Source organism: Echinococcus granulosus, assembly GCF_000524195.1.
Source record: "Echinococcus granulosus chromosome Unknown EG_S00014, whole genome shotgun sequence".
In the NCBI taxonomy this organism is placed as follows: domain Eukaryota; kingdom Metazoa; phylum Platyhelminthes; class Cestoda; order Cyclophyllidea; family Taeniidae; genus Echinococcus; species Echinococcus granulosus.
Genome location: NW_020170394.1, coordinates 338,833 through 410,921, shown reverse-complemented (window position 1 = coordinate 410,921; position 72,089 = coordinate 338,833). Strand labels below are relative to the sequence as shown.

General features: G+C 42.2%; 5 protein-coding genes across 5 annotated transcripts in view; 3 read left to right on the top strand and 2 right to left on the bottom strand. All coding sequences in view use genetic code 11, as the record gives it.

Annotated features, from left to right (window-relative positions):
- Positions 1–21,421: 21,421 nt before the first annotated feature.
- EGR_02921 (Parafibromin) lies at positions 21,422–24,332 on the bottom strand (the record flags this gene model as incomplete). The annotated part of the gene is made up of 9 exons (XM_024492170.1): positions 21,422–21,597; positions 21,867–22,104; positions 22,247–22,368; positions 22,554–23,001; positions 23,073–23,468; positions 23,627–23,793; positions 23,871–24,033; positions 24,063–24,168; positions 24,202–24,332. The coding sequence occupies 9 exons, from the start codon at positions 24,330–24,332 to the stop codon at positions 21,422–21,424; spliced, it is 1,947 nt and encodes a 648-aa protein (XP_024353365.1).
- Positions 24,333–25,717: 1,385 nt separating this feature from the next.
- On the top strand, positions 25,718–27,085 carry EGR_02920 (hypothetical protein; the record flags this gene model as incomplete). Its single annotated transcript, XM_024492169.1, has 4 exons — positions 25,718–25,761; positions 25,792–26,100; positions 26,236–26,323; positions 26,630–27,085. 4 exons carry the CDS (start codon positions 25,718–25,720, stop codon positions 27,083–27,085), a joined length of 897 nt encoding a protein of 298 aa, XP_024353364.1.
- A 3,723-nt stretch (positions 27,086–30,808) lies between these two features.
- Positions 30,809–53,024, top strand: EGR_02919 (Trafficking kinesin-binding protein; the record flags this gene model as incomplete). The annotated part of the gene is made up of 16 exons (XM_024492168.1): positions 30,809–30,825; positions 33,999–34,102; positions 36,976–37,035; positions 38,737–38,813; positions 41,289–41,405; positions 42,067–42,218; positions 44,453–44,546; positions 45,742–45,921; positions 46,471–46,769; positions 46,840–47,021; positions 47,456–47,687; positions 47,960–48,061; positions 48,651–48,874; positions 49,197–49,248; positions 50,605–51,034; positions 52,959–53,024. 16 exons carry the CDS (start codon positions 30,809–30,811, stop codon positions 53,022–53,024), a joined length of 2,388 nt encoding a protein of 795 aa, XP_024353363.1.
- A 6,534-nt stretch (positions 53,025–59,558) lies between these two features.
- EGR_02918 (hypothetical protein) lies at positions 59,559–64,413 on the top strand (the record flags this gene model as incomplete). The annotated part of the gene is made up of 3 exons (XM_024492167.1): positions 59,559–59,632; positions 63,027–63,193; positions 63,980–64,413. The coding sequence occupies 3 exons, from the start codon at positions 59,559–59,561 to the stop codon at positions 64,411–64,413; spliced, it is 675 nt and encodes a 224-aa protein (XP_024353362.1).
- Positions 64,414–66,877: 2,464 nt separating this feature from the next.
- Positions 66,878–72,089, bottom strand: part of EGR_02917 (hypothetical protein) — a gene marked incomplete at both ends in the record, with an annotated part of 5,441 nt that continues 229 nt past the window's right edge. Inside the window, 4 exons of the mRNA XM_024492166.1 lie at positions 66,878–67,805; positions 68,238–68,673; positions 71,364–71,730; positions 72,028–72,089. The exon at positions 72,028–72,089 is cut by the window's right edge and continues 229 nt beyond it. Of these exons, the coding sequence (XP_024353361.1) occupies positions 66,878–67,805; positions 68,238–68,673; positions 71,364–71,730; positions 72,028–72,089 (1,793 nt within the window). The remainder of the gene's footprint in view (positions 67,806–68,237; positions 68,674–71,363; positions 71,731–72,027) is intronic.

The window sequence follows — 72,089 nt, the reverse complement described above, 5'->3', positions numbered from 1 at the left end:
GACGGGAAGAATCTGACAGGTGGATGGGTACCACCAGATCCGGTGTTACAGGAGAAGGAGAGCACGTAATTTGTTCTCTTTCCCCACCCCATCCCTCTACATGCGCCAATACACACGCACACACACACACCCCATCCACTTTTGTTTTCATCCCATTTATTAACTGGACGTATGCATTCACGTTAACTGCCGGAAACGCTGCGCCGCATATTGTTATGTGGGTGCGTACGGGCGCGTGCGCACATGTGCCTCGGGGAGGGGGCAGGACCGGGACGGGAGAGACGGGGTTAGACAAAATGTTCTGGGCACCGGAAAAGGGCTGTGATTGTTTTAATGGGACATGTGAGCAAGAACTGATTAATGCTATGGAGACCATTAACTGGTCTTTGAATTTAATCACCAGGCTCTACAAATTACCTCGTGCAACAACTGTACAGTCAAAATTGTGGTGCCGATAGTTTGTGAAGCCCATCGAATAACATGCAAGCTAGTAAATAAAGTGTGGTTTTTTTCTTCTAGTCCATATTACTAAAATAAAGCTTTGCTAAACGAATGATTTGGATCTGTGCAGATGCATGAATGATGTGGCAGCGAGTATGGACTGCAATACTTTGATGTACCGAATCCACACTAAAAATCGAATGCAAAAAGTAGATCATCCAATGAAAGTGTTTTCGTTTGACATATTTTACAAAAAAACACAGTGGATCATGTTGGTAGTGCATTTTCCTTGTTAAAAGGTCATACGAAACGAAGTGTTTTCAATATCGGATTCACTGACGCCGATTAAGGGCTAATATTCTAAAGTACCTGTAATTTGGCATTACTTCAAAGTGTATCATCACTCCTACAACGTGGACAACACAGCTATTCACGTTACCTTTAAATATTTTCTGATAAAAGACAATAATTTCCGCTGTCACAGTTTGCTCATCCCCTCTGTAATTTTTTGGTCATGATTATCTGAGGCATCGTGATACTCCAAAGTTTTAAATGACAAAAATAATGGTTGGTAGCGAAAATTCGCTAAATTAAGGGAATGAGAGTAAGTCGAATAAATAATTAACTCTCTAATATTCTAAATAAATGAATCACGCAAACGATAATATTGTGCTTCTGTTCCCTGAATTCACTTCCCCCTTGTTTCCGTATCTTTCCAAACCACAAACTAGACGGAGTATCTTGCTCCCTCATTCTAATGAATAATGCGAGAGAATAATCGCGAGCCCTCACTATTGCACGCGATTGTATTCGTTAAAGATTAAAACACCTCACACGCCTCTCCGCCATGCTCGCTGCCTCACCCAAGCCTTCAGATAGGAAACGACTAGTTGTCAGCTCATTGAAGTTCAAATTAAACATGACAAGATTGGCTATTCATGTGAGGACACGCGTCCATGATGTGTACACCCAAACATGTTTTTACGCGAGGGTTGAGAAATCCTAAATTATGCATAACTTCTGTCTCCTTTCTCTTCGTATTTCACTAAATAGAGAAGAGGTTTTGTTAAGGAATCTTTCCAACACACGTTGAGTCCCTTGGGTGAACCACAGGTACAAACAGGACGCGGTTGAGGGGCTCTATGTCTTCAGTGGGTGTTGAGTGATGGGGACGGGCGAAGGAAAAGGGAGGAACGTGTATATATGTGTGCGTATGTATGTATGTGGAGGAACGCTACATAGCTGTTGGTGGCACGTGCCTCCTTAAAGCAGGGGAGGGAGAACAGACGGGGGAGAGGGAAGATGGCTGTGATGCAGGAGGTAGTTACAGAAGTGCTGTTCTGCTCCACTTGTCGGCTCCCACAAAGGCAAATGCGTGTGTCCAAATCACAGAAAGAGATCTTAACACCTCTAGGCGACACGCACCAATGCATGTTTATGCACATCTGTGTAGAAGCCGCAAATGGCACCGAAATTGTTACAGTAAAAGAAGTATCGTGTGGTGGGGAGAAAGATGGGACGGGAAATTGTATATCCCTTTTATAAGAGCTCCTCCGTCTGGGAAATCGAAATTGGGATGCCTGTGAAAATGGCATTCACATGTGGTGTATCAAATAAAATTAGGTTATTAATATTAGTATGAATGATGAAACGTGCTCTGAAAAGTCGCATATTTTCAGAACGAGTCGCTCTCAGAAAAACTGGAGCTAGTTTCTCTGTGATGAGAATTCAAACGCCTTCTTCCTCAAATGACCACAATTCTGATAGCTCAAGTTGTGCTTCACTAGCTGTAACCCTTGAAAAAGAAAGAAATTTTCCGTTTTTTAAAAACACATTATGGCTAGCGGTTCCCCCAAAAAACACTAATTCGTTGTTTGTACTAGAACTGGTCCCGTAGGTTTCATGAGTGGTGCAATTACGCAAGATCAGGCTCGACTGCCGAAGAGTGATGCGGAGGTGCGCGTGGAGGTATTAGTATTTAACACAGGTTTGGGCTCGCTAAGGTGGAGGGCGGGCGCGCTCGTGGGGATGGATGGGGTAGGCAATTACAACCACACGCACACATACCTATAAGGACTACACTTTCAAACCATCTCTAATCATAATTACAAATGTCTATAATTAAGGCACTCCAAAGGAGCAAGTAGGGGTGGACGTTTTTGTTTTTGTACGTCCTACTATTCGTGTGTCCACGCCTTCATCAATTTATTCATTTATGCTCAAATTACCTCGCCTTTTGTGTTGTTTTTCTTTCATTCGTATCTTTCTCCACTACTTTTAATCTTTATGGTCATAATTATAACTAAGAAAATGAAAAGTACGTGATACTTTTGCTAAATTATTTGGGTTAATTTACGGTGGTTTTGAAATCTGGTCTTGGCCAAAATGCTTTTAATGTTTAACAAGTTGGACAAAACTTAGCGTTTGCGTCAAATTTGATGCATAATCCCTGGTCCTGTCTCCTTCCATGCATTGGAGCTACATTCGCCATTTAGCTTATCAGTAAAATAATGTGCTTTTCTACTTTGTTCCTAAACCATGTTCAAGATGCGCTTATGAACATTCAATGCATGTCTCTTTCAAACTATCCTCATGCGGGTAAAACTGGAATCATGTTCCATTTCGAACTCTCTTCCCTTGATTGTTGGCGATACGTCACATCAATGGAGCTCAGTACTCTTAGCAGAAACTGCTAAAAACGTTTCATCATTGCAATTAATTTCTCACTGTACCATCCAATTTGGAACGCCTAACCATAAACAATAAAAAAGTGATTGAGGGAGACCAAAAGTCGAGCATCTGAAATACATCATCAAGTTATTTTGGGTAGATTTTATCAAATCCCTTACAGACCAGCAAGAGATTTACGTTTATGGACCGTTTGACTCAATTCGGCATTCCCAAAGTAAACATTTGGGTGAATGACACGAAAGGACACATTTTTAGCACCACGTCGGGCAGGTATAAATTGCGAAGTGGTCTGGAGAAACGTAGAGCAGCATTAAAAAAATGACGCGATAAATAAGTATCATTTAGCGTTGAAAGCCCAGTAAATTAACGGGCTGCTTCAGACACAATACCCAAATAGAAGAGAAGAGTTACCACCATTACCGCCGAAAAGGGCGATTTCACTAATCAAGAAAGGAATACAGAGCACAAATTGCTACTTGATGGAGTAGAAGCCATTCCGATATGAATGTAAATATAAACACAAGTAATTTAACTAAATCATTTTTGGTGTTTTTATGTATGTGAATGAAAGGAAAGCTGTTCCTACCCCGAAAGAGACGTCACACAACTGCTCCGAAATACTGCGGCTCAAAATTCATAATTGAAGGAAACAACTTCCGTATCCGCTGTTAGTTGACTATTTTCAGTATTTTATCACACGTACCTTGAACTGCTAAGGAAAACAAACAATTCCAATCGGGGAAAAAAGCTTAGGAAAAATAATTCAGCTTTTAGACTAACCCCTTTATCGTATAAAGGTCACATAACAACTTCGGTGACGTAAACAATATGCCAATCCATCAACATGATCGTTTTATCAACAACCTGAAAATAAATAATCTTATTCTTCTAGTCGTAATTGTATTTTGAATTAATCAAAGGATCCTCACGATCCATCATGATATATCAATTAGACATTTATCTGGTCAAATAGTGTACTACATTGGGGTTAGTTAGCGGAAATCCTAGGCAAAGGCAATGCGAAACGGCGAGAACGCAGTGAATGTAGGGAATTGTTGCATATATTCACGCCATCCAGCATCAGCTGCGCCCTTCTGTGATGGTAACAAAAGGGACGACAATATGAAACTTCGGGAACAGTATGGTGGCAATATTGCTTAGAGGAAGGAGGTAGGCTTAAAGAAAAAGTCGCATTCTTTCGCATCGTTGAACGGCCGCTTCTTGGGCCGCGTAAAAGGAAAAATGCCAGAAAAATAGAGTGCGAGATAGAGATCGAGAGAGTGTGGGATGACGAGAGGTGCGAACGTCAACACGAGGAGGGACAGACGGATAGGTAGGTGGAGGTGGGTTTTATCTGCAGCAACACGAGTGACGGTGTGCGCACCCTTCCCTCTCTACGCCAGACATCTAATTGTCCGAGTGTTTCTGCATTGTACTGAAGCAGCGAAGGGGCGGTAGTTAGTTATTAATTACTCGCATAGCATTAGAAGTTGTACAAGGACCGTGAAAAGAAGACGTGGCCTCTCGAAGTCGTCGTGTGTCTGAGATTCGAACCTATTATCATAAAAGTAGTTCCACCGCTTCGATTACTAACGCAGCAGGTGAGTCGGCATGTGCAGGACTATATCAGTTACAAGAAAGCGGAACGCTTTTCACCTGAAAAATGAGGTAGATTCAAAGACCTCGAATCAGGTAACTTGTCACTCCTTATCTCTTTGAATTACTTATACTCGATGGGAACCAATGGCAGAAGCGCCAATTTACTGCTGATTTAAAGTGAAGTTCGCTCTTTGAAGATGAAGAAGTTACGAAATTGACATTAATATATTTGGCACTTCGCACCAAATTTATTTAAGGACGTGTCGATGAACGAGTATTATTATCTTTTGAAGTGGTATCCTGTGTGTTCTTCAGATGAAATCTACCCCAACCACAAATTGCGCAGGTTTAGTATACTAAAGAATTCATGAGTGCGCAAATCGCCTGTTCTCTGCACACCCTTATGCCCTTCAGTGGTCTGCCCCTCTCTTTCCCTCCCCACTGTAGAAAGCGTGTGTAAAAAGACCTCTCATGGGCCGAGGTGGGTGACCCATGGGAGAGAGAGAGTAGAAGAGCTAGAGAATGTGTAAGCGTCCGCAACACACACTGAACCGACAGCCGCCCATGCATACCCTCATTGCGTGCATACGAGTGAAAGATGTATATGAGAAGGATTCTCTAGGCCCCCACAAGCTCCAGCTAGTCACACCGGTCATGGTTCTGATTTTGGGGGTTGAGTGAGTGGGGAAGTCGGGCAAAATGGAGGAGAAGAGCCGTACGGTTACAAACTCCTCACCCCCACCTACGCATATGCACACATTCACAAAACTGCGCTTGTTCGCTAAATCGTGACGACGACGACGGCGGTTAAGGGGGTCTTTTTGTGTGCGATATGCATGATGAATCCTAAATTGCCGATAAAAGTTTGGTAGGCATTCCGCGCCAATTAATTGTTTGAACACAAGTTACCCAGATGACACAATAATTATAAGAGATATAGATCTACCAGTTCCCTGAGGTTATGCCGGAAGTCGGAATGGTAGCTCTGTGGAGTACAGTGTATTTAAAATAGTGAGTACATGCGCACGTTCATTCGTGTTCTAGGTGAAGTAAAATCTTTTAAGGACATAAAGAGAATATGTTTTAGAGTAACTCGATATCTGCAACGAATGAACTGAGTTGGCTTGGTAAATAACTTCACTAAAGGCATCGTTAAGCGCCTTTTAAAAGTTTTTTTTCTCTTCTGTAAAGCATAGACATACATGGATATATAAAAATGCATTTAGCATTTGAGCGTAACAATTTCATTCACTGAACATAGAAATATGTGCAACTTGTAATACTTAAAACAGGATATTCATGGGGAAGTAAGGTGGAGCACAAATAGTGAAGTGTGTGCCAACTTCAAAGCCAAGCCGAGCTCTGCTATTTTAAATTATAATAAACCTTTGATCTGACGGTGAATTAAATAATTGATGAACTCGCCTCAATAAACTTTGCGAGATTGTCCCTTTGTGACATCCAGTGGGTAGCTTTGTACATATACGTGGGCGCAATTTGTACATTAAATTAAAGGAAAAGGTGTAGGAGGGCCACGCCTGTGGGTGGTGCTGCGATTTATTGCTGATAATGAACAATTTACCTGCCTACTTTCTTCCCTGAAATTTAAAAACAACTACAAATTGAGCTGCTTTACAGCACTTAAATCGCGGAGGGCACTAAAATTATGGCAGGAAATATCGGCAAAACATCTACTTCAAGACGAGCCAAATGACTGTTTTCGCCTATGGGATTCCAAGAAAGAACCTTAAAATCAACTAGCAAAAGGTGTTTGTTTCACAGAGAAATAATTTAATCGAGACCATCTTTGACTACATGTTAGTTGCCATTCCTCCGTTTACCTTACCCTATCCTTCTTGTGACTCAGTTTTACCACATTTCATTGTCCTAATACGGGAACAGACAGCGCTTCTCCACCTACTCTCCGTCTATACATATATGAAGTAACTTTTACTTAAACTCATAATTTTAATAAACTTACAACTTGTAGCACTCACCAAAATGGATTTTGGAGGACCGGATGTTGTCTGGTGAAGAGAACTGATTAAAATGTACTATTGAACAATCCTGGACAAACTACAAGCGAGCAGCACGCTTAAATCGTAGCAGCTCATCTACTTAAGTCAGGCGTCTGACTTTGGGGATTTCAGCATAAAATGACAACAACTGCGATAAACGGACAGCTGGCGTCAAGATTACATAAGATGAAGTTGGTAAGGGAAAATTTCCCTTGTCACTGGGACCTATGTCTATTTAAGTGGTCGTGTTAGAACAATTTTACTACATTGACATGTAGATAATGATGTAAAACACAGTAGGGTCCTTAGTGGGACTCTATCAACAGGATCTTACAATCAAAGGGTATTCTACCTACGAGCCCTCGCGGCCCATTTGTGGCCATGTTTCAAATTCTTGAACATGTTAGTATATCCGATGTTCTCCCTCACAAAGATGATCTCATGATCCTAATTTTCTAAGTTGACATCAGATGGCTGGCTGGGGTACACATGCAGCGGTTCTGGCAGTCCTACGGCAGTGGTCCCTTAGCCTTATTGGCTGCGTGTGCGTCCATAAGTCATGGCATCCATACATTTATGTGCGTCTGTGCTTCAGTAACGAGATATTTATGTAAAAGATACATGTCAATGCATTATTTTACAACAATTAACCATCGGAATATTTGATATTGGATACCCTTCATGGCCTTCCCTAACCTTAAAGTTGATTCCGGTCAAGTTAGATAAAACGTGCCCGGTCGTGTTGTCGTTATCTTGCAGATTCTAGTAATCAATGCAAGCTTCAAAGTACCAGTAAGAAAACTATTCTTACAATTTTTGGGCGTGTACTGTACTCAAGTCGTCAAAACTCATTGCCTGCTATTTGTGACGTGAGTGGATCTTGGAGAATCGGGAAATACTCTAAGGCTATGATATTCAATTTCGTGACAGCACGTCTTTTGGAGCAGACACTTGCCCTCGAACTATCTTTGTCTTGTGTCTTATTGGACAAATTTTGGCATTTAAGCCGCGTGACAAAAGGGTCAGACCCAGGGGAAACTGGCTCTTGGTCATTCATTCATTCATTCATTCATTCATAAGGCGAGCCACCTAGTCTGGAGTTGGTTTACCACTTGAGTCTCCTGAGGGAGATTGCTACACTGCTTCTTGCTGCCTTTACATTGACAAGCTGACAAGTGGATGTGTATTCTCTCCTCGGGCGCGAGCAACGTCCAACAAGGCGCTCACCCCTCACCACCTAGCACCACATAAATATATATTTAGATCCATACTAAAACTAATTCTAAGATTGCGTGCAGACTATTTGTTGAGCTTGCTTCTCCCTCTCTCCCTCTTTCCCTTTTTTGTCAGTGTGGAGCCTGGGCATAGGGTGGTGAGAGGCGGACTATTAGTCGACAATAAACACGCGCACATACGGGTTACTTATCTACCCGGTCACGCTACCTCCCTCCACTCTGTGTCAGTTTAAGAAATTCGAGCACCACCCCATCCCCTCCCATCCGATTCACTACCCACCCCCTCCCCCGCGCACCACACCGGCAGGAATAGCAGAACACAGGGAGTGGGTAACTTCAGACAGGAGGAGGGATGGTAAGGAGATAGTGGCAATTATTTTTCTATGGGGGAACAGGGCAGGGCCATAAATTTTGCGAGGCTGCTACTTGCGGGAAACTAAAGAAATTTAGTGCGTGATGCCAAGGGCGAAGATTTATCTGTTTTGTATGGGTATATCTGTGTACTCGTGCGAATACTTGTGCGTATGCAAACTAATTAGTGGGTGCATGTGTGGAAGGCAAGCACGAGCAGAACGCAATCGTCGTATAACTCAAGATATTTGGGTTGCTTGACGGGGGGGAGGGGGGACATAGTATAGCGATAAAAAAAGTTGAGTGGTGTGGAAGTGGTAAAGGGCAAGTTTGGTGGGATTTACATTCGCTTTGTTGCAGCCTTACACAAGGATCCAGTTATACCCCATTTACTGTTTAAACGGCACACCTCCGAGGAAGGTTGTCGCGGATAACATAGTTGAAGAGACACTCAGTCGTTTTTTGCGTAGAAATTTTCTGAGAGAGTGTCAAAATGGCACGTCTGTGAAATTACTCAATATACTAATACCCTCAGCTTTTTATGAGTTATCAACCTTCGCCCACATCACATTTTTTATGAGGACTAGTTGATGTTCGTGTAAAGCATAAGTTATTTTCTACCAAAGAAAGTGTTCTCATGAAGCATTATTATAAAGAATTTACTATTAAGAAACATGGTTTTAATTGGGGAGATGAGCACAATCAGTCTCCAAATAATTTCTCATCTTTAGAACGTAGTGACCCTAAATTAAACACAAGTTCACTTTTCACCTGCAAATAGTATTTATTGTAATACACTAGGAGCCTATATCTTTTTTGATTAGCGTGAAACAGCGTGCTTAAAATGCAGACTTACTAATTATTAAGCTCCGCACAGACTGTAATAAACACGAGACTGTAAATACAGCAGCCTCTTTGTCACTTAGGTACGGCGTAATTACAACGAAGCCGTTTTTACACACTTGGGCAACTTTGAGGGGTACCGGTTGTAGGAGGCACGCAATAGACGATAAAATAGATATAAAGTGTGGTTTTGTTCCCACCGTGTAAAAGACAGTCCAATAATGAAAGGACCTTATTCACACATTCGTGACCCCTTTGAAGCTCAGATTCTACCACTCTTCTTTAAATATAATAGTCAAATGTAGTATCCATGCATACGCTTATGTGAATATTTCGACTAACGAAACAAAGGAAAACTCTTTTAAGTTCGATTTTTTCCCGTTTGTCTCTGATCACTACTGGTTGTGCAAATCGCCGAAATTGTGCCACATCTTTAAAGTGCACTGGGAGTAATGGTAGACAATTGCTCGCAATGCGAGGGCCGACATCGCATGCATATAAGGTGGTTTATTTATTTCGTTGAGTTTTGCTTTTTCCAATCAGCATATGGTACTCAGAAGACAACCCTTAATAAACGTAAAAATTAGATTGATATGTTGTGACTTGACTTGCTCATAATTTCTTTCCCGTTCCTTTCTAAACTGTAGAGGAGGTTGACTGAATATATCTTTTGTAAAAAGGGGGAGGAATAAGAGCAAGCGGAAGGAATGGGTCAACGCTACTCTAGATAAAGGTGATTGGTAAAGACCATGGCATCAATTGGCCCTACGAGGCTGTGCAGACATGGAAGGCGTGGTGGACCTGGAACCACAACTCAGTCGATGGGAAGTACAACTCCATGAGCTCAATCTCAAGCCTAATCAATCGATAATATCATGGTGATCACAGTTCAAGCTATTCTGCGAGTCGCATGATTTGTCCCACGGCACACAAGTTAACGCCTTTCGAATGCTCTACATCGCTACCAGGAGCTGTCAGACAACTGCATGGCACAGTAGTCCAAAAGCAAAGGCCAGAGCCAAAGTGCTAGCTCAGCTGATTTTGGGGTTCTTCCTTACAAAAATATTCCAATCATCAAAATAAGATGCACAGTTGAAGGCCATATCCTAGCTTCTAGGATTTTTTTGAGGTTTAGTATGTTGCTGTCGCACACAATAGGTGAGTGAATAAGTAGAAGCACTCGTTTCTTCCCCATCTACATGACATTCTTATTCAATATATGACTGGATGAGCTCTTTCCGATCTGCCGCCAGATAACTCACTTGAATGCTTTTCCATTGTTCAAATGGATGAGTGTGCAATTACACTTGCACATTCACACAATTGAGACTTGTTTTTGAGGTGGCGAACAATGAAGCCCTCGCTCTCTCCCTCTCAGGGGTTACAAGTGAACAAAAGTAGTTTATCTGATGGAACAGTGATAGCATCAAAATTTCAAGGCTTGTTTTTCCTCGCTTCAATGTACAATTTGACAAAACCACAGACATTCGCATGGAATTCGGTGTCTATTTGGTGTATAGCGGTTTGTGAAAGTAAGTGGAAGATAGAAGGAATCACTGTACAGGTAGAGTAGCCAAATGTCGTATTAGAGGACATTCATATATGGAGGATTACCCAGCCCACCGAGCAAAGTCTCAGAGAAATTAAGTCGCCATATTGTGACCATTAATGGAATTTATGGTTTAATTATGATTACATTAGTTGAATTTGTAATAGCCTTTTACTTCTCACTCAAAGACCCATGACAAGAGCACCGGAAATCAACTAAAACACTCATACGCTTATTTACGAAAACCACTCCTTCGTTCGGTTTATATCACTGATTGGAAGTGAGGCGAGATCGCATCTGTCACGTCTAACGGTATCGATAAAGACACTTGTATTACCTTGTCGCACGTAAATATTCTGAGGAGAAAATACTGCGCCAACGCCAATAGCCAACTGACATTACCTTCTTCTCGTTTTGCCTTCATCGATGAAATCTCGTTTTACGAAGCTGCTATTCGAAATGCTTTAATTACATACAAATATGCTCCATTCGCTGATTGCATTGGTAAAATATATCCATGTTTAATTTAACATAAGACGTAATTTATGAGCGTTATTAATTTGATCCATGTAATAATGCATAATTACAGAGGTATGTTGAACAACTCACCAGTTCCATCCGCGATTGAGAAGACGACATCACTGGGCAGACGCTGTGGAGAAGTTCAAGAGATGAGTTGGAAATCCCCTAACAATGACAGCCGTAGCAGGAGGGGTCGGTGATGCGGTCCGCGCACGCGTGTTTATGATGAGGTACTACTCCCTTTTAGCCGTGAAGAGCAGCAAAAAACAAACATGCACGCACACTCGCGCATTGGTGAGACAGACAGATTTGGGCGCGCACACGCACTTGAGTGAGAGAGAGAGAGCTGTGCTCATGCCTGTGCATCTGTCTATCTAATTTCCGGGCGGGCGTGGGGACGTAACAATGACGTACGCGTGCGGCTAAACTCGCAGTCGTTACCCCTCTTCTCATCCACACGCTTTGGAAACGCAGAGACTGGGTGGATGCGGATGCGATGGCGGTGGTGGTGACGGTTGAAGACACTGGAAAAAGGGGGAGGAATAGGGGAGAAACAATCTGGTCTGCACGTCCAGCGGTGCGTTTTGCCTATTGTGTGTGCGTGTGGTTTTGTGGCCGCCGAAGTGAAATGCTTTGATGGCCCTGGGCGAGGCCGAACGTGTCATTTGTGCATGTTTTCGACACTTAATTTCACAAAATGGTGATTTAAAAAGGACGTTAGTTGTAACTCTTTTTCCGTGCACTTAAAGGGAAATGCAGACGACGATTTTGGAAAGGGGAATGAAATTGTTTTTAGCTAATTCCTATGAGCAATTGAAACATAGGACAATCTTTCCAAGGCTTTATAATGAATTGTAAACAATATGGGGCCAAATCTTCTTATTTCGTCTAAGCGCTCACAAAATGAAGATTATGGTAGTAATGCTCAGTTTTGCCAATCGGAGGGTCGGAAGCTTGAGACGAACAGGGATTCATTTTCTGTTCGATTACACTATTGTAAGTGGAGTTGCGATACAGGCTTCTAAGGTGTTATATTCTATTGCTGCCTTTGCATGACTGTAGGTCACAATAATTTTTCCAATACTATGAAGCTGCCTTTGTATTCCTGCTAAAAAACATATTTTGGGTGGCTTATTTCGTCCCTCGAAGAAGGATGCCCTTAGCATAAAAATCGCGTGTAACTCTAATTGGAATAAGTATCTGAACCTGTACTTACGAGGAAACTCGCCAACGAAAAGTAGATTTCAATTTAACAAATGGAGGGGAACTCATTACTCAAATACCTGGGCCTTAACCTCGTCTTACTTGGTTCCACTATCTAGTGGTCAACTCGATGAATGAAAACAGTTTTCTACTAAACATAGTACTTAAATAATGAATGCCGTTTCCGGAGGATTTTTACTTTGCCTCCCAGCTGATTAGGGAGAGAGATTCATACCCTGGAGACTCTGAGTCATGTGTGTTGGAGCCGAAGTCGTAAAAACTCAATCTCGAGCGTGTTTAATCCACCCGTCACTACGGTTAATTGTGCCCACTGAAATGTTTTCAGTCACCATTAGTAAATCTTACAAAGGGACGCGGTAGAACGGTAAAAAGGTCACAAATTTTTTCGCTCGCAATGAGCACAATAATAATAAAGGGTTTTCCCTACATTCGACTAAGCATTGGCGCCAAACAAGGAAGAAAATCGTGTCTTGTTGATTTACCCTGCCATTACAGGCGTTATTTCTGCTGCTGCTGCTGCTGCTGCCGTTGTCGTTGTTACCATCATTTAAGGTTTGGCAGGATATTCCACACAGGGAGAGAATTATGCCTAAAGACCTACGGTTAATTTACTAAAGAGGAGGGAAGGATGTTTTGAGAAACAGTTTTTGAATCATCTTGATTTTGTTAGCGATGTGCATAATCACTTCTATGTGGTTCTCTTCCTGAGGAAGGCGACCAGTCTGCGGGAAAATAAAAGAAAGCTCAAATAATGTAATCAGTTTGGTGTCAAAACAATCCTGGTCCATTTTCAATTGTTGCCAGGTTTTTCCCTTTCTCACTTAAGATTCAAAGCATTTCCACTAATTTTTTCCACTTCAACCGGTCATTTTATATTGCTGTCGATGAAATTCAGCCTGTTCTATTTCACCATTCTGGATCGTTATTTTTGTCTAGAATGTAGCAACAGGATTTTCTTTGGAAAGGTTTTTCTTTAAAAATACGTAAAAATGAAGTAAAGCTGGCTTAATCGAAGAATGTTTTAATTGAAACCCTCACAGATAAATCTGCTATCTGATTAGAGATTATTTCTGGAACTTTTACAATTCAACTTGAGATTTCATAAGTGGAAAACATTTGCTGTTCTCATCTATTTTCGTATTTTCGAAGGGGAGCGATGTTGTGTTTTTGCGAGCTGTTTGACGACATCTTTGTTTCCCTCATTACAAACATCTCGCACCATATTTACGACGACAAAAAACTGCTAACTTGGAGTGATGGATTGGAATCGGCACCTCATGGGTAATCCCAGAGTATTGCATATTGGCTATAATTAGGCGAAACCAGTTCATGCCAGAAAGACTTAACACTTGTCGCCTAATAAGATGAATGGCATGAGGTAGGACCAGAAAGAGGGAGGGACGGTAACACTAGGACAACCATCTGTCTGTTTCCAGAATTTACTTCCTGAACTTCCTTACTACACACGACACCACACCACACAACTTAGACAACTCCCCTCTCCACCCATCTGTTCACCATGCACGAAAAACCACTGCCATTATCGTCGTGATTATTCGGGCATACCACACGCACGTGCTTGCATGCAAAATGCAGTCTTTTGGTAGTTATCGTGCTCAATCATCTCATCCTTCGTAAGCGTGCAAAAATGCACCCTCGTCGAGGGAGGAGGCGTCAGTCGCTTTGTTCGCGGTTGGTTGTTGCCCTTGCAACCGCCTCTGTCGCCACGGCCCAATAGCTGAAGAAAGCGCTCCCCTCTCTCCCCCTATCACTCACAAGCTCCTTCGCTTGCTCACTGGCTCGCCCACTGGCTCTTAAAAGCACCCACTGTTCACACCCGCGATGGAGAGGTAAGGGGCCTTTGGCGCGGGTGGTGTCGATACTCGGGGATCAGATAGGGGTTGCGAGGCAAGAGGGAAGGCAGACTACAGAGACAAATGCATTTGCTTCACCTCATCACCAGACTAAGGCGCCTTCTTGTTTTATCACCCATTGAGATCAACAGTGGGGAACGGTGCACTAAGCGTTCTAAAAGCAAGCTAAAGGAGCACTGACGCTGTAGTCCATTATTGTGGGAACTTCGCTAGATAATCGTATGATTTCCAGTCTTTTAAGACTTCTTACTTATGAGGCTACCCACTGTTTAGCATGCCTCAGTGTGAATTGTCAAAGCGGACAATATGTCTATCAAGTCTAATTTGTGTTAACAAATTAGTTATTAGGTCGATCATGTCATCCTGGAGATGGCTAAGCTGTTGCAGCAGACGTAGCTTTAACTAACACAACGCACGTAGCAAGTGGGGTGCCACATGTTCGCCAGGTGACCTGAGGGAGCAGTGAAATGATAGGAAAACATTAACAGCTGTGGGCAACTGTTTTAATCTCTCGACAAACCTCTACTGGGTCACGAGCCTTTGTCCCAATGCTGCGAGACTGAACGGTGGGCTGGCAGAGTCAGCATGATGACTTTATGCAGAAGTTCTCTATTGTGGGGTGAAATAGACATTTGGTACAAAACGATGAAGCTCATACGAATTACTTAAGATTAGGGCAAAAAATGGATTCCAAAAATTTGATGCATTAATAAATTTTTGAAACAAGGAGGCACATTGTGCATAGAATTTAAGATTTTATATAAATTTTGAACACTTAAATAAGGCATAAAGGAAGACAATTTACGAAGGACAGCGTTTGTCAAAAAAGTGCTTAGACACAATAACGTCATATGTGGTACTTAAGTCAAAGAACACTCCGGCGAACTAGGCAGTCGTATCTCAGTTATGAAGGGCTGTGCGTCCCAGTTTGTGGTTGCTTAGGTTATGCTGAAAGTGAATTCCAAACAAATCGCCAGATATTTGAACCAATTGGCCTGACCTTGTTTGTGTTTCAGTACCCATCGCAAAGCGCGAAAAAGAGGTCGAAACCTGAAAAGAGTACATTTTGGGAAAAGTCGTTAAAAACAAGTGATTTAAGTGCTTTTGAAATTTAGGTCGGCTGCCCCATAATCACACAGGCACGTGCAACTACGGTATTTTTACCAAAAAGTGCATATCACAGAAACATTGGGCAAATATTCGTACACTACCCGTATTTAGGCCATTCTTGGCCAAACGAATTCAGTTTTAACGATCTTCTTTGTCTAGAGAGCGACCAGTTGAATGTGTGCTTGTAGAAGTTTAAACGACTTATACTTACCAGTTTGCATAAGGAGAACAGCATCAGGGCTTTTGCCATTTCTGAATGGTTTACGCCTGACTATGTCAACGAAGTTGTCACAGCTTACCGTCCCTTTTGACGTAGAGCCAATTTAGATAACCATCGACGAAAATATGAGGCGGCAACAAAGTCCATGCAGTTTCGGGTACAGCTAACTGCAATAGCTTATTGTGACTTGTAGAAACATATTGAATACATGTAAATAGTTATATGGATTATGAAGCATAAAATGTGCATCAGTAGAGGACTCTTTGTTGTTCAAGGCAATACTTTTTCCCATTTTCAAACTGCACAAAGCGTCAGGTGGACTTGATGTGCTTTCGGCTTGTCTACCTTAAGAATCGAGTTATAATCGGTTCCTAAGTTGCAGATATTTACCTTCAAGTCTATTTTATACCATTTCCATAGAGTGAAGTATGCGAAAGGAGAACATACCACCACGAAACAAATTTGCTTCTTGTGGTGAATAACCTAGTACTGAACACGTTCAAGAAGACCTGCTTTTGATAATAAAGAAGAATTGTGTGCAGCTATTGACACGTCAACTGGAGATTAACGCGTCAAGAACTTTTGGTGGTGAATAATGAGGCAATTAGTTTACATTTATCACATCAACTGAGAAAATCGTGGTGGGCAATAAGCCCATGGGTATCACCTGCCGTGCACAACAAGATGATAATGACCCTCAACCTATCCATTCGTTTTTCACTTCCTTCTTATCATCAGTTAGTTGCTGAATGAGTTGTACTAAAACTGACTTTAGTCCAGCCTCAAGCCAGCAACCACACCTTTGGAAATTCCTAAACAATCAACTTCCCGTCCACCCAACACTTCTGAGACACCAGATCATTCCCAGGAGGCTATGGTTGGTGCACTGCAAACAGATTTGGTCACTATGGATTTATTGCTGAAGGCCAAATAATTACGGCTGAAATCTACTTCATGCAGAAAATCCCGAATGTGGGCAAGAAAAACTTCTTCTTGAGAAATAGTTCGGACTACTCAGTCGACGGAAAGGAAGTCCTATTCATATAGGGCAGAGCATGGACTTGTACCTCTGAAAAACGTGGCCATGAGAGTTTTGATTTATAGTGATGCTACTTTGTCCCCGTCCTTATTTTCATCCTCATCTTCCGTATTTCCCTCACGATACTTTCTTAGGTAATGACTATCATCTTTCCTTAGTATTAAGCAATCATGCGTGAAGTTGACAGCTAGGAAATGAAACTAGGGTAGAAATGGTGATGGTAAGTTTTTTTAGTGTTCGGAGGACATAAACATTTGATAGAAAAGGCACCCATAGCAGTCTTGTTTTGCCCCGTTGGGAAAGGATTGCACCCTGTAATGGTGGTTGCTTCAAAGAATAGAGCACTCTATGAAACCATCTGCGATTATTCATCGTTTGGTTGTCTTATGGCTGACTTCAGTGTCCTCCTTATGGATTAGCAGACCATTATTCAAATGCATTGTACCACGATGTTTTAAGTGATTGCATAAGGTCTTCAAAATTGTAACTCTTTGAAGGTGCAACAACACTATGTGCTACATTCTGGCCGTTTTGAAAATACCCATTTGTCGAATTCCAGAGTCGCCATTGGGAATAAGTTTCTAACGTGTATGTTATACATTTAACACGATGAATTCGAGCCATCTTTATTTTGAAGCGGTATAACTTGGAAATATGGCGTCAAAAGACTACATTTCTTCATACATTGACATTTTGTGATTCTCATGTCCTTGCAATAAAGTTTCATATCATATAAATGTGTAATTTACGAAGAATCCAGATGTGGTGGTCCACTAAACAACAATGCCACAAAAAGAAATTAGAAAATCAGTCTTGGCCAGTCTAATTTCAGGGTCAGTTTCGGATATCGTGATTGGTGAAAACAACCTATTAGTATACTGGTTTGTAACTTTAAGTTTGATAATACGCACAACTGTTTGTTTGAATGCACACACACTGCCAAGTTGAAAATAAAATTTCTGCATAAAACTGGTAACGTTGTGCAATGGCATATCATTGATGCCACAGTTAAAACTTAAACTGCCAAGCCGGGTGTAGGCGAAAATCAACAACAAGCTCTTATTTACAATGCCATTTACATTTTAACCCAAGTGAGGCGTCCCTTTTGCACTTAATTGGCATGCACTTCCACAGCAATTTAGCCTGAAATTCGCGCTTCCCTTCCACCCATCTCCCTTATAACTTGGCCCAATGTGACCCCATCAAATGTGCTGAAGAAGAAGAAGAAGAGAAGGAAATGGCACAGAAAATCCTATTAAGGCCTTCCCACCCGCCTCCTGACGTGCGACCTTCTTGCTCTCCAGGCCCATACTCTCGGAGCGATGTGTTTGTACTTGCGGTTAATTAGCGCGAAGGATAACAAAACTTTATCTTGATGTTTGCAAAGTACCCGGTCAATTAACGCGCCCCTTACCATTAAGATACATTACAGATTTACTACCATCGACTTGTTTTTGTTCGGAAGTGTGCCCATATCTTCTCGAACTTATGCATCAGATTAATGCATAAAATTTACCACACCTCTAAAAGAATTCAAGAACAGTTTGGTAGTAGTTAAGGCTTTATCAATGAGTACGTCGCTCATCATTCAAGTGAGTGTGAACTTTCAGTGGCTGAATCGCTGTTTTAAAAATAACCTCAAAGTGGGACGAGATTTTTGGGATTTGCTCTCAGCGATGGCGAAACTTAATTGCCTTGGGTGAATCGGCGTGTCTGACAAGGAATCTCGATCGTTTTGTTCCATGTGAGCACACAAATAACATTTTACTACGATAAGTCGTAGAGACCCACTTTGTCTGATTACAGACAGATTCTAAGTTTAATCGGTCCAGTGTGAACGCATCTAAGAGACAATGTGGGCCTACGTTTGTTGTCTACATACCTACACACCTTTTGCACGTAGACACAATGAATGAATCAACGATTCCTTTTTTCAGTCCTTTCTATACATATTGTCACTGTGCTGGCCAGTCACTGAAGCGGAAAAAAAACGTCAGACACTAAATGCACAGTTTCACAAGCTTGCAGTGGACGTATTCGAGGCAGAAGCACAAAAACAAGAGCTGGCAGAGTGGGCCCACTGGTAAAAACGGCAACAGTAATGGGTGGAGGGAATACAGTAGAAGACGGAACTATAAGTGGTATGCAAAGACGAGGTGCAGGGGCACTGCATTCGACTGCGATAAACGGGCTTATTAGCATGCTATAATAAACTACAACTAGTAGGTCTTCCTAAGATGTAGATCATCCAAATTTTAAGACAGTGCTGTACGTCGATGACATAGTGGGGAATTGGGATTTACTAGAGGAATGATTGTTGAACCTTCCCTATCCAAACACTTTTTACAGTGAAAAAATATATCAACTTCATATAAAATTTAATAATTTCTCCCTAATGAACAAAAATTTTCTTCCCTAATTGGGACATGGGTGCAAATTATCCTCACGGAATTCCTGACTAGTGAATCCCACTTGACTGATAAGATGAAACCTTAAGTATCCTTAATTAGGTTCCTCAAGTGTAAAGTCAGGACTAAGCGTTTGGTTAAAAGCATCAACTCGACGCTCCAAAAGACCCATGAGGCAGTTCCAGTCAAAGGCCACACCTTGCTTGCCCTTTCGTCAAACACAACTGAGTTCGTAACGGTATGCAGTGAGAAGAAGTGTGAGGTCAGGGACACATGCTACCAATAGGAAAAAGCACAAGTAGTGCACATTCGTTGTGCTTTTATCTTCAAATTTGCTTATCAATTACCTACCTTGATTGATTACAAAAACAGCTAAATCCGTCATGAAAGGGTTGAGTCTGTGACGAGCCGATGATAAACGCAAAAATAACTAGTTCCAATGGGCATGGTGAGGGTGATTTAACTGATTAACGGTATTTCCAAGAAAATCTATTTTCGCTATTAATCTGGGAATGTTTAAAACTGTGTTTGGTTTATGTTAATTTTGGGGTCATTGTCTGATTATGTTTCCATATTAATACCCACTTTTGGATCAAATAAACAGGTCTTGGACCTTCCATGTCGTACAGATCCACACTACATCCAAGTCCTCCGAAAATACATTCCCATAAATAAGGCCCGTGTATCAGCTAAGCAAGTCCTTTAGATTTTTAAGTAAAGCACGGTTCTCTATGTATTTCTGCCTGCTTCAGTGAAAAATCATGCAAAAACATTACTAAAGTAAGTCTTTAACCATGCGTAAGTAGCAATTACTACAAAACTATGCTACATACTATAGAACTTTACTAACTTTATCGTATTTTACCAAATAATGACCTGGTGCGAGTGCTTTGTGTGCCAATTAGCAGATGGTGTAGGGAACCGTCCTTTCGAAATTATCTCCCAAAATGGAGGGTTGACCTAAGCATGGCAAATTAATGCGCCTAACTGGGCACCATACTGGTTTAATCTTTGTTTACTTAGAGTAGAGCACCTAGTAAGGCTCTGACAATCGAATCGACGTCTTCATGTACCTAACCAGTGGGAAAGGAGATCCGACGAATCAGATGAATCCCCTCTGGGGGGGGCTTGGAGGATGTGGGATGGGATAGAGAGGGGTGGGTAAGCCGTATACCTGCCGCGGCTCATCATATAGGGTTGACCTCAAGACAACCCTCTGCGAGTGATTCACTGACAACACGCATCGTGATGAAATCGTGACCGAAGCTTCTTTGACCTCATTAACCGGAACCCCCAATCTTACAAGTAAGTGGCAGGAGCAACACCTTGCAGGTACCGAAGACCCTACCACACAATATGATACCTTTTTAATGCAGGGGCTATTACGCGCACATATTTAAAATCTACACCAAATTACAACCATCTTTGTGGAAAATGGCTATCAGCTCTAATCCCTCGAGTAAAGCATGTCAACGCTCGGCAAGAAATTATGGATTAATTTGATTTCATCCAATATTTACACCAAGTAAACAGTCAGTGAGAATAAGGCTAGTGCTACCTTTAGCCAATTACACTGGTAGTTTGAAGTGCGATATGCTTGGAAGGAAACAAGTTGAAAGCGAAAGGCCCACGATTATGTGGGTTTTCATTACAACGCAAATAACTAAGTTAAAATACACAAAGCCACGTTCCGGTAAACTTTACATTTTAAAAGGTCAAACTTGGGAGTGGGAACACCAGGCATCACAGCTCATGACAGCCTGAAACCGACGCAGTTACCTAACTTTTGGGTTGCACTGTTTGAAGAGCTGTGCTGGGTAGCAGTGCGCTCCCAGCCTTAGGGTTCGGTGTGGGCTGTGTAAACTGCTTCTACTGCACAATTTTTAGTAGGCCGTATTTCCAGTGCAGTCCTCTAAAGGCAGACCCTTACGCGCTTGATTAGTGACACGGTTTGGTTCACGATACTGGCTGATTATTTTTTTGTGCTGAAAGGAGAGAGTTAACTTCCGCTTAAGAAACTCAATTTTCAAGAGTTTAGTGGTTTTGGATTCGCGAAGCTACCTCTTGATCGTTCTCTGAAGAGGTTTAACTAAGACCTACAACTTTCAAGCGACATATTTGACCTTGGGTCGAAGACGCCGCAAGCACCATAACCGTTTCCGCAAAAAGCAGACGATGAAGCAAAACGCGTTATTTAGAACGTCACAACGCCTTCTTGAAAAAAAAAAATAAAATAGTTCGGGAAGTGGCCGTCAACTGTACAACCATATCTAACACCAAAGAGGGTACAACAATACCTACGATCGCAGAAAGGGTTTGTTCTTTGCTATGAATTTGTCCAACTGGTCCCAGACACTTTGGAAGTTGACTTTGTCCAAGTGGCGCCGTCTATCCAAATTGATTACATGGACATTCCACTTTGCCACGTTCGGGTCCAGAGGCATATTTGCATACTTTATGTGGAACCCTTTGACTAAAATGGAAAAAAAAAATGCACATTCAGTTCAACTACATTCAACATTGACAAAATGGTTAACAGTACGTTGTAACGCAACAAGATACACAGTGTTAGCATAAATAGTGTGATAATCAGCTACAGGAATTTTACCAGTCATGTAAATATAAGAAGTGCAATGTAAGGTACCTTAAGGCCGAATCGATGCCTCATCAGGAAAGGGTATTTACGTAACTAGGCTGAACAAGAAGCACAGAACGGGATGGTGTGGCAAGAACAAATCATACCAACAGAAAAGATGACTGCTGGATCTCCACCATGAGGCCAACCCTTGAATTGCCAAGCCTGACCCTGCACAAAGACAGCCACCACCCGGTTCCACTCATCCGGCTGCAGTCTATTCGGCTGATCAATAACACGATAGGGCACCGTTCGACCATCGGGCTTACGACGGTGTATTAAAAGTTCGTTATCACGCTTACAACCCTGATTTCGCTTCTCCTCGGTGGAGACAAATTGGAGATCCTGGAATACCCACAGAGAATATGACAAAGTAAACGTCCTAGTAAATTTTGATGAGCAAACAGCGGAAGTTCGGTATGAATATTTAAGAGGAAAATGGGAACACTCCGAAGACTACTATTTTCAACTACATCTCATGAAATACCTGAAGGATGTCAGTGGCGTTGAGCATTGTTATTAGACTTGTTGGTGCTGCAGGGATGATGATAATAGGAACACGGGAGGCGCGAGGCTTAGAACGGGAAGCCAAAGAGCGGGAGCTACGATCTAAAAAACACAAAATGCCCTTCTAATTGTACAATATGAGGAATACCGTGCTTTAGGCAGAAAAAATAAGCTCGTAAAAAGTAACCCACTTCTCACCTATCAAAAGCCCACGCGAATAAATGACATGCAACCCACCAAATAGTCAAATCAACCGATAAAATATACAATCACTGAATAAGATTTACATGGATCAGGAGTGAGGCCAGCAGCGATGGGTGTACTGAGCCCTAGACCACGCGGATCGCGAGGTGTCCGAGCACCACGCGGAGTCTCGTGGCCAGGCGTTTCTGGAGGGAGAATTGTGGAACCGGAACCCTCGAAGGTAAGGCCTGGCGCTGACAAAGCACTACCGTTTGGCTTAGATCCTCCGGCACTGACACCGCTACCCACCATGGAAGTGAGCGCCTTGCCATGATAGGAGCTCATTGTATCAATTCTGAAACCCGCAGTATCTTCTCGGCCTGTAGCAAAGCGCTCCTGATCATACCGGGAATACTGTAAGGCGGGAGGCTGGCTCTGTTGTCGCTGGTGGGCCATGGAAGTTAGAGGCGTCTTGTAGAAGTTGTTTATGGTTCCAACCGCACCGCTATAAGCGTCACGGCGATCCGGTGCCAAATGGGCGTTTTCCTTAAGCTAAAAACGGCAGATGAAACTGTGGGCGACAAATATGCAATTATGCGTGCATTCAATGTTGTTCAATTTACCATGACGTTACGTAAAATGCCCAAAACAATATTTTCGTAGAAGGTCTTGCCCTGACTTTGGAGAATATTGCCCCGCGTTCGCCATCGACGCTCACGTGATGAAATTACACGAACAGTATCCATGTCAGAAGCAAGAAAGGCGGCACGTTTGGGGTCAGCGGAACGAGCGAGAGCAAGCTGCGCATCATCAACAGAAACTATAAGCTGAGAATTTGAACCTTGATAGATTGGATCAGTGGGTCTTGAAGAGAAGACAGAGACGCCAGAAGCCATCAGCAGTGGCTCGTCACCAGTAACAACGGCGGTGGGATCTAAGGCATCTGGACTGCCTAGATGATCCACGGTTACCTCGGGCTTTGCGACCTGCTGATTCGCCCGGAACTTCGCGCGAAGAGACTAGAGAAAAATAATCCTAGTTATTTTGCAGCTGCATATTCAAGAACGACGTAGACGAATTTCTATAAATCCCAACATTAAATCTTAAGAAACTCAAAGTCAGAGACGCAAAACATGTGTGCACTGAGTTCAAGTAAAGGAACCAAAAACAGTCATACCTGAATTTTATCCAATGATATAGCCGAAGGAAGGGCGCTTCCTTCAGATTGATCCAAAATTGAGCCAATCTTTTTTCTAGCAGATTCATCGTGCTGTGAATCGAGAGGTTTAACTTCTTCCGGCTCGTAGGAAGATAGTCGTGGCCTTTTCCCATCGATAGGTACATCTGTACCCAAAATGGATAAAATGAAACGTCTACTGGCAAAGCTCATGATTAAACTAGACCGTGGCAAGATGACTAACCGCGCAAATTCTGTGCATCCAAAGAGCCTTTAGAGATAGCTCTGCGGATGGTTATATCAACAGGAACCGTCCTATCAATATTTGGAGCGGAAGTGGCATCTCCATTCAGATAATTAAGTAGTTCACGTCGATCAGGTAAACGTACCACTGGTATTCCTGCGGCCTGAAAAAGTCATGCAAAAATAAACCTACCGCAGCCTGTCTGACATATTTTGAATGAGGAAGATTAACATTCTTTAGGAGATACACGATACAATTCAAAGTATAGTAATCCTTCGGAGCACCGTCTTTACCAGTACTGCCAGAAGTTTGGTGCAAACAAGGAACCTACCCCCACATAACATAGTTTGTCTTTGCAGATTTCGGCCAAGCGAACTCTCCAAAAATTACTTCCTCATTAGTCTCCACAATTTCTTTATTACCAATATGATACTCACGCAGAAGCCCTAGCACGTCCGCCATACTCAGCTAAACGACGGGTCAACAGGAGCGCCGCAGCCACCCAATCTATTTAAGAAAAAGCTGAAAAAATTTGCAAATCAAAGAGAAGTGTAGAGTAAATTTCCTGCATTATTAGTCTCAAAAAGTGTCAAAAAAGTTGAAATGTAAGAATGCATCATAGGTTCTCCAGTAAACAGATATACGTAGATGCACATGAGGATGGGCCCAAGCGTCCACATATATATCATTAATAAAAACGTGAAAAAAGCCCTTGTCAAAAGTCAAAAAAACTAGCCTAAAGGCCTATTCTACTACAAGTTGAGCTAGTTTCATTCACCAGATGACTCCCTCGAAAGTGTCCTAAATTTACAAATAACTAGCGGTTGATTGATGAAAATTTCGCACTGTGACTACTTGAGTTCACCTGAACTAAAGTGCGTGGTGTCAGCAGTGGATTAAGTTTATCACGAATGCACGAAGGGATTAGGAGGCTATAAATGTTTGGATGACCCCTTCATAGCGGCTAAGTGGAAACATAAAAGTCTCTGTGACCCGAATTTTTAATACATAAGTCTAAACATGTTATTACTGTAGTAACGTTAGACCTACTTAAAGATGAATAAGACGCGATACTGGGCAGAGTATGTGTGGGACAAGGCTCCTGAGTCTCCTCTTCCCTGGTCCTCATACTCTTAGAATACCCGGGTTGATATAGCTTCGCCATGTCTATTATAATAAGTAAATGGGAAGAGCAAGTACAAGTTCAGGGGGTGTGGATACGGAGCCCCTCCACGGATTGCAGGACGTCGACTCCCCTGTCACAAGATTCGATCCGTATCCCCATCTTTTATCTAAAAAAAACCTTAAAACAACAGGAGCAATAAACATGCATTATAAAATCACAGAAGGTCTTCGTGTCGCGCCACACAGCGGATGCCCATTGTTGAGACCTCGAGGTGACCTGTTTCCGAATTTGGAAGTACACCAAATAGCTTCAATATTGCCTGTCCATCTTTGCAAGTGCATTGCTGCTTTCATGCGCGGTGGTAATACTGCATTCACCAAACTTTTTTGAGAATCTCATAACACCAAATTTGCAATGATTGGGCTATAATGCTTAGTATTGTAAAGAACATTACAGAAGCAAACTATACTGTCTAATTTATGAGACGGTGAAGGCCCCAGACTCGTTGATACTGGTAGATAAAATCAGGTTTTTTGTCACTTTCCTGTAAAGGAATGTAAATGATAAATTTTGGAAGAAAAACGGTTTAAAATACTTAGTTAGCCATAAATTGTTAAAATTAATCTCTTTAACTTATTGGATCATTGGCTTCACAATACTGTCATTCTTCTGTCCTGTTTTACTAACTGGTCCGTCTGTCGCCACTTGCGTTTTCTGGGCGATGGCGGTCACGCCCTTTTGCTGGACTGGTGAATTCGTCATCAAGTAACTTTCTTTTTAAGTCATATTCTTAAGAAAACCATGGGCTGATGTTATGCGGGCAGCCCAACTGAAGTATCCAAACCCATTTAATCCGAACGTTTTGACCATCGATGTTATTTCACGAAACATTGATAGGGAAACTGGCGTTCTTCGCACTACCAAGTTGATTAACTCATCTTGGCCTATGTTTTCAAGTGTGGGCGACCTTCGGGCTGTTGAGCGTACAGAGGTTGATCCTCGGAGGCAATACATGCTTTTGGAATCCAACAATGTTGACATGAGAGGTGTTCTCAAAGCCAATGAAAGACTAGAGTATGAAGTACATCCTGGTAATCCTGAATGGTAATTTGTTACTTTTTAACATTGTAATAGAACCCATTTTAATATGCAGCATTTGTGGCTGCTAAGTCCTTGCAAGGTTCCATGTTTTGCCGTGGTCTTGTTCGTTTAAACCTAAATTAGGCTTGGAATTTGCAGGACGCTCGTTCGTCACAAAATCTCCGTGGACGCCTTCCGCTTCATCGCTTATGCTGCACTCTCCGCCAGCGAAAAGACTGCTCGTTCGGTAAGATGCTTAAAGTTCTACGATTATGCAGCATACATTACTCTATTGCTCCCTTTTTGTTAGTATTCCTTATTTTAATCCTTTACATTCATGCATTGAATTTTAAAATCTGTCTTTAACCTTCATTATTACTCTACTGAGCATTATTGTGTTTTCCTGGGTTTTCATAAATTAATTCTTACTTCATTTCTCACTTATTTTAACACCTCTTATATTTGCCTCTACATCTATGTTGATCTGTCAATACAACTAAAATGTCATGACTGTTGTAAACATTAGTTAATGTATTATGCCCTCCTAAATCAGGGTCGGGAAGCCTTGAAATGGGTTATCGAGAACCGAATTGATCACTTCATGGTGCGTGCTCCTTCAAAAACCGACGTGTCGGCTCCCTCTTCGTACCTCACTCCGGTATCCAGTTTTTTTTCACACGGGGCGACATCGTCGCTCTCCCTGTGGAGTCGCTTGCGCTCTCTTACTGTCCCCTCTCAACAGTCCATGATGGGTCCTGGTAACACCAACCAGTCGTCGTCCACGTCGCTGCCCCCACGGCTCCTGCGGACCTGCTCCACGAGCAGTTTACCTGTTTCGCTGGACCGCGTAGTCACTTCTTTTGACTCTTTTCATCCCATTGAGGCGCTGGGCGATATTAGGAATAGAGTGGCTACCGATGTAACAGCGTTGCGAGAGCAACTACGCAGACGATCCCAGCGTGTCATTGAACGTTTTTCCAAGGTGGATGAGTACGTGCTCATCATGTGAAGTAGTTTTTGGTGCCGAAAGTTTTCCTTTTCCAAGATATTGTTACTCGCTGCTCTCTGACTGCACCTCTACCCCGCTGCTGCCACGGCGTGTTTGCTCTTTGTAAAGACTACGTAGGTATTGTGCTGTTCTTGAACGGTCTCGTCCTTTTCTAAGCAAAGTTTAGCACTTTCAAGGCATCAAAGTTCAACAAAACAGTGCGGCATCCTTGATTCTGCATTATTAACATTTTAGTTGCGGAATTCTCGGTACTTTTAGGTAACAAGATTGCCCCTATTATTTACGCACATATTTTGGTGGACCCAACATTGAGCAAGGTGAATACTCTCGCTCTATTGAATGGCCCGTTGTTTGCCGCTTCTAGTGCAGTCAAGTCTACACCAGGTCCAAAAAATGAGTACATACACACATTTATCAGATTGAGCAGCGGGTGAACATGAATGGCCCCTGCTGCTGTGGCTGGTGTATTTGCCTGGTGGGTTACCGCACCGCTAGAACGGATTGTTGTGCCACCCGACAAACGTAAACGTGAGCTAGCTTCAAGTTGGTTAGCAACGCAAGAGAGTTACTGACAAAGTAACGGCAGGTAACGCATATCAGCAAGCCTTAATCATTCCTGTATTCTATTGGTGAGACCGTGAAAATTGCACGAAAAGCATTCTCATAACTTACGAGCGGGTGTGGAATAGTTCACCTTTGGCATGATGAGGGCCAGGTAGTTGGTTTTATGTAAGCTGGTTTGGGGTTTTCTGTTCCTCGTCGGGATGGCACTCGAAATAGGCTTTTGGCAGATGTGGCCGCTCCAGGCACAACGCGTGGCGCTCTCCACGTAATTGAGGTCAGGATTGGATGCGCTATCCTAAGCAGTACACGTGCTAGGAGACACCGTGCATTGCGGAACTTGGATTTCATACTGCTTGGACCCCTGGGCGTAAGCTGTTGCCTTGTGGGTATGGGGCTTCTGACCGTGAGCACACTGGCTACAGATTAAGTAATTGAAAGGTGCTGCATTTGCTTCCTTGTGAGACACTTCATTGGCAACTTGCCAGAAATATCTGATAAGGGAAGTGTTTAATTACCATTAGGAAGAGCGAATACTTTCAAACGGTCATGTGGAGAGTTGGTCCGATATTGGCACTTTTCCTAAGGGCGCTATCATTAAATTGCTGTGCCTGTTCAAGCCCCAAGGTGTGCATGTAAACTGATGTCGCGAGTACGGATCTTTATGCCAATTGAGGACCGCGGATTTGGCTCCTTCAAACGCCTTTTCATTTATTTTTTTTTCCAGAAATACTGGTATTACAAAGGGCCTAATTATTATTTGAAATGGTGAGAACTGGTTCTATGCAGCAACAATTATTTCTGGTGCAGTTAACCTTCTGCATCGATTGCAGTAATGTTAAAGATCGTTAAGTAATAGTGTCGTTTGCGATGTTTACCGTGTTTGTCTAGAAACGCGTTATTTCTACCTTAAACAATGACGAATTCGTTCGAACAATGAAGCTTGTAACCTTAGATAAACTTGATTTCGATGTACATTGTTTCATCTGGCTTGTTTTACCACTGTAGCGTTCCAAGTCTTCCATATTCGACCTATAGAAGGTATTAGAGCCACTGGCATGGCCCAGAGGCCAGCCCACCCGGTGAGGTACAATGGCCGAGACAGAGTGGCCCTCTACCAATACCGGCCGTTAAACGCAACCAATGCATTACAGCCACTGTATTCAACAATACTGTTTCGAAGCGGTTTTTCCCTCCGTAGCGATGCAGTTATTGCACTTCCAACAATCGCGTTAGTTACTGAGCCTTCGAAATGATTTCCTACTTATTTCAGCGGGAGCAACTATTTAAATCTAGAACAGATTTTACCGTATCTGGGCCCTATCAACCTTTTTGACTATAACTAGCGCATTACACTTGGTGAACAAATCATTTAATATCTGCCACAAATGCAGGATTCTTTACAAGATCACAGTATTTAATTGACACAGTGCTCATTTAACCGCACGGACGTCTCTGCGGTTTGTACTACCTTTTGGCGGACGTGGGAGAAGGGGCATACTTCTCTTCTATCAAACCTACCTACCATAATGGTACGGCTTGACGGACCTTCAGAGGAGGTTGCGGGCGCTATGACTCTGTGCGCACCTCGAGATCAATGATCTAAGATTGACTTGCGAAAATGTTAGTAATCACTATAACTGCGGGAAAAACAGCCTAGTATGAAAATCGAAATAGAGTAAGATGTTTATCATCAATGATTTAAGGTCAGCGTTGATAAATCAGCATAAAGCACATGTATGCCGTATCTGGAGAGGAATAGAATCACTAAAAAATTTGACCTACATATGTAGTGGGTTGGCTGTTTAACTTTCAGTTTTGGTAGGGGACGAGTTTGTGTCTTGACTGTTCCACCTTCGCTGGGTGGGTTTGTCCCTGGGCCATGCCAGTAGCCCCAACCCCTGCTGTATTTTAAATGTGCGTATCTTCTGTCCAAGTGTTATGTCCTCTTTCATTCCCAGAGAAGCCTCGGTTTGCTGCGCAAGAGCTGATGGATGAAAGTATTCGAGATACCTAACGAATTCAATCAAACTTCTCAACTGCAAACTGTTCACCAATTTTAGAGCTAGTTTTTAAAAGTTTACGACTAAATTACATTGATTCGATATTTCAACCGATTGATTTACTAGGTGGGTTCGTCACTTTCCGTAGGTAGTGTTCTACTGGGGCATGCCAAACTGGCCACGCCTATTAGCTGACCATCCATTCTGTACTGTAGCGTCCCGAGACTTCCCTGAAGACGAAAGGAGACACAATACTCGGGCAGAATATATATTCAGCACAGAGAAGGTGTCTGGGCTACTGGCATGGCCCGAAGGCCAGCCCACCCAGCGAGCTACAAGAAGGCTAATTTCAAAGTGCAAAAGTAGCGCCTCGCCAACACCGAGGGATAAACCATCATCGTATGACAGTACGCTTATAACAAGTCTTCCTCCACACTGGAAGGCGAAGGGTACTGGAATGCCGTAAGAGGTCTGGTAGTCGAGGCGAATTAGATGCAGATAATGCGTTTAATTATAGTTGTAAATGCGGCAGCTAACTCATCATGGAGACCGAATTACTCTTTAAGTAACGGTGGGCTCTAACATGCAAATACTTCCATAATCTAAATAATTTATTTCGTTTACATAGACAAATCCTTTGTATGTAATTATGCACACCAGCAGATCTCTCCGACATGTATTGCAGCGCTCCGTATCTTCCCCTAATCATAAACGCCAAAGTGCCGGAGAATGCAAAGGAAAGCTGAATGACGCTTGCTATGGCCTCAAAACTAAGTCAGAGCAGAGCCACAACCTGCAAAGAATAAAGCACTCCCATAGCTGAAGAAAAACTACCAAAGCATGATAAATTAAAAAAAACCAGGAGCTATACGAAGCTATACAAAGCTGTTGTAACACCTAATAATGGCAAATAAATACTACTTTTACCCAGTAAATTTGCAATCTATCATTTTGTTGGTTCGATATCGCTCATTTGGGAGAAAATATAAGCATATATAATCGTACCTAATTGTTAGCAGAATGGCCCAATTTCAGCCATAAATTGGCCCTAGACAAATATTTGCCGAATTACTTATAGTTGATTTTTGGGGCGAACAAGGCTATATATTTATACTATTTAAAATCTAAAATCGTTTTGACTTACAGATGACCCTGAAAAATGCCACGTGATTCAAGGTGATTGCAAGTGAATTTGTCGCGGTTTAGCTTCGTTTGGTTTGCAATGTCCTGCGGACTTTGTTTGGCTCACTCGTCGCTTTGATACCATGAGTTTTAATGTCCTCAACTACACAACATTACTGTGCTTATTTTGTGGGTAGTCGGGTGACTTTAGATGTTTTCTTCTGTTCACATATAGGTTCTTGTAAATTTTACGCGTCAATGACCCCAAGTACCAGCCTACTTATTTCACTTTTACGCCCCGTTAGGATTCTTAGCTGCTTCGCATTTCTCTGATGCTCTTAGACATTGCTCATTTGTAAGATGAGCAAAGGGCCGTCTTAACCCACTTTTTCACAAAATAAACTATAAGAACTGTGGTCTAGTTTATTCGCCAACTTTAGTTCGATTGACCATGTAATCGCCAAAAGTGTTTTTGAGGTTGTGCTTTTAACTACTGTGCATTATTATCCTCTTGAATAGAAAGTCCATTTTGAAAGATCCATTGCGGTCCTATTCTCCTGATGAATGATTTGAAATTTTAAGCCGCCGTTTGTCTACTAGATGCATTTGGTGCATAAATTTTGAAATCTCGAGATAAAAGTTTTAATTGGGTTTATGCTTTTTTACCTCTTCGTCATTCTTTGATACTGGACAGCTGAGCTTAGTGACCTATTTTGCTTTCATGTTTCTTATTTTTGTTTTCTCTTCAGAAGCAAACAAAAACGTTTCTCTTCTGCGGATATTTTTTGAACACAACTTTTGGCGTGTCATTTATCAGTTAAAGGCTTATTTACGCCGATGTCGGTACAGGATACCAATAATCTTTCAGAGGAACAGATTGACTGTGCCTTCGATTATTTCCGTAAGTTTCCGTTGCATCTTGAACCATAGCTATTTCGTCCGTTACTTTAAGGCCCTACACTGTAAGCTTGTCAAATTAGTAGTCTTGTTCACGTCTACATATTGTTGTCTCCACCTTTACCAAAAAACGCTACTAGGGTAAGCTCCTCAGTTTGAATTTCGCTGGTATTTTAATTTTAACTATGTTGTCTGTTACTTTTATCCTATACATCTATGCTAGATGAGGTATTATCCACCGCTTTGACTTTATCATGTGATTATCCACTTTGTACTTCATATACTTACAAATCTACTCGTTACCCAATGTATAAGGCGCTAACATTGAGTTGTGACGCAAACAGTTCTGGTTTTATGAAAGGAACCTGACTGAACTTATATGCTACCACTAGTTCTTTTCCACTCTCTCTTTCAAATACTTCTGTCGTAGCCTCTTTTCATTTTCACTTCTGTTGTTTTTCTCCTCATCGCACGCAATTCCCATCTGTGCTGTCTTTCATGGGCGACGACGATTTTCCTGGCTCGATTTCTTTAGTCCTATTTTCTTATAAAAAGAGCATCGAGCTTTTGGCTATTTTTGGTTGCTTTGGTTACGCATTCCGTATTTAACTTAACTTTCTTACCACTGTGGAACTTGAATGGAATGGAATATTTTTTTAGATAAAATCCCATATGGTTATTCATAAATGCACTTCTCTACCCGTCCTCCCACTTCATTAGTATTGTGCTTTCTTCTGACACCAGTTTTGGCTTTTTTATTTTTTTTTCGTCTTTGGCAACCATCGAATTTTAAGTTTGTCCATGTGAAGCTCACAGAAACATGAATGTAAGTGGGAGCAAGAAATCGACGCAATGTAAACGTGCGGTAAACCATCATTTTGGCAACCGCTTTTGATATTGTCACGTTGTCCGTCCGGGAAGTCAACTTATTATTATCGTGATGTTTAGCTTTTTCAGCCTTTTATGGTACAAAAGCTACGGATAGAATCGCTCCATACACGAGTAATCACTTGAACCTGAGCCACCAATGTGTATCAGTTTCAAGTTTTTGTAAACCATGAGTATCTGAGTGCCACTTGAAAGTAGAAGTAGATACTAGTTTTTCATTGATCGTATGTATATTCCGTGCCAAAATTACTTGTATTTTTTCAAAAAAAGCGATAAGCGGAAGTGCAGTCGATTCGTTCTTGTGGAAAATTTAATGTTTCTTGATGCTTGAATTAGTCATTTTAAAATGCAGGATATGCTTCAAGAATGCGCATAGGAAACTAGTAATAAGAATTCGGGGCAATTTAGACAGCATTCGCATCGATTAGAGGGAGTGAGATCCCTTGTTTTGTAACACCTACATTCCTTTCAGGTTTGCACATTTAACAGCCACAGAGAAGTAGATGCTAGGCTTGTGGGTGCGAAGCAAAACAGATCCGTCACGTCATTCCTCTGCCCATGGCAGCAGCAGCTTGTAAGCCCATTTTGGCGTGGTTTTGCGTGCATATTTGCTTGATCGTTTTCGCGCATCTCGGCCAGATGGTTAAGGGTCAGATCAGGTGCGCTCTTATGCCTCTCGCTCGACCTTGTACCATTGGCTGCGTCGTTTTACCGATCTGCAACAACCGAGAGGTCCATAACCAAGCGCAAATCTTTTATTGAAATTGATACACATGATCTACAGCGTATGTTCCAAGTGCAAAAGAATATAATAATATTTAGACTTGACTTTCTTCAGCTACTTATGGAACAATCCGTGATTACTTTTTTGGAATCTTACTTCAAAAATACCATTGCGGTAGATTTTTTAGGGCTTACGACGCTAAGTGGAGTGTGAGAACGAAAGTGTCGGTTATTGCGTGACAGTTTAGAGGTTGAGTTAATGACTTCTTACGTGAATATTTTCTGACAATTCTTATTGTTTTTCCATTTTCAACAGAGTGAGTTAGTGAGCACTTTCTGCGTCTCGTTAAGAATACGACTTAAACTAAAAACAGTTATTTTCGATTAATTACTACTCGCGTTAATGGCGTGGACAACCTTAGTCTTGGTTAATTTCCATGCGATCTTCCAGACCTCGGGGTTGTAGTGGTGCGGTACAATAAGTGAAGCAAATATTTTTGTATAGTTTCGACTCCTTCCCTAATAAACAAATCAACAATTAGTCTCAGAAAGATTGGATGACGCTTGCGTGCCACTCGTATAACTGGTCTGTGTTTTGTGCTTCTTTTCGCGTTGTATCTCTGCAGCTAAGGTGCTACTGGTGTTATCTATAGACGGCGCCTGCGCTGTTTGGTTGACAGTGGTCATTTTCGAGTGAAACCTCTTTCTTTGGTATTCAGCTCTCTTGGAGCGGTGGATTGTAACAAAACTTGCATGAATCCGGTGCCTTGCAAATATTTGTTGGCAGAGTACTCGCCTGACATTTGTTATGCTAGCCCCTTAGGTGCGTCAGCCCACGTTCCATTTGCTATCATTTTATGCAAGCCTTTTCCTTCGCCATAAAAGTGCAAGTAATAGCAGTTATGTTTGGCTGAACCGCCGAGCACGGCTTGTATATTTTCGGAAAAATCTGTCTTCGACCAATTATTTTGATTCCATGCGCTATTCGAATTATGTGAGCATTTGCAAGAACTTTTGTGTTTACCTGATCAGATTATTCACTTTCTCCGGCTTAAACAGAAGGTACGATTGTATAGAACAGAATTTAAGTATTTTGATTTGGTGTGATTTACAAGATCCCTTTAGCCAATTTTAAAACTCATATATGTACACGTCGTGAATTTACTCCTCTCGATCTATCTCATTTCTACTGGAGGACGCTGTTGGAGCGGTGACTAAAATACTTTCACCTGACTTCCAAACCAACCGGTTCAAAGTAAAGTGCCCTCCGTGCCAAAGTAAGTAGTTGATAAAATAACTCGAAGAAGTAGGTGAAAAGCTAGGTATGGTTGGTCAAAACGGGAAACTTGGGTAAATTACCTGTCGTGGGCTCAAGGAAATCGATGCATAGTGATAGACCAATTCTTCATTCGTATGCTCATCTTGCAAGTACAATCAGATTTGTCCATTATTCCATGATTTTGGACAAATACCATAATAGACGTTATCTAAATGCATCTCAAGTGACCGAAAGTCCTTTTTTTCCTCAATCCCTGAAACTACATGTACCGTTTTCCAGAATAACGTTACCATCCCTGTAAACGCCAAATTTAACCTCGGCGGAATTAGGTTGCAAATACTAATGCGTGCCACCAACTCGCATAATTAGCTAAGGGAGAAAATTGCGCAAAGCGCATAGATAACGGCGCTGAGACACTGCCAATGATGGTCAGACCCGTAAGTAGTGTTTAAGTAGCTTGAAAAGAGACTAACCTACCTTCCATTTCGTATCTGTTCGCATTTACTGTATTTTCATTGACACCCACTCTTGTTGGTGCAGAATGGTTGACTCATCAATTTGTTATTCCTTGTGTCTTCTTGAAGCGATTTATGCTATGATGAAGCGATCCTCTGTGCGATCAGTTCACTGTTTTACGCGATCCCAAATACTTTTTTAAATTTCAATGAAACGGACTGGTTGTTAAAAGATCATATTCGCCTTGTTCCCAATGGCATTGCTTTATTCCGTGATTCTGATTGGATAATGTTTCGGTTACTCAAACAACAACCAGTAGCATATATTTCTCTTAAAATATAGCTCGCTTGTTTGTACGCCCTTGATCCTGCGGGAGCTTATTTGTATTAACCCGTAAATACAATTCACCTGAAGTCGTTTTAATGATACAAATCAATTGGCAGTTTTTGATTGTATTCGATTCAAAAAATTCGGGGAATTATATGTCTAGACCAAGTTATTACATCTATTCAATCACATGGAAAGAGTCCACAATCATGATAAACGATACCTGGAAGAATGTTTACAAATTACGCTTATCAATCACATCACGAATATTCTGCTTGCTGTCGAATTTTCATATCTTGTGATGTTGTAAGAGGTTAACTCTACTATTCTGTTCGGTCTTGCGCAATGAACACGGAAGGGCGTGTCTTTGTCTCTTCTTGGAGCGCTAAAGCGAAGATGGCCACTTTTTGGTGTCTGATGTTCCCCCGTTTATGACACTCGTAACTATCATGCATATGTGCCGGGGAGAAACTTGGGTCGCAAGAACTTGGGCACATGCAGTGCGAACTCTAATGCATCCAATCACGCCCCATTTGGTGCCTCGATTCGTCGTGTCCTGTACTCCTTTCTGCAGAGCAATGAATCCTCGAGGCATGGTTTCGGAATTCACGGGAATGCGACACTGTCTCATGTGTATGCGCCTTGCAGGACATATGGACTCACTCTACTGTCTCCTGACGTTTGTGTGTTCGCTGTTACGCAATTTCTTAGCACTAAATTTTCATTGGCTTCGCTCTTGTCGCGTGCAGCCATCCACCTATCGCTCTGCGATCTTTACAGTCGTTTTTCACGCCCAAATAGCATTGGCTATTATAAAATTCTTCTCTGTGTGAGAGGGCTCTTTTCCATTGGAACGTATCGAAAACTGCGATTCATTTCAGGATTCATGAATCTTGAGCCCTTCAGTGTCATTGGATGATATCAGTCGTCGTGACATTACAAAATCTGCTGGTAACATGAATATATGTTGTTAATTGCTCCGAAATTATTTCGTTACAAGGTTTATTCCCTAAATTATTTCCATAGTTTTGTCCTAAAATCGTGCAGGATGTTGATTAAGTACTAAGCATCTGTTTTTGCTAGGAAGCAATTTTCATGGTGCTTACCTAAATTTATCTAAACGTCCAATTACTTTTTGACATTTCCCGTTTTCGGATAGACATAATCGCTAAACAAAAACTTCGGAATTTATTTCCAGTCATGTTACACTTTAAGGGTTTTACTTGAACCTAAGCGCACCTCATAGGTTTTATGCGTTAATTTTCTGCATTTATTCTTGACTTTGTACACAAAAGTGTATTATAACAATTTCCCTTATTTTGAATTGATTGAAGGATCTGGATTTAACGAGAACTTATTTATAGTGTTGGGTACTTTTTGCCAAATTACCTTCTGCGAGTCTATTCACCCCTTCAAGTCGAACAGGCTAGTAGGTACTACGCTTCCTTCTTATTTTTTGTATCTAAAATTTATTCCAGATGTTAGATATAGTAGCTGTTAGTACCTGTTTTATCCTCGCTAAGATATTTCTTATTCATTTCTTCCAAAAATCGTCTCATTTCTTTAGTCAGGAATGTTGCATTCCAGAATAGTAGGGTCGCAATATAATACATTTCTGTGCGATCGTTTTGTAGTTATAAAACAACGAATCGACGAAATATCCAGTATTGCCCGTCTGAACTGGACCATTGAAGGTTTGCTTTAAATTTGATCTCGCTGAGGGTCAATTTGCAAACTAGTCAAAACATAAACCGACGTGTAGCTTTCATTTTTGTGAAATTTTATGTTATATATGGGAGTTCCTGGGCCTTTAAGACAATGCACTTAATTCTGCGTTACTGCACATTCCTGTGCATGGGTTCCGATGAGGTTGTGCATATTATGCGAATGATGCGCTACCTTTGGTACTCATATATCCACACCCAAAATAGAATACATTATTAGTTTAAGCTATTTTCGTATTTCTTCCATTGAACTCCGGAGTTCGAAGAAGGTCCTTCCTGCTTGTAGCTATCACTCTCGTGCAATTTTGGGGTGGTGCTTTCCATTCTTGCTGATCATCAACTCACGCGGTCACGCATGCCTCGGGAAGTTCTAGCGTTTTTAAGGGGTAAAATTTGTGCAATTACACAGGTAATGTTGACGCAATTAATCAGCGTAGCTCATTCTAGGTTTGAACCATTTACTAACAGTATTCAAGAAGAGTTCACGCACGTCTGGAGGAACTTCACCAACATATATTGAGTCTTTCATGTTGAATTTCAACCCTCAAACTCATGTGGTGTTATCACTTGATTGATTTGCAGCGTCTGATAACACACCTCTTGACCTTAATGCTATGCTGGCTATTGCTATTTTTAACAATCTTCCCTACTTCTTTTTAATCACTTAATTGCTGGTCCTTCACGTGAACTCCCCGCTAAACACCTTGATGCGGTATGTAAGGCAACGTCTCATTCAGTTGACGTTGAGCATTAAATCCGTAGTAGCTGTTCATCACCGTGTTTCACCTTTTACATTTTTGTTGACATCAGAATGCTCGAGTGTATTTGCACTTTAATGTTATCAAAATTGAACACCCGAATTTTCCCATCCTTAACGAATTTCGTATATCTTTGAGAAAAAAAATTATTACAAAGTTATCAGTTTCTGATTTACCTAAGCCCACTTATATGACTTGCTTCTTCACGGAGCTTACATGGAATTCACACTATTCGCGCCACCTTCCCGATTTAATGTTTTGTGTGTTTCTGCTTCCCATCATTATTAACAGGCTAAAGTCACTGTCGCGCTTTTGCCATGACTTGTGGCACTGAACTTTGCTCTTTAATGGTACCATATTACGCACACTGACCTCTGACTTGTTATCGTATGCTGAAACAGTTTTAGCTAGAAATTGTTATTACTGCTGATACTAGTGTCCACTCAGTCATCGTCAGTAGAAAACCTGTCGGCGAGTCCAAATCACTTTTCCAATGATACATTGACAAACGTGGCGAAGACCGTGCATTCTGCATCTAGCGACTCCCCGCTGGTGGATTTCATTGTGCGTAGTTCATCCCAATTTCATCCGCATTTTCTACCTAATTTTGAGTTTAAATCTACTTCTACTCTAAAAAGGCAAAATGTCTGTTTAATTGATATTCTTAAATACATTATATGCTAATTTTTTCTACACGTGTGAATGCTGCAGTTTTGTTGCTATGACGTTCACTTTGAGCACGTAATAACAAACGTGCTTTTTGGCTATTTAAACTTCGGTAAATGAATTACAATAGTTGTTTACCTTCAGTCATTTCGGTAAATGGCGTTCGGTATCAATTCACATCCAACTGCGGTCCGTGAATGGCTACGATAGTCTTGCAATTTTATTGTGCACTTCTTTTCCTTTTTAGTTCTCTACGATCGAAAGTTGCAGCAAATGGAGGGAAGTCTCGACGATCCCCAGGCTCTGCGCCGCCTCCTAACTGACGTAAGTCGACAACCCATCTTTAGGTCACCTATTCCATAACCCGAGATCGCACTCCTCTACCCCTTTTAACATCCCTCATCATCCACTTATATGCTATTCACTATTTGAAGGTGCAAGGTAATAATTTTCGTTACTTGAATTAGGTCTTTTCCCAAGTCACTCTCAATCAAGGTTAAATAAATTTCAGGTTTTATAAATTTGACCCACCTAATTCCAGTTGATACTCTGTTTTTTTTCATTAAACTAATTTTGTCTATTTTTGATTCCTGGCCCATTTTGGTAGACACTATCTGAATTTCTATCGTCTTATTATTCATTTTGCCATCATTGGGGTCCCTGTGCTTGGGGGGGGGGGGGAATGTAACATTCTTTGCGTTTTGAGTGTGACGCTTTGCCAGCTGAAAATTACTTAGGTACAGGGTGGTCAGAAGTGTGCTATTGCTTTATTCGTGCTTAATTAGGTGCAAACTAAGGCAACTCAGCGTAAAGGGCTCATCTTCTTCTCCTAGTCTCTTTTTCATCCTTGCTTGGTGCACTTTTTGACTGATTTATTTCGATACCCCACTACACTTCCTATTATGTTTTACAATGAACTTTTATGTTATTGGATATGCTTTTCAAAACGGGGGAACAAAGCGATGTACTTCTGATGTAATAAAATTGGAGATTTTTCCTGCAATGTTCCATTTTGAGCTACGTTTGGGGTCATTTAGACTCATCTAACCCTGCCATTAATTAATTAAATTTTCATGCATGCCAACCGCTAACGCCATATATGTGATTCGCGTGCTTGAATGATGGCCTTTAGCACAATCTTACTAGACTTCACGGTTTCAACTGAGAAATCTTAACCACTGTGTAAAAGTCATAAGTGCCAAAGTGCCATTAAGCTCCACTGGATTGTCAGCCTTTGTAATCCCATAACACTGTTTTAAAAGAGCGCTACATTCCTTTTAACCCCTACTTTTTGTCTCTCCAAGAATATTAATAGCAGCAAAATATATTTGCAATTACGGTAAGTCACTGCTCACCCTAAAACTGCGAGGATTAATCCCAAATTACGCATGACCAAGCACTTTACGGTGCTTGAAGTCCATGGTAAATTCTTTTAAACTGCAGTAAACTATCGCACATTTCTATTATTTTCGGCGAGTATTAGACAAAAGTGCCACTTCTCAAGCGATATTCCGTATCATACTTGATGGTGCCGCCCAGGTAATTAAATATGGGGCAATGAATGTAAGCATTCGGATTCCGCCCCGTTAAGTAGCATTAGTTTTATGTCACACGTGACCCCAGTGGTTAGAGTCTGAATTAGCAAAAGGCGACTTTTTCAGCTCTACTATTTCCGCTCTTTCATTCAGTATAGCGTCGAGAATTTGTGCCTTGCAGTTACGTCAACTTAATCATTTCTTCCAGGTAATTTTAACTCAAAAATCTAAAAAAATGCACATTGTTAACGATCCCGGATGCGCATAAATTGCCATAATGACTTCTCTTTTGACAATGCCTTCTTGCTAGAGGGCGTGATGCATCTTACCCTAATTCCCACCTGTCGTTTCCCCCCTCTCAAAACCACCAACAGCCTCGACGCTATTTCGCTGTACAGGCCCTAACCAAATTCATGCATTAGCAATAAGTGATCGAACTGACGTCGTTTATTTGCTGCCATCACGAAACGAATCGGGCTTAATGTCTGCTAATATTTGGTTAACTGGAGTGCATTTATCAAAACCGACATTTTCATGTACCACTCACCAATAACCACTTCGGACACATTTCCACGTCAGACACAGTTGATACTCAGTCTTGCATTGGTCAAGCATCAATGGCAAGTTAAGAAATAGCCTGTTAAGAATTTTGGTACTTGATTGACACGTTCATAGCGTCGGAAACATAAGTAAGCTATTTCTCATTTCTGCATCCCGCTCTTAACGAAAAGGCAGTGTACACAGGTCCCGTTATATCATTTGGGAACGCGTTATCTGAAAATATACTTTACTTCAACCTTCAATTGATGGAACTCACTCTTAATTTGTGGATAAATGATTGATCAAGCATCTGTGGCTGGTCGAAAATTTCTCATCCGAATCTCCGGTTCTCTTGTCAATCTAACGGATGGCCGCCTACGCAAACGCATCAGCCTCGTATTTTCACAACCTCCGCCTCCCATTTATTACAACCATAGTTTGCAATTCTGTGTCATGTTTTTCTTACTGGTTGGGTGGGTTATAAATTTAGATGTGCGTTTGTTTCACTGGCTTGACGTAAATCTACTTAAAATCGCACAAATAATAAGTTAAACATCGGTGAATCGTAACTACGTTTGAATGTTGGACATCCTTATCGAGAAGCTCGCTATGAACGATCGAGTAACTTGGCGCCAAATTTTACACAAATTCCCAGTGTGTTACCAACGTACCTTTTATCTCTCAATAAACTGATAGCATGCCCATCATTTGTACTTGCTTTTAGAAACAAAATGACCTTGAATTGGCAGCTCAAATCGGAAAGTCATTGCTTGATAGGAATCGAGACCTCGGCCGTCAACTTCGTGAATCGGAGCAGCAGATGTCTGCTGCCATGGAAACAGTAGGTTTTTAGTCTCTGCTTGTGCCTAGCTGAGTTCGTAAACTCTCATGTGACGAACATCCCTCCTTCCAATTCCCCACAATCTAATAGTAAATCCCCTCAAATGTTGGTTGAGGCATGGATAAGCTTAGATTCGAAACCCACTATTTCGAAATAGATAATGAAATCCCTCTATAAAAACCACAAATTTTGAATTTTGATGTGTGCGCATGTGACTCAATGCTCACCGACCAAATCATTATTTTTGTAAATTTTTTTATTCGTAGATTGCAGCTTACGAAATTTAGTGACTCATTTGAACTGAATTTTGCTATTAATCAAAACTCATAAATGGGTTTTACGAGCATCTCACTAGTGCGCGCTGTGATTTTGCGTAACACGTCTGGTAATTTCCTTAGAATCGAAATTTAGGTTGATGTCCCACATGTGTAAAATCCTATTTTTGCCTAGCAATACCGTTTCAAATTGTGATTTCCGATGTGCCCCAGTAGGTTGCTTTTTACCAAGTAAATATCTCTTACTGTTATTCATTTGTCTGGTACCTCAAAATCGAATCAATATTGCTACATGAAACAGTCTATTGTCGGCTGCACTTTGTTCTCTAGCCATTGTTTTTATTTACTTCAACAAGTAGGAGATAGGCGTGGCGCTCTTTCTTTAGATAAACCAGCTGCAGCACAGCCTAGGCATGAAGGAGGAGCTGCTGCAGATGTGGAACGACCAGAGCGCCAACGAGGCGGATCTGCCTTCTGCTGACGGGCCCTTTGGCGACCCCGAGGTGTCACGGTCGCGTTGTCGAAGCGAGACCTCTGGGTACGCCTCTCCTTTACGAATTCACGTTGCACTATGGAGTTTGCTCTTAATCAAGGTCCTTTGTATCTGGCTAAACTTATTTGATATTGTTCACCAACATGAGTGCCGTTTTCTCATTGATCACCAGCTTAAATGTGAAGTATTGTTTAGACATCAAAATACGTCTGCTTTTATGTACTGAATCGCTTCATACATAAATCAGTGGATACTGTATGGTCTGCTATGTTATGTTCTGTATTATGTTTTCTACTTTGTCAAAATTGTTGACACAACAAAGAGGTGGGTTTGATATCCATTTGCGCTCGATTCCCTCGTCTCAGCCATCAATAAATCCGTAGTACACTATGAACGCCGCCAATTTGATTCCTTCATCATCGCTTGAGCTTTTTGATACATGCTGCTACAAAGCGATGAAGTGTTATCGTGCGACATTGTCATGACCCATGAACAAAGCATCACTGCATTTGCTCTGCTTTCCACTAAATCGAACATACGTTTGGTGGGGATTTTAATCTCATTGACCAATTCGCCACAGATATCCGGGTATATGCCCTTACTGCCAACATCCCCTCTACCGGTCGCCGTGTTTGTCAACGTCCATGCGGTATGTTTGCTCTTCTCGGGACCGACGACTTCTGTATGTGGTTAGGCTTACAAATCGGCTTTTGCGGGGCCCCTATTCTACACTCGGTGCTTTTGTAGCTGCTTTTAATCGCAGTGCCTGCTCTCATTTATTTACTTTCGGCCCTATAGATCACTTGTCAATAAATTACTGAAAAAAAGCGCGCAAGACAGTTTGAATTCTGGAAAATTTTGTGATTTTTGTGGTTTTCTTGTTTAAAAACAATGTGTCTCTATATTCACTCATTGTTATGCACCTGGATTGCGATCATGCTTTGTTTTGACCTGGTGTAAAGTCATGTAATGTTATATTGTAACCCCTTCCTTTTTGACCATCCACTTTGGTTGCCATGAGATACGTTCTTTATCCGATCTCAAATACCTCACATGTTAAGCCTCTATGCTAAGCGTGAATTGCATCACCTTATTTCTACTTTTCTTCTGCCCATGTCTTTAAGTTCTCCTTTCTAATGTCTTACGTGAACCACTTATCTTTCAAAATTAAAATTGACACCTTCTTTAATCACGTTTGCAGGCTTTTCACATCGGCCTACCGGTTGCGTTTCCCACCAAATCTCTACTTATAACCTCTATGCAGTTGCTAAAACACGGACCACATTTTTGTTCACAAAATTAACATTAAGTGATTGAGCACAGTTATCCAAAGCATACTTTGTCAGCTACCAGCTTGCATCTCACTTGAAGTAGCGTTCACCTCCACCCCATCCCGTTTGCAACTTCCCGTTGTCAGTCGGCTATTCACTGCAGCGTTGCTATGACGTTGTTGCCTTCGTTATTACGTCTGTTGGAGGCGTATTTGTTTTTGCGTCTGTATGTTTGTGCGTGTTCGTACTTCTATTTGTCATTCCCGTTAGGGTAACTGTAACGCCCGAATCGTTACTGGTAATTCTACTTTTACCCCACTTCTTAGTATTACGTGAATAGACATACTTATGTGTAGTTTTATCGAACATTGGATGGCAAAAAATTGAGGAACACCCTTCTCAAGTTCGTCCGCCACATATGATATGAAGTAACGTATTTGGCATTGCTCAGATGACGCCTTCATAAGATTTCTGCACGTCATTTTGAATCAAATCTGATTGAGTTACTATGTTTCTACAACATTTGTTTAGTTAAATTGAGGGTGATTTTTTTTTGAGTTTTGTGTTTGGGTTCATCCTCCGTGTGTGCGCCGCAGTTCAACTAAAGTACGCTAACATGCCTCATTTATTTTTTAACAGCATATGCAGGAAGGCGTTGCATACACGCCACCCCGGGTGCTTGAATGCTTTGTTCCAGCGTGCTCTCCATCGTTTATGCTTTTCAGGAGGTTGTGTGTGGCTGGTACCAGTTTTCCATATTGGCTCACGCTTAAAAGTAATGGTTACTGCATGTGCATTAACAGGTAAAATGTGGTTGTAGAATCGTAGATACAATTGTAAAGGGGCTGGATTTTAGAGCCGTTCACCACCACAGTGACGTGCTAACGTCTATTTACCCGTGTTATGTCCGCAAGAATATACTTAATTTTCTCCCCAGCTGGACTGATGTGTATGTTTGCCTTATTCCTATGGCCTCATTTAATGCGCAACTTTTACTGCCAATTTTAGTAAAAACGGCACTCAGGCGAGCCAAGATGATATTGAGTTAATCCATCGAAAATTGCAAGCCCTGGAAGAGGAAAACGCCTCTATACGAAGCACGGTATGTCTCAGTTTATTGTTTACCCGCCCCTTTTTACGGAATATTGATTAAGAGTGCAATAGAATGACTGCCATGTCGTCTGCAAAAGGCTTCTTCTGCAGCATTGTTTATGCCAAGTACATCACATGATCCTACTGTAAATTAATTGGCAAGTGATCACTCTAGCGCTTCCTGCACACTTAGCGGAAGCATCTTTCAATATGTGTATTGGTCCAGGGCTAGAGCATTGCTTTTTTGGTCTATTTCAGACCCATGCTTCTGTGCTGCGCAATTGTGTGTCCAAATGGGTGTGACAACTTAATAATGTTGTCAAGAGCTTAGCCATACCTTTATCCAACTCGGTTACTTACGCCTTCTTGTGAGGGCCAGCGGGAAGCGGCTTAGGTGGCTTTATCCTTTGTTGATATTAGGGTAAACGCTAAGTGGGAACGCGTTGAAAATCCAAATTTGTCTTCCCAAATGCGAGATCAGTGTGTAATTCCGCATTATTGCCCTGATTCGGCACATTTGTACATTTCGGAACGTGAAATGATGCCTTTAGTTTACATTACTTTATGTATCAGCACCCGCTAACAACAGTATCAGGTCTTTATCAAAAAAGCAAATGCTCCATAGACCTCGAATAATGACTTATTTATGTTTTTATTTTTTTCATTTTAAAGCAGGTGAAATTATACGTTGCACTGTACGAAAATGGTTTGTTAAATATACCTTTGCATATATTTTTCCGTCGTTTAAAGTGCTGAAGGTGGCAGCATGGATAGTTAAGCAATCTAGGGTTTTGAGAGAAGGATAGAATAAGTTCATTCATTTAGTCTGTGGCAGAATGGCGACTTCACTGCAGTCTTTCTTAGCATCACTCCAATGGGAGCAGTTTCTTTTGCGCACTTTACGCTTTTTGTTTATGTCCCACACTTCCTAACCTGAGTTATCGTTCGGCTAATTGCGTTAACTTCAAGGGTTTGGGATACGTGCCTAAGATTTTAGTGGGGTTTTGTACTTCCACTATATGGAGCTACTCAATTAAAGCTGGTCTGCAATCCAGAACAGGATGCTTTCGTTTTTAAGTGGGCTGCACAGTAATTTCCGTGAATGTGTTCTGATTTGGTGGCTGTGCCACAAGAAGTGAAAGACCTACAGCCCCGCTTTTCTCAAAGTTTAAGTGGCCTATATGTTTTGGTGTAATTCCTAGCAGAAGGATGAGCAGCAGACAGTAACGCTGAAGGAGTGCCTGCGCAAATTGGGTGACGCAATGGTCTATATGAAGAACCTCTCTGACGAGCAATTCCGCCGCTCTGATGCCCTCATCCAGCAACAGAATCAGGTCAACGCTCTCGCCGCTCGCAGCCGAGAGTTGGAAAACAGCCTCAACCAGGTAGGACTCACTTCCCATGTCAATCTACTTTTCTGTTTGTGAAACCTAATCCTGTTTAGGAACGTATCGCTAATTGTTTTGGGTGTAGTCAGCTTTAGACCACGTGTATTGGTTATACACTACTGCTGCTGTATATTCCTCTGACCAGTCATTTGTTTGGGTAGGTCAGTTTCGCCTTGGATCAACGTAGCAGAAACGCGTAAAACAGTGTGAGAAAGTTATGGTCTAGTCTGCTCAAATCATGACCTCTGTCGAGGATTTACTTTTAGTAATTGTGCACTTTGGAAGGCATTTTTAATGCCTATCGCTTGATTTGATATTTCACATCTAATATATCTGCGCTACATAAAACCTTTAGTAATGTGACGTACTTCCGCAGCGAGCAGTCAACTGCCAAAGCTGTGTCAAGATTTGAGTTTATAAACAACTTTATTATCAAGTATACAAAGTTCAGAAGGCTAGATGTTGCAACCACGAAAACACAACATGGAGGCCATAACGTGACAGAATGCTTACTTACGTAGTATTTGGTACAACTAATCGTTGAAGGTTGGCCTGACAAACGAGATGCTCGCATCAAAGGTGGAGGAGTTGAACACAGTGAATCAGAACCTGGTGCGTGAGTTGCGCGACATGAAGGACAAGTACGACGAGAGCCTGACCCTGTACACTCAGGCGCAGGCCACGGTGCGCAAGTTGCGCGATCGGTCGCGGCGAGCCAGCCTGCGGCCCACGCGCCTCCTCTACAGTTCAATCGAGGGTAGACAAGGCACTGATCCCTTCTCCTCGCCTCTCACCGATAAGCCCCTCTCCATAGCCGATGAACTCGCCCTCTCTCTCCGCGAAAAGTACTTCTGTCCCTTTTGACTCTGTTCTACTTTTGATCCGTCAGTAGTTATAGTATGCTTTCCTTCGCAGATCCCCGCAGTCTGGTGTAGCTCTCTGTCCAATTGATCGCCGTTCTTGCCAGGCTGTAGATAACACCATGGAGATGCATCCCAATCAAGCAGCCTCCAGGATGCGGACGGGAACTGAGTGTACCGACTGGGACGATCCCACCATCGATAGTAGTGGTTTCGCCAGCTGTTCAGGCACGATTTGTGACTCGTGATAAGCAGATTTTACTTTTTTCTAAGTTTACCAATTACACAAGTTAATTGAAGAGGACGTTTTGTTTACTATTACTCTTGCACCAAAGTGTAATGGGTCGGATCTGAGTCACCATCTCATCTTAATTACATAGAAATTTTACTGTCGAAGTGGTTGCAATATTGTTGCTATAGCTGTTTCGATGGGATTCTGAAACCATGCTTAATGGTTGCCATCATGGCTATAGCTAGGTGATTTTGCACAGGGTTCACTTTCCAAAATTTGTCGGTTTTACTTAAATATGATTTTTAACAAAAGTACGACTATTTGCTTCAAGCTTTGCAAGTAATTCGTTTGGTGAAAGCCCTTGAAATATGAATCGAATGTCGAATGGTAGCGAGTCATGCTAATACCTTTTATTTTTCTTTGGTGGTGGCGCTGGCAGACCCGATAGACTCCGCGCACCGAGCATCGGGGGGACGTACTGAGGAATCCTCACCAGCAGTGGTTGCGGCGCTGCTGGACAGCCGACGTCTGGTCCTCCGGCATGGCCTCGACTGGGATGTGGATGAATTGGAGCAGGAACCAGAGGTGGAGGAAGACGAGGACGAATCCTCTGAGGTTATTCGCGCTTTTACCCAGCACCACACCTCTCTCCAGCTCACCCCCATCGACCAGTAAGGCTACTTTTCCTTCTCATTTTGTCACTAATCCTGTCTTCCACTTCCCTCCACCCATCAAATTGTAAAGTCTCAATACCACCACATACTCTCCTCTTTTAATTATCATTGAAGATGTTCTACCCTACCTCTTCGTAATGACTATTTTGGTTCTATTACTGATACCTTTTTTCCTCATTAAGAGCAATTCAACGTCCGAAGCTGCCGGATGTGCGGAGGCCGTCCCCCTTTTCTCCATCTTCGCGTGAGCCTTCTGTGAATCGCCGCAGTTGGGTGGTTGACCAGAATGCTGCCGCACTTCCGCCGCAGCACAGCTTCGATGATAGCACCCTCGGCTCAACTGGTCTGACATCCATCTTTGCTCAGGCCGTGTAGGCAGCTCATTTGACGTCGCTTTTCTACTGCAATCAACCTATACTAGCATTTTTAAGTACTAATAGCACTCCCCGAAGTCTAGGTCGTTAAAATTTGTTACGAAAAGCATGTTTTAGTAAAAGTTTATTGTATATAACTCAGAAATGGACCCATGCGCAATGGTTTTGTCACTGTGCTTACACAATTTTCACTAGCGCAGTCAGGACTAGCACAAAACTGCAGCAGTTGAGGGTGGGGGTAAAGGTGTTAGTGGACGGAAGAGTTTCAACTATGTGGCCTTTTAATGAATGTTTCCGAATTTTGTATGAGCTTGGTAAACTATAAAGGCTCTACCTTACAAAAATTCTGTTTAAAATCATTCTTTTGGACCTTTTTATTCTGATAGTTGTCATTTAGCCTTTGGACTTTGCAGATGAGTCAATTTGGATTATTCAAACTTCAGTGTTACATGTCAGATCGAAATATTCAACAGCTCCTCTGATTGAATACTTCTTAGAGCACATACCATGTTTTGATATATGGATGCGATGAGTTATAAAGGGGGGAAGGATGCGCTAGTACCTAACTAGCTTCTCTTTGTTCAAGACGTCCTCAGCGCCTGCAGTTGGTGAAGCAGTTGCAGGGCTCGGGCGTGCTACAGCGGTGGCAGCGCTTGGCGACGCCGAGCCTCACTGCTGCGTTGTATGAGGGACCTCTTAGTGGAGTGGCCAGTCGCGGCGGTGTCCCCTTCTCCGATTCCTTTACCCCCACCAATGTTACCTCCGTTTCTTCTTTCCTATCCCTTCGGTGGGCCTCTGGTGCTGATCTCAGTAAGTTCCATCTCTCTTCTCACAATCTAAGAATGTCGGGCCACTGCATCTATGACAGCTTATTCTAACAGCATTCCTGAGTTTAATGCTTCCACTTTTGAACCCATTTCGCGTTGAGACCGGTTTTATTTAAGAAATTAGATTTCCTTTTCACCGTCTATCGAGAAGCTACATGGAGTCTGCTTGTTTACTTCGCATTGGTAGAATTAATTTACATTGTTCAAAAAAACCCACTAGAGTGGTGCTGTGCTGTCGGCAGATGGAGCCATGTATGGTCTTTGATATACTTTAGTCCTTAGTCCTATGGTTTACCTTTTTTTAGGTCAGATGCACCCCTCATCAAGTCCGAATCGCGACATTAAATTTGTCCCAATGTAAGTGCCTTCTCTGCCCTACTATGCTTTTTGAGTTTGTTGTACAGTGCCCCGGCAGTGTCCACGCTTCTGTGTACGCTGATTTGAATAGCTATAGTTATGAGCTTTCTTCATGCTTAACTGCGATTTCGTATCATTAAATTGTCAGCTCATTTGTTCCTCCACCCATTCTCATTAATTCTTCTCCAAATTCACCTGTTCACGCCGTGAGCATAAAAAGATACACAAGTATTCAATTTCTAAGTCAAAATTTCAATTGAATCCCATCTTTGGCACGATGTAACCTTATTTAGCTAAACATAATTGGAAACATTTGCATAAATTAGACTTACCACTTTTTTATTTAACTAGAGTTTATCCATCCAGGCTTCAGTGTGTGATTGCAGATAGACAGGCCCTCCTGAAATTAAAGGCTCTACACTTTGATCGCCAATCCTTATTTTTTCTCGCCTGTAACTGGTAACATCCTGAGGCAAAGGTCCATTCATAAATAGGTCAATGTGATGCATTTTCAGCAGAACCAAGAAATTAAAAGACGGCATTATAAGGCTAATGAGTCTATTCATACCTCCTCCCTTCTCTCACACCGCTTACTGCTTTTGGTCATTGCTGCATTTGTCAGGACTTCACTGCTTACATTGTATTGGCCTACGTGGTGGGCGAACTCGCGTGCGTTTGCGCTTGGGTGGGGATTAATGTGGAGTGTTGATGGGGTAGCATAGGGGAAAGAAGTCTCCACCCGCTGTTCGCTAAGTCAGCATCTTACTCCCGTCCCCTCCCCTCCTCACGTGTAGGTACGGCGACCACCAGCACCCTTTACCCCATCAACACCAACAGCATCTTCTGTGTGGTCAGAAGAGTGGGTTTTTCTCCGGTTGCATTTACTCCTTTTGAGACTGGGCCTCACTTCTGTGCCTAGACTCCACCAGTTTTTCCGCCAGTCAGGGGCGCCTCAGCCGCCTGTGACAATTCGATTGGTTGGCTTCAAATGATGAATGGCCTGTCCTCTTCCCCCCTCTCCCTTCTTTCATCCTTCTTCGCTCCTCTCAGGTCAGAACCCGTGTCGCCTTGGACCGAGAAGCGGTCACTCAGCGTTAAGCGTCTCAAGCAACAGTAGCATAAATTTCACCAGACACAAGGCCATATCTCGTGTAACCCTAACTACTCCCCCTTTGTCAGACTGCATGCAAAACGCTTCTTGATTGGGAGCCTCCTAACTTTCCTCCTCCCTCAGCCCGCTTACATGCACCCATTCTTAAACGTGACCGTCCTAATCGCGTGTGTAGATATGTACCTGTTCATGGACGAAGTCAAAGTCTTATTTTTTACTAACCAATATGCCTTTCACTTTTTTAGTTCATCCCACACCCCCTTTCGAAACAGCGATGCCCCAGCCTTCACTGCAAGCACGGATAGGCTCTTGAGTGAATTCCTGGCGGCCTCAAAGCGTGCGCGTCCCATAGCGATGCCGGCAGTACGCGCAGGGTCCACGGTGGCGGCTGCGGCGACGCGGTGCACGGATGCTGTGTCGCAGACCCGCAGTCGACGCACCTCATCGCCGGCGCATGAATTGACGAGCTTTCGCGCCGTCTCGCCCGTGTGCCGGGGTCTTCTTGATGCCTCCGAAATGACCTCCGAGCCTCTGGACCTCGACGTCGCCGCGATCAAGGTACCCGCTCCGCGCCCCGCCTCGCCTCAGACGTCCACGCCGCCACCTTCCGCCTCTCTCTTTCGTAGACCCAACATCTCCCGAGCCTCCCCCACCCTCCACAGTGTCCAGGAAGAGGTTTCTTCATCCCATCTTGGAGCTTAACTTCCATTCCCGCCTCCTCTTTTCGCTCACTTCTCTCACTGCTTTTGCCATACTTATACCTTTTTCCTTTTTACGTGCAAATAAGGGTCATATTGGTCCATCGTGTAAATGTACCTTACTTAAATATATTTTTGCCGAAGATACATGGGTTCTCCTACTTCCGCTGGAAAAGAGTGGAAATGTTTCTTTTCTGGGAGTTAATAATGTCTTCTTATTGAACTTCGGTCGGCCAGGTTAGTTTTCACAAAATTTACTCATTATCACAAACAAATAGAACTTGCCCTTTGAAATAATATCTTTGAGTTATGTATGGCTGGATTGGTTATTGGCCAATGTTATTTCTACTCTGTAGAAATTAATATCTGTTTAACTTCTACCTATAATTTAAAGTAAGAACTAAAGTATGGCCTTCTCATTGAGATCAGAATTGTCGTGAAGTGCTGCGGCCGAGTTAAACTGAAAAGGCGGTTAAAGCTATTGTACACTACAGGACCAGCTGTCTTGACATGGTACATAGGAGTGTATTTACTATCCTGCTTTATGACGAAAACATCCCCAGTTGTTCATACACCAAACCTAATTACTTAAGCTGTCTTTTTGCAACGACCTGTCAACAGTGGCAGCTGCCACAATTCGTGCCATCCTGCCGTTTACCCACTGCGCGCCTCATTGAAACAACGCACAATACATGGTTTACACTTCCTCCAAAGCTCAACGGTGTATCTGCGGTAGGTTTTTCAACAATGAACGCTCGCTTTGTGCACCGTCGAAATAGGACGCAATTCACACTTGAGTAGACTGACAGCATAAATACTAAACTTTGATGAATGAACTTTGGTTGATGTGATTGTAGCTGACACTCGTATTGCATTTCCGCAAGCCGGTTCAGTTGTTTGCCTCCTCATTGCGAAGTTTCATTACTTGCTTCATTTAAATGGTTTGAAACTTGCTCAACCTCAGATATTTCCTATACTGCTCCGTCTATATGCTTACCGGTGCTGAGACCCAAGTTCCAGTCAGGGAACAGAAGAACCCTACTCGTGTAGTAACGCGTCCGGTTGCTCCACGTGCCGCTGTGATTAAAAACTGTCAGGAATGATTAACAAAATCTTATTTTTCATCAGTGTGAGCTTCTACCTCCTAGCTTTATTTCTCGAAGCATGCATTTAACTCATTCGCATGAGTCCCAATTAGCTGTTTCGGTGATCTTTTCTTTATGGTATCAGCCAAGCCAAAATCAGTGGTTGGGGAATGCAACTATTCACCGTCGCAACCTGTACCATTTCAGGCGAATGTAGAAGCGCATTCGCCATTTTACGAAAGTTCATGAGAAATTGTACATGCTGAGCAATTGTACTTATCTTAGTGTAAATTTCAAGCGGCAGCCTTCGACACTCCATTCCCCACAAGCGAAACAGGGTGCTTGAGGTTCTCTGCCTACTATCAGTGGTCACATAGCGTGGTTTTGCCCCTCATATCAGCATAACAGTATGAAATCGCTGCTTTGATATTCACACTTAATGGCATTTTCGGGATCCTCCATACCTTACATAACCTTTCTGACTGTGCCGTTTGACATCAAATATGCATATAGTCTGTTGTAACGGAGTGGGAAATATCTCATTAAATGGTTTAGAGAAGTGTAACGATTTCAGAAAAGATGATGTATTTGAGTACCAATGACTGAATTATCACGTAGGATTACCGGAATTCCAGAAGAATTCAACTATTATTTGGAGGCATTAATTTGTAGCCAAGTCTCCAAGTTGAGTGACGCCATGATCATCATTTTTAATTTCCAGTAAAGAATACGCTTTGGATCACCGAATTCAATTCTTTTCGTTGGTCTATGTCAGCTTCCTGGTGCAATTGTCTCCTTACGTTTTTTTTGTTTCAGCCGGGTGTTATACCCAGACACCAGACTTCCTTTCATTTGATCTTTTCATACACTCTCGAAAATTAAGTGAGCTACCTTTCTGTCCGCCACTTAAGTATCTCGTCTTAGCGGCCAAGCCTGCAGTCAAAAACTCCGAAATTGCACTCGTATTTCCCGAGGTAAATTTACGCTTTATTGGAAATGCTGGTTGACACTCGCGGCTCCCCTAAAAACAATCCAAATTTGTGCACCATTTTGGAAGAAGAGAGCAAAGGAAGTGTTTTTGTCCAATAAATATTGTTGGCTTTGCCTGTGGTCTAAACTGGGAACTGTGAGTCACTAGCTTTGTCATCAATGGTGGGGTGGATTAATCTTCCCGGGTCAGAGGACGTGTGGAGATTTAGGGTTGGGTCTGTCAAATAAGCGTGTCTCTAGCATTGGCGCCGGTGAAATTTCGGTGCCATTCTACTAATTATGCGAACACGTGATTAATCGCGCTCCCGCCCCTCACACAGTGAGTGCTGTCCCGTACATTGCAGCGTGGGAGGTGGAAGACAAGGGGGCATGCAGGGATTGGGTTTAATCACGCGAGGGAGCAATTATGGGCGTTGACAGATTCGGCAATTATTCACCTGCTTAATCGCTCACTCTGGAGTGACTGACATGTCAGACATTAATTGTGAGCTACTCTTGATATCGTCGAAAACAATCAGCAACGCGCTGTCACTAGTCCCTTCCGGTCCACACTCTACCCGGGTTGCCGACGCATCAACAACCATCAACAGTACCATTTACAGTTCGTAGTCAGAGTTCCCATTTGATGAATGAAAGGTTCTTTTCATTCCTCTACACATGTTAAGTGTTGAAATGAAACGCGCTATTGTACTGAATCTCACTGATGGCAGCCAACGCTAAATTACCTAAATACGCATACAATCGGTTCAGCAAAAAAGTCACGTTCTTTACTCAAGCATTCATTTTTAATTGTTTTTTAGATAGGAAACTGATCTTTTTTTGAAAGTATGCCGGATAACCTCAAATCATGGAACATTGTTGGCTGCACCACCGTGTATGTGGTATAAAAATTAATTCTTCAATTTTAACGACCAACCATGCAGAAAAATGGAGCTAAACATTGATGAAAGAATTGATATTTATGTGTTCAGTGGAATCCAAAGGGCACCGTTAATAATGAGTCAATTCAAAGGATCAGATAAACAAACGTTACCTGATACTACTACCGACTCAGCACCCCTCAAGGAGGTCGATCGAGCTACTTCAAATCCCAGGGAGTCAAAATCACCAGAAAATATTTTACCGATTTACTCAGAACACAAGCAACATGCCAATACGCCTGAATGTACATAAACATTGCTAGCTTGTCAACATTTGCTATTCCCGTCTTGACCACCCGATGCTCCATTGAAAGCAACATTTGTCCGTTTGTAACCATTGAAACTTCCTCTATGCAATTTTACTTTTAAAATTTTACAGATGAATATTTTCACTTTCTGGGATGGGTACGTGAGTGATGGGGCTCAGGTCCTATGCCTTGTAGCACAACCCCCCTTTCCGTATTCCTCCATAAAAGGTGTCATGCTTAGCGTGAGGTCTGGTAAGGAACAAGGGAGGGGAAGTAACTGAAGGCAAAGCCACCGGGGTGATACCTTTGGAGGATCCTTAGACGCGCCTCTTGTCGTAATAGCAGAAGCGGTAGGAGACCTCCCGCATCGGTCAACAGTTGCTGCTCCGTCAATCACAAAATCCCTCCACCACTGCACCAGACTGCCTCTCAGGAGAGGGGGCTATAAGTGCTAACGACAGAAAACAGAAACATGTTTTAAGCACAGAATGCTATCTGAGTTATTTTAACGTTAGTTGGACGTAGAACTTACTGACAATGTGTGGTGGAGTGTAATCAAATGTGGTCAAAGGGGGCTTGTGTTATGATCGCTGGGGCAGAACTGAAGGATATCCTGTTGGAAGTTCTATCACGAAACATATCCGCAGGTATATAATGGAAAGTCTTGAAGTCCTCCCTTAAAGACTTCGTTTAGAGGAAAGAATTTAATTAACAGTGTATCTTTAACGCTGAAATTAGTGGAATATTCCCTGCAATTGAGGTGTAAACCACGCCTGTGTGAGAAAACCTTCCATATACATTCTCTTACCATCAGGTGTATTCAAATGGTTGATAAACCCTACAACTAGGCGGTAAGTATATGTTAATTACGAAAAATGTTTCAAAAAGCGTCTTTTGTGCGTCCAAAGAAATAGCGGAATTGGAAAGGAATTCCCCGATCAGAAATTCGATTCCATATGGTAGATATTCGACAAAAATTTGCTTCATTAACAGTCTGATGCAAAAATCCTCTCTGTACGGAGGGTTTACTTGATGGTGGGTTACTTTATTTGGAACTTGCAAGGAAGAATATAATAAAATGAAATTACGATCCCTAATTTTGAATGCGTAGAAGTTTCGTGGAGCGTTTCTTAGTCCACTCAGACAGACCGCCCAAGTATCCACGCACATGCGGATGATCTTTAGTTCCACAGAGAGCACGACAAATATGTTAAAGCAATTTCATTGGCGCGTTATGAAGTACGTTGTTGCGAACACTTTTAGTTCTTGCAACTGTGTGTCAAGACTGCCATTACAGTGGGCATATGATAATCACCATTTCGAATAGAGCCCAAACCGAGGGTGCCAACAAGGTAGATGTGAGCCCATCCCAATGTCAATAGCCCCGGGTAGGATTCCGGGACCAGGACCACCCCGATTGGCGAGCGGAGAGAAAAGGGGTTAAGGGGAGCCTCTACTAGCTCAGGTAAACGCGTGAGGGGTTCGCAGGGGGAGCGATGTATTGCCGTAGGGGGAAGAGAAAAAATTCGACGACCTTCAGTTGGTGGTCTCTTCAAACCCAGCCTGCACTCATCAAATAAATGACATTTAAATTAAATTGTCGCAGTTTTGACCAGGATCTTTTTCTGTCAAGTTTCAAATTTCGCAGACATTTCCGCCTTGATGGTCAAAAATTCACTTCCCCAATGTTTACGTCTTGCCAAGTTTTTGATAGTCCGTCATGTTAATGGCAAAAAATGATTTTTAGGAAGGACTAGATGGATTTGGTCAATTGCAAATCCTTATTTGAAATGGACAAATACATGGAAATAGTAAAACAATACGCTATTCGAGCTAATCTCCTTAACTGAGCGCGTTTGATGAGCCTGTCTTCAGGTCATACCCCATTTATATGGCAAAAGGATTCATTTAATTAAGGATCGACAAAACTTAATTTGTCACTCAAAATCATCCAAACGATGCAGTACTCGCCTTATTAAGAATAGTCTAACATTACTAACATTTTTACCCGGATTGTTAGATCAAAACGCTGGCTTTTGTCTAGATTAGTGAAACATGCTCATAAATTTTATCCGCACTACGAATCAGTTAATTTGCCTTTTTTATGTACATCCACTTATCTTCATCTTTGACCTCGATAAGATCTGAGGATTTCTAAATAAGATTGCGAAATGTGCGAATCGGTCGCTAACCCACGCGCTCTTTGGTGTTGTTAAATGGATGAAAACCTGTACTGCGCTTATTGGGACATTTATCTTATTCTCACCTCCTTACAGATAAAAAGGAGCATGTAGAGGGGAAAACGAGAATCCTTTTCTGGTCCAGTCCGCGAAGCAATCGTTTATTCCTCTTGTCATCAGAACCATTGCCTTTACACTGGACATACGTTTGGGCATATGAAGGGGTAGCAAAGTTGCTTCTAATCTTCTGGATTGAGATTGAAAAACTTAAAGCATCTGGTTGCAGTTTCACGAGCTCGAACTAAATAACAAATGAAGCGAATTGGAGTAAAATTAAAAAAGTGCTGTCAAAAAATGCCTATTCAAATCTTAAAGATAAAATGTTAAGTGTTAACCACATCTGCAAAATATCTTTACTGGTTCTGATTCACGATGTGAAATAAAACTTGGAGCTGGAGTGAGTAGTAAACATTTTAGTGAGTAGATTAGGTGGCAAACGATAAATGTTTGGATTATCAGCTCTCTCTGAAATACTCCTCTCAAATGGTCCTTCAGGGCAGTGTATCCACGGTGGGATTTAACAAGTCAGCCGCGTTTAAACAAAGTGCAACCAATTGGACTATATTATCAAAGTAGAAAATATCAACCATATAACTTCTTTTCTGGACCTCAAATAAGGTTAAGTAAACCATGGGCCTTTTCAAAACACTTTCACATAACATCCTTGGCATAGGTTCTTACCCTGAGAGCCAGGGAAAGTGCAATTGTGGGACATCAGTTTCTCGAGTAATCTGTTCCGAATTTAAAGCAATTGATGTTGTCTGCTCTGTTAATGGCTCCATGAACTTGACTGAATCCGCTATTAATCGAACTGCAGTCTCCATCTTCAGTTATGATTAATAAAGCTCCTGTGTCTCCCATAAATGCACAGGCAGCAATGGCGGACCCAGCTTCATTCTGTGGCTTGTATGGGTTGCATGCATTGAAATTACTCAGTATATAAATAAATAAGCTACTTTACCTAATATTATCTTTAATTAGGCTGTTATATGGACATTAAAGCACAGTACCGATGCGTTTGATTGGGTGCAGCAATAGATGTAGACATAAATGGTGTTGATTCATAAAGTTTATGAATATATTTGCTTTTGGTCAGAAATGCAGCCTTGTGTAGCCGCATCACCTCTAAAATATGAAATAGCAAATGTAAACAAACATCCAGGTGAAATCTGACAGTCCGCACTTTACCTTATTTGTAGCTAACAATAGCATATTTGGCTGATACGTGCTTGGTTTGAAATTGAAATCCTTTAATTTCAACCCTCTTGAGGATCGTGAAGAAGTTATTTTTATTATTGACAGGTACAGGTGGTACGATGGGTCTTTATTTCTGTGACATCTGACCTTGGTCGAAGATTTGACCCTATAGGAAAGTGGTTTCTGAAGCGTTGAGAGTGTAGCTGGCTCTAGCTATTTCTATTTTCGACTAAACAACACCCTTTAATTAATAGACCCCTTCAGCTAGCCACATTTACCTAGCCGCTAGTGTAACGACCCAGAAATTGTTAAGAGGGATTAAGGATGGGGCAGAAACTGTTCGAGTAATATGGACTTCAGTGTTCTCTTACTTGCGGCCTTTTAAATGAGACATTGCGGAGGATAGGACTGGGATGTGGAAGGACAGGATGGATGAGTTCACTTGTCCAAAGGTCGAATTCTTTGACTGTAAGCATAACTCATAGTAGAAGCAGTTTTTTTGCGATTTAAGTATGTTACTTTGCTCCAGCATTCTTGTTCTGCTTTTGTGTACATCACTCACAGGGCAAAAGAGAAGCATAATTTGGGGTTTTCAAATGTAATTGACGTTTTAAACGTCACATCATTTGACCCTTTCGGATCTGCTCAACCAAGACTTTGCTTACTACGCGAGTTTTTCGATTTCCCAGTTAAAGGGTTCACTTCCTACCACACCTGCAGCAAGCATTTCTCTTCTGCGACATTTACCTCGGGCCTAGTATCGCCAATTCAAATAAGTGTTTTGCCACAGTACATAAAAGCACTTTGCATTTTCAGAAAAGGGCAGTGGCTTATGGTGCGGGTAGAAGTACTCCGCATTTTAGACCTTTAATCTTGGAGATAACTGCGATGAGGCCCTGTCACTAGCGTTAGGGTGAGGGCAAATGCATACAAGCACATAAACAATGTGACAATCTCACCTTAATGTCCACTCACGTCAACGCGCTTGGCTGTGTGCCTCTCAGGACTCCTCCCTCCCCCTCCCTTCCGAAAGATTTTATAAATCACATTCACGATGTTAGTTGCTAACACGACATTACTCATTACTTGTTACCACCCTTCCCGACTCGTTGACATTTTGCCTCCTCTTAAGGCGACGTCTTGAGGACTGAGCGAACCCGAGCAAATGGAGCAGACCCCTTGTCTCCACAATGGGGAGTGAATCATGCAATTTTAATGACCCTCTTCACCGAAAAACTGTCGAATCTATTAAAGTCGAAGAAACTCTGCGCTGTGGTGAAACAGGTTAAAGGGTGGGATGCCGCGACAGACCCCTAGGTTCATATGACAGTCTCGCAGCCATGACTGGTCTTCGCAGACTACAGCACACACATTCCATCAGTACTCGCCTGTCATGTCTAAGTACTTTAACATGACCATTAATTTCAGACACTGCATTATAAATTAATTTACTTAGCTAAAAATTCCACCTTTTTGCATACCTGAATGAACTTTATCAACCAACCAGAATCTCAGCTTGTATATGCCATTTCAAGTGATAAATAGTCATTACGCCTCAAAAAGACAGGATCACCGTATTTACTCAATCGATTCACTTTAGAATTGTTTCCTTCAGTATTCGTTACAAGTCAGTGGAATGTGTCAACAATTAAGTTGTCTGCCAAAATCTCTTCTAAAGTAGTATTTCTTCTTTATCTCCCCAACTTACCCACCTGATTACTGCGCCCTGCCATAAATCTGAGCTAATCAAGATGAAAGTCCGATGGTGGTAGCAACGAGTCGTAATAACGACCGTGATTATCAGTTCGTCCCGCCTACAGCATGCATCCCAAGCACTGGCGCAGGTGTCTAAACCCTTCTCTCCATCCCTTCACTGTCCTACCTCCTCTCCTTCGGTGGGCCACCTACGATGACACGAAAAAGGGTGGAGAATGCAAAAGAAATCAGATCAATTTCTTTTCTGTAGTCAGTGGTGTAAACTTCGCCTCGTCTGCTCTAGGCTACACCCCTTCCAATAAGAGTCCCAGGAAAAACCCTGTTCTTTGAGCACATTCTATTTTAATAATAAAGCTTACTTCCAAATGTGTGTGTGAATTCGCTAGAGACGGTATTCCACTTCGGTAGTATCGCATAACAAACATGATGGAATGATACGGCAATTCAAAGTAACTCGCAGAAGTAGCTACAGAAAGTTGTCTACACTGTATTTAACGCATTTTTACATCTTAGCGAAGTGAATTGTGACAAGTAAATTTATCTGTTTCACTTGGTTACAATGTCAAAGTTGATAAAGTTATGCCATTCCAGCTATTCATTTGCTTTTTCCGAGCTTACAGCGCGCACTTCACTGCTTCAGTGGGGCTAATCAGAAGTGCTTCCGTGAAGGAGTGCAGCTTTAGTCTTGAGTGAAAAAGTGTAAAAATGTTGCGAATTAAGGGGAAAAAGTCCCAAAAAATGAAACTTTTTTGGAAATTTAATGCGTGCATGTGATTTACTCGCAATGCAATGTGAATGAGAGGTTCAAACGATAAATCCATCGTTCGTTCACCAATCGGTAATTTGTATTTCTTAAAAATAATCCTTTTCCACATTCTAGTGATTGATTAAATTCGATGATACGAAAACAAGTGATGAATAGTTCCTTCTCAGTTAATTCTCACAAATGGAACGGCTTACCTTACCCAACAATGTGTGGAAATGCGCTACCGATATCTTGATAATTTTTTTTTAACGTTTACTTTTCTCTGCACACTCATTTTTCACATCATGCAAATCAGCAACCAACGGTCTAAATATCTGTGAGACCCAAACTACGCACCACAAAGCTGGATGGTTGCCACGGTGCAGCAACTGGTTGTTCATCTGCGCAGAGCATATTACTACCCTTACAAATGGATTCCCCGCGTTTTTAGAAGACTTTAAATTACAAAATAAACTTAAATAGAAAACAACTAATGACTAATAATATTGGTGTTTAGTCAAATATTGTTGTTTGCAAGTGTATTTTAGATGCACAAATTATGTCTCATTCACAGATATTGTGTGATGTGGCCCACAGACTACTCGTGTGAAAGGGGCGCAGTTACTTGGTTGTATAGGATGATTTTAATCGCAGAACCAGGCTTTAACTAGCTTAGGGGCTGCAAAGGTAACACTATAACCACTATAGAGATAAAAAATTCAGTAAAAAAGTGTTTAATCAACGCTTGGGGTCTGACGGAGCATTAATCAAAGATTAAACAATATATTTCTTTTTTAAAATTGGAACACATGCTGCACAGAATGCATGTAAATTTACTGTTGCAAGAACTACCTTTTTAATTACATGAGCGCGTAAAGCGGCCAAGTGGGTAGAGACTGCATGGGGCGAATTCCTTTTCTCCCTTCATCAGAGACATGCGCACCACATGCAATTACACGAGTATCCATTGGCCAACTAATCATGGAGGAAATGGTTGAGGGCGTATATTTTGCGAAATTGGCGTTGCAGTAGACCACCCTGAAATGAATGAGTAATTTACTAAGTGGAAAAACCCGCATCCACATGCCGTGACTCCCCTGAAGGGAATCGAGTTTTGGTCGCGCCTTCTTCTGTGTGCGTGTGTCTACGTGATAGCTTGAGATGGAGGAAGAGCAGGCTGGTGCAGTCGGCTTTACCTCCCGCTATTTTTCCTGTCAAAAACTCGATAAGGTCAAATCAAATCTACGTCCCAAGTATTAGCCGCAATAATGCGCCAAGCCTTCAAAAAGGCAATCATCGAATCCAACTACCTTCCTCTAATCAAATGGACTTTGTTTACTCCCATTGGGAAGCAGTGTACTATTTAAGGTGATCACGGTATCTGAATTGTTCATAAAAGGTGCTAACGCATCATTTGTAAATGTTTCAAGGTACACATTCTAACAAATTATTTCTGTTATTAAGTTTAACAGCCTAAACGATGCTTTTAAACTATGCAAGCAATGAGAACGCTTAATAGTAGACCTCTTGGTCAATGCACTTCTAGACCCCGCAGTTCTGTGGCTAAGGATTTTCGAAAACGGAGGCAGGGGAACAACTCGATTCAAGGATGGTACCTCAATTTAAGCTGTGTTGTTACCAGAGTATTTACATAAGCTGAAAATACGATAAATGTAATTTGTGGCGTTGTGAATTGCATTGTTTACATTGGCAACAACACATCAGACTGACAAGTTCCTTAACTTTGGGTGATCGGAAACGCCTACATTACTGGCAATTACGATGATGCAGTAATATTTACTAACCAAATATTTCTTTCACTTTAATCAAATGAATGTAAGCATATTGTTATCATAAATTTGAACCCCAGTGCTAACTAAGTCATGCCTTTTGCCTTCTCGAATATTGGAATGGGTGCCACCACTGATAAGACGAAGAAATGGAATATCCGAAATAGCTCTTCCATGTGAATGCGTACCAAGTCCGCTGAATTGCGTGAAGTGTGCAACCTTGTGCTCAATGACATTTCGCTTTACTGTTTTGCAGATTGAGTGCAGCTTTTTCTACACTAACTCAACAATTTAACCACTTTTGCGTTGAAGCTATCATCAATGGATGTGATTGTAATCACGCAGCTTCCGATATGGTAAATAAGCGGGCCATTTGAACTAATTCATCATAATTGCTAAGTAAATGTAAATTAATATTCGCCCACCAAAATCCACTTTTAAAACAGTTTTAGCAGACATGATTTAAGAACTAGTGTTCATTTTCTTCTACAGTGGCAATAAATTTGTACCGCGGGCAGCATTGAGAAAATGGGGTATTCACAATACAAAAAGTGCTACTGAGGCCAAAATGTCCCCAAATTAATTATCTCAAACTGCACTGATGTAAGTCGTCGATGTAAATGGTTTCCGAAATAGCGTGTAGTACAATGAATGATATTTCTGACTGGATGCAAAATCATGGAGAAAGATTATTTAAGGCTACTTAGGAGGGATGACCGCATAAAGATTGCGTTTATTCCCACACGGAAGCAGTAGATCACCCGATACAGTGCTACTGGATATTCGCGGAGGTCGCGTGGCTGTAGTTTGAAAACAGCAACAACAAAATGACTTTAGCATTTATATTTTAGGTGAGTTACTTTCGTCGACGATATTTAAGGACCTGATAAGCCTACTACTCCCTCCTTCTCACAATTTATTTCTTAAGTATTCATAATAATGTGGTAGAACTTACGTTAACGGAATATTATTGTCTAGTTATGGAAACCAAATAACAAGGTTATTCTGAGCTGGTGATTCTCCGACCGCGCTTTTTAGGCTATCGAATTCTCCAGTGCAGAGGGCGTTTGTGCGGATTTTCCCACTGACCCACTTAGATCCTGTGGCCTTCCTCCCGCCCCTAACAGCTGACGTTTTCGCACTTCTCCGCGCTTTCGCCTCGTGCGGTCATCCGTTTACGCAACGCTTTCAGGCTTCGGAGCCGGGTGAGTCACTGGAAGCCCAACGAGGGCGAGGGCCAAAGAATCGTCGCTTGCTGCACTTCTTTCCTCTCTATTATTCGCAGTGCACCCAACACGTGTCGTGGTGGGCAGAAAATCGCATATTTATGCAAAAACAATTGCTTAAAATATCCTTACTTGTTCATAACTTTCAAAACTTACTGCAGTAGTAAAAAACGTCCTGGGATATCAACTTCAAATTCACATTAGATTTATGTATCAGTGCTTATTTTAGCAACAAACTTTGGCAGAATGTGTGTGGTAGTTATCACTCAATCATTTCTCTTTTTTGAATATGGCGTAGTGCTGTGCAACATGGCAATATGCTCCCTCCGTGGTGGGTTCGGACCCGCCTAGAACGTTAACGCGTACCACACCACTGGACCACTCATTACATCATGAACTTCAAAAAAACCTGAAAATTAATTTGTGTGAATCAGTGCGTTATAAAGGATGGAGAGACATCTAAAATTAAATATTTAACCCTTTAATGTTTAGCTAAAGCACAGGGAAGACACAAAATTGCTTATAGTGTACTTTACAGCAAAGAGGAGGTTTTTCCAGTTGAAAAGCTTTCAGTGAATTTCTTGTTAGGGTGGATCAAGAGTCGTTATTCTTTGTGGCGAATATGGTGAAACTACACAAAGTGGCAGATATCATTCAATTAAATCGAAATGATAAGAATTGGATTTTGTTCCCAAAAAGTACATCTTTTAGGAGAATTTCACTGTGCAACGGCTTTTGCTCGACATATAAAGGTTTTGTATACAGCTTCCTATAAAGTGTTTATCGGACCAAAGCATCAGGAGTGCGAAGACTTCGATTGTGGAAGCGCAGAGACGGCCAGACGGAGACATGAATCGTGGACATACGACGTCCACCAGTCAAGGAGCAAGAGGGAGGTCTTCACGGGTGGTCGCAGGGTCATCTGGCCGGTGGCCAACTGCCACGCGGAAGCACCACCCTTTGTGTCTCCGCGCCCTCTTGATACTCGCCTCGCCACCGCCCTCTCTCCCTCCCACTCTCCCCTTCTGATGATGAGAATTTACGTGATTGCGAGTGGCCAGGCTAGTGGAGCCGTTGTGCCTCACGTCACTGCATTTGTCCGTCTTGGAGACTGTCTTCCCTGCTCCCCCTCTAAAAGCACCACTGAACCAGCGTGTGAGAAAACTGTGATTACCGCTTACCGCCCTTTCTACTGGTAGCTTAATGGAACCATTTGACTAGTCTCCCCATAATCTGCTTATCACTGTTTTAATTTTTACAAACTGATTCAAATACATGACTTGTGCTACTCTTTTGTATTAATTCAAAAGAGCATTTACCTCTTTTGGGTTAGCTAAATCAGTAACAAGATTATTTAGATAAAATGGGTAAGAGCTAACCGCATTACCTTACCAATTTAATTTCCTGTGGTAAGTATTACCTGGAGTAATTAAATTAGCATAAGGTTGTGGTGGAGATGTTGACCTCCTTTGCTCTCCGGTAATTTCCTCACTTTGGCTTAATTTTTTAAAATTATTTTTGAGCTCTGCTCAAACTCCTAACGATGCGGTGAAAAATAATGAGTAAGGGAAAAATTAAAGAGATGGTAATAATGACTGTTGGAAGGCTTTGTATTTACCTGTTCCCTCTTTAAGGCAGAACCCACTTTTTATTTAGTCCATATAATCTGCAAACCCTATTAAATTATCTTCATTCGCTGTTTTCCTTCCTTGTATGGGACTGTAGCATCGGCCTAAACTATACTCGGCTCCCGCAAGCTGAGGGAACTACCCACTACTACTGCACATCGGCACTAATGTTCACATTTCAACCCGATGTTCAGTTCTGCTAAACTTCAGAGCGAGACAAGGGGCTACGAGATTTAAATAACGATGAACTATTGCTGTAGGTCGGATTCCAAAAAAAGGAGGAAAGCCTTCAAAGTTGCACCATTTTACAGCGATGAAAATATGTCGCATGAAGAGACTTGCCAGCTTGGGTTTCTAGGTTGTCTGAAGATGCTGAAATGATCACGCAAAAGTGAGGGTATAGATATTTCATAGCCACACTAATGCAAACAATGCGGAATTAATTTATAAATATTGTTCGCAGAGGCTCGTTATATACTAAGGATCAGTACAAAAGATTAAGTAATATTTGAAATTGTTTAGGTAGTTGATATCCGAAAAATTTAATAGTTAGTACAAAAACTAACTCACATCCGCCCAGGTGATGAAATTGATCGACTTACTTTCCCCCACCACTAAAAGCAGTGTTACCTACAAAATCAGCTATGAGGGAGGCGAAATAAACCAAGGTTCCTCGTGGACAGGGAGCATATCCCACTTGTCAGTTCTCTTAATCAAAATTTAACTAAAAACTTGCAAATGAGCTATGTTTCGCAGTTGAAGAGCTCGTTGCTCCATTTTGTGTTATTTCTTTGTCCTAACTGTCTCATTTTTAGGCTGGGTTAAAAATATCTCTTTTAATGGTCCAATCACTTTATCCGAAAATGTTGCCTCTCCATTAAGGAAAAGTCGACAACGAGCTTGAAGGTTTACCTCTTCGATCATTTAACACTGCACATCAGTGAATAAATTGCTAATTTCAAACTTAATTTTTTGCGTATATTTTCAGTAACTAGGAGAGAGGTGAGAAAACCCGAAATCTTATTTTAAACATCAAAATTTCACTGAATTCGCCTGTGTATAAACAATTTCAACTTAGATTAATTCATTTAATTTGCTTTTAAAAGTGCGACAGTGAAGCTCCATGTCATATCCTAAGCTATTATTTGACTCGTACGAATGGAACTAACGTAAACAGATGATGGCACGAAAACCCCTCTCCCATATAAAATTAGTCGAGTTGGAGTTGTAACGCAGAACTCACATTCGACGACACAACAATGTACACCTCACGTAATAAGCCAGCTAGAATGCCATCCCGATGAATCTTCAGAGGAATACACTCAAAATCTACTCATTTTGCTTCAACAATTTGGAGCATAACCGACAGATTAACAATTAAACAGTATTATTTGTCCATCATCGACATCCACAAATACCCGCAGCCGATTAGAGAGGTAGCATGAAAACAGACTTCAGTGTTTACTAAATATGCAACCGTTTACCTCTAACTTATCCTATTCACTTTACCTTATTCACAAACTGCTCAACACAGTAGAAATAAATTATCGTCTATGTAAAGGCTGAAAACCACCTTCCCATTAAGCAGAGGAAATGGCAACTTTCGGAACCAGGCTAAACGTCGGATGAATTTTTGAGTGTCGCACACCATGCGGTCGTTACCGATGCTGGGAGTACAAGACAGGACAAGGCTAGTCAACAAAGCAGCAGAGATTCATTCCTACCTAGCAATGATGCGCAACCTCACGGGTAAATTAAAAACGCCTCGCATGTCCGCAAAAAGGAGGAGCCTAACATCCGCCCAGTCCTAGAAAAGTAAGTGTTTAATAAACACCTAGCTGCCCCACAGACAACTTTGAAAACTCGCCAATGACCCCTCTTATTTGTACGCTTCAAGAAAACTCGGTCAACCTAGCATAGAAATCCCTTACTTTTCATTTATTTACACACCCCGTACCAAGATCCGCTCACGTACGGAAGTCATATGGAAGGAAGTCGGGGCTCGAGTAAGGTAGCACGAAACAACAGTAAGAGTTCAGGCATGAAAATCACCGGTACCGCCATGTTCGCAATAGGAGTGAAGGAGAGAGGAGTTTGTTGTGGGATTCGAGCTGGGATGGTTTCGAGGTCCACCAAAGCCGTCTAGACTACCTGACCCGGCGGTCGAGGTGTTGCCATCACCAAAGATTCGCTCTGGGGTGTCATACTGATCGAAGGAGAGGGAAAGTTGGAGCTGAGCATAAGGCGTCACCAGGGTGCAGGTCTCGTTTTGGGGAGCAGCCGATCGGAATAGGGCCAGACTGGTGGAGTTGATGGGTGGGGATGGCACCGGCGGACCCACACCATCCCCACCAAGCAGGGCCGGCGGAAGCGCCACGTTCGCGCGTCGGGTCTCAAAGTCCGGCGTGATCAGACCCCCCACCTCGCAGCTATCTAAGACGTTTAGACGGTCAACACTAGTAGTATGCATGGTGGGGGTAAGGCCATTAAGAAGGAAAACGCCCTTGTTGACGTTGTTCCATCCAGCGACAGCAGAAGACTGCGTTGGAATTGAGCTCTCAGCGGTGGAGGGATTGTTTCCGCTGCCCCCACTAACACTAGATCCCATGGTATAGGCGTTTTTTGTGACGTTTTGATGGAGGGTGTGTTCAGGCGATTGTGGTGAATACATAGCTGGTTGCGATGGTGGTAGCTGTTGATGTTGCTGCTGTTGACTGAGAGCGGGTGAATTGGGAAGAGTCACTGGCGCGGGCGATGGGTTGTAGAGGGAGCTGGTTGTTACCGGCACACAGTGATAGGTGATTGGAAATTGAGACGAGGTTTGAGGCTCATGCGTCAGGTATTTTTTAAACTGTACCTCCGGTGCTATGTCCGCTGTTTGATGGGTGGGAGCTTCGTCGTGGACGTTTGAAAGAAGCGTCTTAGCTTGGGGTCGTTTCCACACACACGAAAAGCAGCACGATCTGAAATTGCGCCAAAAGGAACGTAGATGATGACTCACACGGTTTAACGGTGAAATAAAACCCTGAAAAGTAGTGTGAAAAGCGAACGCCGTTGAAGGTCTCAGACCCATGCATAGTTTCCCAAAAATTTCATTATAAGCCGAGAAAACAAAGGTTGGAAATTGAAGCCAGCCACAGAGCAAAGTTTTTATCGACTTCTCAGAAGTACCATATTGTCTCTTCACTTGTTCGATATACGGTCCAACCAAAACAGGCTACAATTAGTAGGTTTTATCTTTCAGAGAGCCATTCCTGTAGTTGTTTGCAAAAATTGCCACACAACGGAACCCAAGACATCCATTAACAGTACCCAATACCATCAGCATCGGTGTGATCACAGATGGCTTTTTTTCGAAAGGGTGTATCGCTGGCTCCAGTGCAATACACACTAACCTCCTGTTACGCTTATCGGACGTGTATTGGCCAAGTTGCTCGGGCGACGCCGCGAAGTACTTGAGTTGTTGCAGATGAATTTGTTGTCCGTCCGGCTGACCAGCAGGTGCGTCTGCGATGGTGAAGGGCTGGTGATGAGGCTGCTGTTGCTGCTGTGAGTCGGTGGTGGCGGTCTTCTGCATTTGCCTCATGAGCTCGCGCTTGAGACGACGATGGCGTCGGTGGAGAACGATAACGACGTGGAGGAGGACCCCAACGGCCATAAGGATGATGAGGCAGACGCCAATGGCGATGTGCAGTGGTTGCAGCACGATGGCGGGTTTTGGTCCGCCCTCCCGAGCAGCCCCTGCATCATCCTCCTGAAGATGCTGTGGCTCCACTCGAAAAGGCGACAAGTAGGTCTCGTCACTCTTCAACATTGAGTTGCCACCCTTCACTGTAAACACAAACGCACACCAACATCACGGTAGAGGCATTTGGCGTAACTGTTGAGATATCATTGTTTCGAATCGACAGCAAACGCGCAGGCAAGTCTTACATGTGCGTGTCTAACCCATTTTCACTGTCTGGTAAATCACTATTTTCCTGTCGTAGAAGAGTACCATAAACAAAGATAGTGGGGTATATCGCACTACCTTTAGATTGTAAATGTCTCAGGGTGAAATGTAATGTTAATGGGACGCGATGGCGAAAACAATATATCACAACTTTATAATAGGATGTAAGACGTCAATAAAGCAGCAAGTAAGTTAACTGCATGAATTGACACTGAAGCTGGTGGCATAAAGGTCTCATTTTAGCAGCATTCTAATGGAAGCCGTTGTTTAAAGCTTAAAAATGTTTCTTGGGCGGTTTCCCCTTAGTAAGACAACATTGAGGCTGGAAACATTGTGAAGAGATTTGCAACAAATGCAATTCGATTCCTCCATATTTGAGCAGACAACTTCGAATAAGGAGACCAGTTTGACATTCTTATAAGACCCGCCAAATTTGCTCGTTTTTAGGTTAAGTACGGAAAGTGAACAAGGGTATTATCATGCTATTTGTCCTGAATGATAAAGAGCCTGACTTACAGAGTGGAATGGAAACTAAACTACTCATTAAACGATGTATTCATGTGTTCCAGGTTGAAGAAATAAAAACTGAGTGCTAAAAAAACTGGGAGAAAGTGGTGCACGAAGTTACAAATCAGTGGTGGAGGTGAGACAGGATTATGTCTCTCTCTTAACGAGAGTGCCAGATTCCATTGGCCATCGTTCCGCTCCGGTTGCGAAGCTGTGATAAACTCAGGGTCTCCATATCACACGTCGTGAAAGAGGATACTCGCAAAAGCGCAGTGACAACCAGCTATTTAATGGCTCAGGGGTGAGAGGAGAAAAGGGAGTGATAATCCATTGTAAAGGGGTCAAAAGTGGACCATCTTGAACTTCGAAAGTCGCCACTTTTCTAGTCGATAATAGTGTCTTTGGTGGGAAAAAAAGACATTTTACTCGCGCAAGAATGCAGACGTAAGTTTGAGCGGTTGCAGACTCCAGTCTTGCCTTCGTGAGAGCTCTACTTTGCGTTCCCTCGTCTATCTCCGAAAATTTTCCCATAGCTGACGCCTTTGCTTTCGCCCTAAAGCCAAATTTTATCGTCTAACGTACTATAGCCGATTATTCAAGTGCTGCTATGGATAAATAATTTTAGTAAGAAAGTAACCCAAGTCCTATTTCGATATACATTGAGGGCCGATCTGATATTCCCTGCACATTGAGCTATTAACGCAAAAAATAAGTGGGCGGTTTAAATTCGGCTCCTCGCTTTCAAACCAATTAACAGATTCCTTGCTCTTGCATCTACAGGACTTTGAAATTTTTGTTGAGGTTGACAGTACAAAGGGCAGGATAGGGAGGGACAGGAATAGCGTGTTGTTATTTAAACTACAATTAAAAAGTCGGTCTGAGTAGTGGGGCCGTAGTGATGAGTTGCCCGATGCAGCCCCGGGGGTGCACAATTCTCCCATGGCCAACAAGGCACACATGCGTGACATGATTTCGATCATTAATTTACTCTTCGTGTAGGATTTTGTGACAGTAATTTGAGACAGAAAACGCACCTGCACCCACCCCCTTTGTTGTGTGTCTGCGCGTGCGCACTCACACGGGAGACGGAGTGAGACAAACGGACCCGTCGGGACGTATTCAACAGTCCCTTAGTCTCCTTCAGTGCATAATTAAAGCAGAGATCCCCCTGGGAGTTGGCTACTCGGCGCGGGTGGAGTTATAGGTGGAGAAAGAGGTGGAAGGAGAGGACGGGGTAGAAGGGGGCAAGTGAATATTACTCAAAACAATGAGTGACTCATTCTTGTGTGATATACTGTTTCTTTTGTTGAACGAGCGACAGCACAGTTCCCCTCCTCATCCTGCCTCTCCAACACTTTAGTATCTCTGTTGTTTTAGAATTACCTCAAGAAGCAACTCAGGTTTAGCAACCAATCTGACCGGTGGCCGAGGTCAGTGCATGCGGGAGCAGACGGTGAAATTGCGATTAACCTACACAGACCACGTAAATGTGAGGAAGGACTTGGAGAGGAGACGATGCGAGTCACAAAACGGACCGCCTTTGCCTTGTAAACTAGAGTAACCACTCTTAATCAGCAGAACACAGACAGCCATTTAACATGCATACATGCAATCCATCGCTGCTCTCGATTGAATCTCAACAGGACGTTGGCCATAGTAGCCTATCCATGATGCTCAATGGTTTTAAAAAGTCGCTAAACCAGACAGTGATCAGCTTTGACAGTGTAATCGGTATCTTCATCTTCAAAATATTCTTTTGTAATCCGTCTGTGAAGCCACCACAATCCATTCGAGGATGAAAGGCAACGTAATGAGTAACACAGGTATTGGTGGAGCATTTGTTCCTAAACGCAAAAAGAAGACTTCAACTTTTAAATGTGCAGGCGTAGACATTATCTTCGACTCCTTGATAAGAATCTTACCAAAAAGACAAGGAGTTAATAATATGGTTTCTCAAAGGCCCCTGAAATACATAAACTTGTCATTGATTTTTGCAAATGCCAAACCCTCATAACTATTGAAGAAGGTGGGTTTCCTAAGGAGTGACGGAGGGCTTGCTCACCGTGAAGGCCTAAACCCGAAGGGGAGGAGAGAGAAAGAGGCACGGGGAGAGGCGAGGATGCGGAAGGCGTAGGGGCACGGCCGAGCCATTGGTTGAAGGGACCATCATTGGCATAGGACGGCCGCTTTCGTTGCTCCCGCGTGGCCGAGACAGCCGATGTCGCAGCCCCAGCCGCAACAGCATTTTTGCGCTTTTTGTGGGGTTCGTTTGCCGCGTTTTGCGAATCCATGAAGAAGTGTGGATGAAACGTATCTTCCTCAGACTTTGGCGAAAACAGGGACAAATCCGATCCTGGCTCAAGGTTTGATATCTCGGGGTTCAGAAAGAATTGGCGGCCTTCCAGCTCCGCCCGAGTGAACTCAAGCTCCTGTGTTGCGTAGATAGGGATAGAAAGGCCAGTTAGTCAATAATGGTATGTATCGTTTGCATCGAATAGGTTTTGGCAAAGCAGATTGTTAGTGGTTTTCCCTTTGACTAGACCATGGTAAGGGATGTTTTTATAAAAGCCGTGGCAGACATTCAAGTTAGCATCTCTAGTATCTGCACAGAGGTATTAACCCATGAGGCATAAAACCATTTAAAATCTCGTAGAATTATCATAAGTCGCTTGGATAAAAATGAAAAAATAACCGAGTATAGCTACTCTCTTATACATATTGCTCACTTGGCCAATATTGCACCAATTGTCGCGACAGCACCGGACGACCGAAGGTAGGGCAAGACTCT